The sequence below is a fragment of the Candoia aspera genome, chromosome 2, assembly GCF_035149785.1.
Source record: "Candoia aspera isolate rCanAsp1 chromosome 2, rCanAsp1.hap2, whole genome shotgun sequence".
NCBI classification, from domain to species: domain Eukaryota; kingdom Metazoa; phylum Chordata; class Lepidosauria; order Squamata; family Boidae; genus Candoia; species Candoia aspera.
Genome location: NC_086154.1, coordinates 137,908,102 through 137,978,968, shown reverse-complemented (window position 1 = coordinate 137,978,968; position 70,867 = coordinate 137,908,102). Strand labels below are relative to the sequence as shown.

The window sequence follows — 70,867 nt, the reverse complement described above, 5'->3', positions numbered from 1 at the left end:
CCGGAGATAGGCTCCAGCCAACTGCGCATATACCGAGTGTCAGTTCCAATGTGTGGCTGGTGGGTGTACGGGTGGTAAACCACGGACGACTGGGAGTGCACGGGAGCCCACGAAGTGGTAAAAACGGCCGGTTTGGGGGCAAAGCTGCAGGACGGAAAATCTGCACACTCCGGTACCAATCCTGACGGTCGGGCTGCGGCAGGATGAGAGCCAGTAGCTGGGAACCGGGACGCCAGCAAGTCGTCGCTCTCGTGGCTAATCAAAGAATCTACATAATAGTTGCTTATGGGACCCGAAGCCGACATTGTTCCCCCCTCTTTTACATTCATAAGATTATTGTATGAACTGTATGTGTACTTTTTATCTTCTCATAGAACAATCAGGGCAGGTAATTATTTTTTCAGCCTTTCCTAGCTTGCCATTGGCTCCGAGGTCCCACGTGATTCTATTTACCCAAAATACAGTGTAGATCAATCCGCAGGTCTTTTTTTCCCTCTTCCCTCTTTCTATTTTTTTTTAAATAACGCCTATGCGACTTGGGTTTTCATCAAACTCTTGAAATAATGCCGTTATTAGCAGCAGCGGTGGGATCTTACGTGCCGTAAGCGGAAAGGCGATTCGCTCGTTCGCTGGCTGGCTGGCTGGCTGGCTCGGCGACCTGGCTTCCCCATAGCCCTGCTGTTAATGAGGGTGTAAGGTATCTGGTGTAGCAAGGTAGCACAGGAACTATTTCTTGACGCAATTTGTCTCTGTCTACTCGCTCTGCTTCTACAGCTTGTATTCGATAATGGATACATTACATGGAAGATCTTTAAAAGGGGAGGTGGCCGATTGAAGGTCCTCACGGAGTGATCCTGCTGGCTTAACAGCCTCTCCGGCACCAGCCCCTGAATTTTAATTATATTCATGTATGTATATGTATATGTATATATATGTGTATATGTATATGTATACACACATACATATATACATATACACACTCATTTTTTTGCCAGATAAAACCATCTCTTTCTGGGCAACGCACACACATGTGTATGCATGTATGGAGGGAGGGAGGGGGCGAACACACAGACACACAAACACACACCAGACACTCACTTTCTGGGAGGAAGAAGAAAATTACTTTGTAAACCCAGAGACTGGGAAATAGCAAGAACCCCCAAAAAGTGGCATTCATCTTCCTGAGAGGCTACATTATTCGGCAAGTAGTCGTAGATGTTTTTATGTCCTTCAATAAAAATTTTACGAGGATCATTTGATTGTTCATGAATGTGTCGTTCACTAAATAAAACTGTACGAGTAAGTTTCAGTTATAACTGGGAGTGAGGGAGCTTGGTTTTGCAATTGAGGACAGAAAGCTAGGGTGTGTTTGTTTAGAGCAATTCTGTTTTCCTGGATTAATGTGTGTGTGTGTGTGCGCGCATTAAAATGTCGTGGAAACTTTCTGTTGACTAAATCATTTGCAGAACTTCATTCGAAGACACGTATGTGTGTGTGTGTGCACGCACGCGCGTGCGTGTGTGTTAAAAAAAATAACCTTGGCTTGGTAGAGTAAGGTGATCGGTATAGTTTATTACCCTTAGTGGTTGGAAGGGTGGCTTTGGTCGCTGGCTCTGAGAAAGAAATCTACAAAAGGATGTCTCCCCCGCACCCCAACTCAAGAATAAGAACACAGCTAGAGCGCCGGCGGCAGCTACCATCAGTGCGTTGTTCCTTTTCGTGGTTTTGTCAAAGAAGGATCAAGATTTCCAATATAATAACAGCAGAGGCGGCTTGGAAGTGAGGTACAATTGTAACCAAGCGGAGGGAAGGGGGTTGCAAGGCATAAGAAAAGTGAACGCTATGGGGCGGGAGGGGGGAGAGAAAAGAGACATTCAGAGGGCAGAAAAGGAGAGGCGGGGGGGGGGGGGACGTGTGCTCCAGAGAGATGGAGCAGCCACTAATGACACACTCGAGGCTGAGGGCTCAGGTCTCCTCTAGATTCAGGAGCAGGCGGTGGGTTTATTTTTAGGCATCTTGCTGAGGAAATCTGATGGTGCATTTGGGCAGGCATAGAAAGTAGCAGGCACAGCCATATCCCCGAAGACCTCTCGGTTAATGCTCATTCACTGGTTATTGTCCTCCTCCCCCTCCTTCTTCTCCCTTTAAAAAGACTCCGGAAAAGTTGTTTGATTGAACTGATTAAAGATTCCTGAGTGCATATTAGCTCAGGAGCCCTTGATCAGTGTGCCCCAGCCTGCCCTGGTGGGGGTAGGGAAACAGTATTTCACTCCATATGGAGCAGACTTGAAATAGAAATTAGGTTTGGATGTGCTTATGAGCCCCACTGGGTGTGCGTGTGTGCCCAAGATTTGAAAACAGGCTTGCTGCAAATCCTTAACTAACCACATTCCGTCCACAGTTCTCCTCCCGTTTTCAACCTTGCACTTTCTGGAAGAGAAATAGTCCTATAGGAACCTAATATGTCCTTTGGCCTGTCTCGAGTTTAGTTTGTCTGTCAGTCAAAATTCTCTATTGACTTCATCTTTCCCCTCTGAATCTTGGGGGGAAAGTTAGTACCTAGGCTGCTTTGATTATCTTTCCCCCAGGCTTTCTATGGGTAGAAATATGGGGGCGTGTGGGTGGGTGGAGGGATGCAAGGCGGGATATGAAACGTTGGAGGAGATGAAACCCTTGCTCTAGTTGTACCGAAGAAATATAATTTTCTTTGCGAAGAATCAATCTTCCAGCAGATTGACAGATTGAATGGGTGAGGAGATCGCTTGCTTTCGCTTTTCTCCTTTCCTCCCGCCCCCCCCCCCCTATACACCATCTATGCAGAGGGTAGACAGAAAAGCGTAGCATTAAGCATAAAAAGTGTCTAGCGTATGAATCCAAATCAAGAATAAGAGATTATAAATAGAGAAGGACGTGAACAAGTAAACGCCGAATGGTAACCTCAAGGGAAGCCAGCAAGGTCATTAAAATATCCTTGAAAGAAGCATTTTGGAGTTAAAGGCATACACCAGCCGAAACGTGAAAGGTGCCTCTTTTATTTACAAGCGACCTTTCTCTCCTGAACACAGCAACAACAGCAATTTCCCTCAGGGCTGCAGGTTGTCCTGGGGCAATTACCCTTTAGGACTGGTGGTGCAAAGAACTCCGTTCAGAGGTGCAAGTGCCCCCTGGAAGTCCTGCTATGCCGAAACAGGACAATGAGAGAGACGGAGGGACGTTGTCTACAGATAGAATAAAATGAAAGACATGCCTTGCATCCAGAATATTCTATCTATCTATCTATCTATCTATCTATCTATCTCTATCTATCTATCTATCTATCTATCTCAAAATCCCTCATTCCCAACCGGAGGTGCCACATGGGACCTTTGAAATGGGCGCCTCTCTGGAAAGGGACAGGCTTTGAGTTAACCTTGTCAAAAGCGGGGTTTCATATTTTTGAATGCTCTTCTTCGGGGATAAGAATTTCCAGATGCAGAAGTTGGACACACTGGCTACATATCTATATGCTCTGGCCAGACTCGAAGTAACAAGCTAACTAGCTAACAAGGCAAAATCCTACCTTTCGATCAAAGACAGCAAGTCCTTAAAAGAGCGTGGCGTGTCAGGTTATTTTCTATGTGAAAAGAACATAATTATTTTTAATGGGAGAAGAAAGGAAGGAAGGAAAGGTTGTTTTTAAAAGCTGCATTTAAAAAAAAAGATTGTCATCTGTGACGTGCATGGGAAAAAAAGAGCAGAGTGTGACCCCGATTGGAGATTTTATTGATCTTCAATTTAAATATGACACTGAAGAATTATTATTTCTAAGCGATTTCTGCCATTTTTGTTTAGGTAGGGGAAGCTGACATTTGGCGAGCAGCCAGCTACCTATATCCCCCTGGCGCACACTTGCACACCAGCGCACACCCACATGCACGGTTGCACAGTTCTTCTTGCGTCCCTTCTTTAGCCCACACACAGGCACAGATGCACACGCAGTCACGCATCGATGTTATCTGGGTATAAATTGTAGGCATTCCGAATTCTGTGCTCCCCATTTCTTTCCTTGGGCTCCTGAAAAAAGTTTCCCCTGATTTCAGAGGCGGACTAAAATTCTGAAATCTCGGTAGCCCCTCTCGATCGCCGCCGCCGCCGCCGCCGCCTCCAGCACCTTAGTCCTCTTCCAGGAAAAGCACTGAAGGTCGCGCAAGGGTCTTTCGTTTGTCCCTAGCGGCTCCCAGCCCGGTCTAAATGCCCGCTCCGGGCCTAGAGGATCCGTGGGAGTAGCCACAACACCCGCAACGCACGGCGCTCCCAGAATTCCTGAGCAGCCGCTGGAGTCAGGCTAGGAAACGGTGGCGGAGAAGGCAAACCGGGGGAGCTCTGTAGAAATCGTCAGCTAACTCGAGGGCGAACCTCTCCGAGAGGTTTGGCTGAACCAGCTCTGGAGCTAAAGCCAACCCCCCCCCCCCAAAGGAACCAAGAGACCAATTCGCACCCCCCTCCGACACGCGACCCTTGGGGCGCATTCCTTCGGCCCCGATTGCCCAGTTGTCTCAATAAACACCGTCAAGTTCGGATTAAAAAATCCACTCTTTCCTCTTCCGGGGAACTGCCGAAGCCGCTTTCGCCTCCCCTGCAAGGCCCCACGGTTGTGAACTGAAGGTATCGCGGGGTTGGCAGCTCTTCATAAGAGAAAGCTAATCGATCCCAAAGCGACCCTCCCCCTTAATTTTTTCCCCCGGTGGGGACGCCCTTCTCCCCTATTCCTCTTCCCAAGTCGAAGCGCCCCGAGTTGAGAGGAAGGAGGTGGTGGTGAAATCAAAGGGACTGGCTTCCACGAACGAACAGGCGGCGAGGCTCGGGGTTTGGCCTGGCTTTGTATCCGGCGGTCCTTTTCGGTCCTTCTTTCCATCGCGACTGAATTCCCAGCCTTCCCTTCCACTTCCCATCCCCACTTGCTTTTATGGATAAACCATGGCCAGAAAAGAACTTGGCTACCAGATTCATCCAAATGGATTTTTGATGCGCAGAGCCAAGGAACCCTGTCGCTGCTGTAATAGGAACAATAGGAGCAGCGGTGGTGGTGGTGGTGGTGGTGGTGGAGGTGATGATGATAACAATAATGTCACTTCAGCTAGGCAAAGATCTTGATTTCTTAAAATACACAGGTCGGAGCTATTTCTATATGAGCAATTTATTTATTCGAATAATTGTGCACTGAACTTTGCTTCCTGTGGGCACGATCTTTCTATTTGATCCAGGGGTAAAAGGTAGGAGGATGAAAAGAAAGCAGGAGGCTTAAAATGTACATTTAAATGAAATTTAGTGTCCAGGAGTCTGTACCTGCTTAATGCCCATCTCTCTCCCTCCCCCTAAAAACCCTCTTCATGGTTGCTAAGAATTTTGTCAGATGTTCTGACTTTGGATTCCAGACTTTTTAGTGCTTTGGTGGTGGGGACAGAAGACAATAAATTCCAAAGTGCAATTAAACCTCTGGACTAATTTATTTCACTGTGTTGTGGGTGCTTTCCTGAACATTTCAGGCTAGAGGAGGAGGACGAAAAAGAAGAAGGAAAAGGGGAGCAGGAGAGGAAGAGGATGGAAGCAGCAGGAGGAAATCCACAAATGCAAGATGAAGTTGGGAGTCCTCAAGGGGCAACAGTGTTTAAATGAGACATAAAACGGTTGGTCCCTCTGCGCCGTATCTCACATCTTATTTTTGTGGTAACACAAACACCCACAACCCATAGATTTCTAAACAGAATACATTGGCGATGGGAGGGAGTGGAGACAACAACAGTACAAAACTGCACACCAGACCTCACCAAATCGAGGGCCTGAAAAGAAAAATCAGGGGAGAATATCCCCACCTATTTCTCTACAACCCCCGCCCCCCACCCCAGTTCTCTTTCTTTCTATCAAGACTGGTCAGAATTATGGCCCTGGCCCTCAAGGAAACAGGTTGGGCGGTTGTCTGCTTAAGCCTGCTGCTTCCAAGGAGCTATGCAGCCAGCTAGGTGTTAGCTCACATAAACAGGGGGAGACAGCATTTATAAACAAGGGCAAGTTTCAGCCAAAGGCAGACGACATGCTCTTCAGCCCCCACAAGTTCCTAGGCCTCGTCCTCAATTAATGGTACCTGCTGCTCTCAGTTTGGCAGCATCTCTCAGAGCTGAGTCAGGAGAACTTTCCCTTGACAAACACACAGGCACAGGCGGCTGCCTGCCTGCCAGCCAGCCAGCCAGCCAGCCAGCCAGCCACCGACCCACCCATCTCCCATGCTGCCTTCTTCAGTTCAGAATGTTCCTTTGGACTTTCCAGGAACTATTGCCCTCAAAGGTGAAGGCAGATGGGAAGCAAAGCAGAGCACTGAGGGAGGGGAGTATGTGTGTGTATAGAGATGATAGCTATAGATATGCCCTCCTCACTACTATGCTCTTGAAATTAACGTTTATTGATAGGCATGCACATAAGCATAGCAATGAAAGAAGCCGAAACCATCACCTACAGTACATACTTACAAAGTGTGCTATAGAGACCAAAAACTCTCTGTGCCAAATGTAAAACTGTTTATTTCTCATCATTGCCTTCCCCAATTATAAACAGTCTTTTTAAAAATTATTCTTCTTCACTCTGTTGGTGTAAATACTCCTACATATATGGCTATACACATGATACATGTATTTATCTATTTCATACACAGAATAGAATACACAAGATACTCACGTGATTCAGGGAAAGATTATGTATTAATAGAATACAACAACAGGTTTAACAACAGTTATCGTATATAAAAATAAAAAGGCATAAATGCACATAACTTTATGCTGGAGTATCCACTGGGCATTCAAAGTATTTAGATACATACACACATTTATTACTGTGTTAATTTATAGAAATACATATACAGTATATTGCACATGGTATATACTGAGTGTGCCTGTCTCGACATGTGTGTCCCTGTTCCCCACCAGCATCTTCTATAAATGCTCAGAAAACCAGACCTAGATAAAACTGGAAGGGTTAAGGTTAGGGTGCGCATGTAGGTCTGCACACCAAATTCTAGACAGCAAAACAGAAGCTTTTTGAAGTTACACCTGCTGTGAAATGCAGACTTACAGTAACACAGAGACACACAAGAAAAATAGAGCAACACTGGAAATGCACTGGGATGTTGCGAATATTTTATAGGCATCACAACAGTACCCCCCAAGAACAAAACATATCTAGCAAGCAAGGAAAAACAATATTTTGCCAGGAGAGAAGGAGAGAGAGAAATGCACAAAACAGCAAGAAATCTTCCTAATTACATATGTTCTGACATAAGAGATTAAAAAGCAGGCTGCAATAATGTTGAAGTCTCTAAATTCTTCACTAGCACCCAGCTCTAATAGAATCATTTAAAGGGGGAAAAACACAGTAGGGGAGGATTTAACTTTTATTACATTTCTTGACTTGGGTCGATTAAACATATATTACTTTAGAACCCCCTCTGCATGAGAGGGGAACTGGGGGAAACACACACACGCACATACACACACACACGTGCACACACCCACGCACACCACATACACACACCCACAGCCACACACAAACATAAAAAACCACACCACACACGACAATGATACTTAGTACCATTATCACATTCCTCTTTATGCTGCTATGGGTGTATATTTATAGGAAGACGAGAAAACTTTTTTATCCATAACACATAATGAAATCATTCAATTATCTCAGGACCACTGCGAATAATTATACGCCTTTGACGAGCCATTTATCTGCAGAACCGTGAATTTACAGTAAGCAAGCACAATGGGTGCATCTTCGCCTTTCCGTCTTCGCTTATTAAAATGTTTGAAAACCGGAGGGCGTGCGTGGGTATATTATCCAACGTTAGGGTCGAGAGATTTCGAAGAAATGCTCGCAGGGCATTCGCTCGCACTCCAAACCTTGGTCTTCAAACCAGAAATAAGAATGGAGAAAACCTGTGGCCCCCAGCCTAGACCATTCAGCTGCAACTTACAGCCCCCCCTCCCCCATTTGTGGTACCTTGTCAAGGCCAGGTTGACCCACTCCTTACGGAAAGGGAATACACCCCCCACCCCACCCCTCCCTTAAGTCTCAGAGACTCAGGTCTCCCCCAGTCGACTGCTGAAAGTTTGCTAAGGAGCTTGGGGGCTCAGAAGGGAAAGGACAGAGAAAAAACAGTGGCGAGAATCACAGCGGTAGCCAAACAACTCTTCTCCAGCGAAAGACCAAGGGAATAGCCTCCCTTTGGGGGGCAGATGCATTACATTTTCTAATGCAAAAACGTATTTGTAAAGGAACCGTCCCATTGCTTGACTAGGGGCAGTCCTGGCTTCCTAACATCTCCCTGGACCGGAGCTGCGGAAATTGTATTTCTTGTCCATCGGAAGCATATGCAGCCTCTTGCCCCAGGCTTTTGCCCTTGTTCTTGCTCTTTCTCGCTCCCCTTTCCCGTCCTCATTCATTGATTCAGGTTGCACAACATTGGGTGAAAATCTTCCTCCAATACTAGATTGCCTCTTTTGTACTTTTTAGGTGTGGGTGCGTGGGGTGGAATAATCTCCATGGCTTCTTCGAATATAAACCAGAAGCCCATCTGGGAGAATTAAGGGAGGGGGTAATTTAGCAGTAATTTTCTCAGTAGCTAAAACATCCCTCTTTGCACTGTGGCCCTCACAGCGCTGATTTTTTCCTGAAAACCTAGGCGCGCACGCCCGCGTTTAAATCTCAGCCCGGTTCTCCGTTCCACCAAAACCACCACCAATACAACAACTTGTTAATCACACAACTGAGCAGAGGGGTTTTCTTAGCTAGCAGTTCCTTAGCTTTCACAGCCCCCGAGTTCAGTGGGGCAGGGAGGGGGCGGGGGGGGGAGAGAGAAGCAGATTGTAGTGCAGGCTGCGTTCAGAAAACTACAGCAAATCTTGAGCTCTTGGTATTGCTCACCCTGGATTTTTAGGAGGTACGGTTTTAAACCTGAATGCGTTCTCAAGGAGACCCAGAGAACCGTGAGTACCATTTCCCGCTTTGTTCTTCAAGCCACCTTCAAGGAACATAATAGACTATAATTTATCTAAGTGAATTCTCAGAGTCCTGGGCAGGTTATACCAGCAGCAGATTGCCATGGGAGTTATGGGGCGGTAATTTCAGTCTTCCCGGCCATTTACCAAGCACCTGCGTTCATATAAGCTGGGCTCTTTTACACGTAACAGCCACCATTCACTTCTCACAAAACTCAGCTCGTTTCAGAAATCAGGGCACAAAAGAGTCCGGGTTGACTCAAGAAGGAAAGCAGAGTGGTACTGAATCCCGAAACCTCGAGGCTGCAATTCAGACAACTATTCCGGTCTTAACTTAGAAGCATTAATCACCCGAGAAATTTTCAGAGAGGGACCCCTCCATGTTTGTCCGTCTGGAGAGCCCCGTCGGCCAGAAACAACAGCAACCAGCAAGATTCATCTCTCCATACGAAGCGATCATAAGTGCTTGGGGAATTGTTGGGAAGGTATATGAAGCCGTGTGGTGAGTTGGAGGGGGTCATAATGTTCGGCGAACCGGCTCCCCTGCCCCCAGAAATGCCCTCCTGTCCTTCTCTCTCTCTTCCTCTTGCTATTTTTTCTCCCGGGGGGGCAGGGTGGGAGAGAAGTCTACAACCATTTGTTCTCTTTGCCTGCTCCCTGCGTTAAAGACCCGTCTCTCGGCTCTCGTCTGGCTGCGTGTGAGTAGCAAAGGAAAAGGAAAGGGGGTCAAAAGAAAAAAAAAGCGGGGGGGGGGAGGAAGGTTGCCCTTGATGAAGACTAACTGACGTAATTAAGGCAGTTTCTTGTTGCCGAGTTAAAAGCCAACCCCAACAACATGAAACTACCTAAACCACGGAACAGCTGCAGGAAAGGGCAAAAGATCCACAGTCATTTCTGCCAAAAACAAGGAAAGGCAAAAAGGGATGGAGGGAGGGAGAGAGAGAGAAGGAGGAGAAGAAGAAGGAAAAGAAGAAGGAAAAGAAGAAGAAGGAAAAGAAGAAAGAAGACAACATCTTCAGTCCCTTCATCGCTCAGCTTCAGAATGTGCCCCTGCATCCTTTCTCACCCCACGTTAGAATCTAAGCAAAGGAATAACCAAGCCCTTAAGAAAACATACTTCAAATTAAGGCAACATCTTTAATCTCTTCATTAAGATCCCCCCTCTCCTCCCCCCCCTCCTCCCCCACCCCTCCCCCCTCCTCCCTCTTTAATAGAATCTGCATTCAACTCTCTCTCTAGTTGTCTGTGGCTGTGTGTCTGCAGTTGAAACGTTTAACTGAGCTGCTAGTATATGCTGACTTATTGCACAATCCACTATCCTTCATTGGCAAAGTGGCTCCAGTCTGACATTATCCATTTTCTGTTGCATATTGCTATTGCAGCTTCTCTCAAAGAAGAAGGAGGGGGGGGGGGAGAAATATCCACAAAGGAAAGGGGGAACGTCTCTGCGTGGGCGTGCGTGTGTGTCTGTGTTCCCACAACATTTCGAAACGCCACCAAATGTCCTTGCCTTCCCCTGCCTTTAGAGCCCGCGACAGCCAAAACTCTGAAATCGAAAGGGCACGTTCAGGGATTACCCAGCTACAACGTGTTTGGGGATTGCCAAAGTCCTCTGCCGACCAACAAAAGCAAGAACCAAAGACCTCAGACTCTCTGGTGTCCACCTCCAAGAAAAGCGTAACTTCACTAGAAGTAAGTTTTAAAAAAAAAAGGCGAAGAAGAAGAGAAGCAGAGGAGGAGAAGTAGGAAGAAGAAGACGAAGGGGAGAAGCAGAGGACAAGTAGGAAGAGGAAGAAGAAGGAGAGAAGCAGAGGAGGAGAAGTAGGAAGAGGAAGAAGAAGGAGAGAAGCAGAGGAGGAGAAGTAGGAAGAGGAAGAAGAAGAGGAAGAAGGGTGGGGTGGGGGGTGTTGGTGGCCGAGGGGATCAACATGGAAATCTATGCACCACCATTCTTCAGTCACGCATATTCTGGTCGAAAATGAGCTGTCACACAGGCACAGGAAAGCCCCGATCCAAAAAAAGACCAAGTCCTAAGACACCAAACCGGACGCCCCATCTGTATCAAACCTAGGTAGCTTCAAAGTGGAGTTCACCTCCATGCCGCCTTTACCTTGAGTAGACGCAGGAAGGGGGGGGGAAAGAAAAACCCAGACACACACACACACACACACAGAGAGAGAGAGAGAGAGAGAGAGAGAAATCCACTTGCACCTCAGCCATGTATCTCAGCCAAGAAATCGTCTGTCTTACCTTTGCACGCCTTCCACCGTGACATCCCCGTTCTCTGTGCTAGGCTGAGAGCAATGGTGGTTTTTAAAAAGTGTATTCCTTCTTTTTTTTTTAATAATATAAAGCGATTCTTCCAGAGGAGGAGATAAAAGGAGCATGTCTTTCCTTTAAAAAGAAAAAAAGATAGAAAGACAGACAGACAAAAAAAAAAAAAAGACCCCTAGCCATGAGGAGTGTGCATCCCAAGAAAGCTGCTCTGCTTCTGACTTGCTTCCCTCCTCCACAGTCACCTTTAAATGCATCTTTTACTGCTGCGGCACATTATATTTGCAGATCATAAAATCCACCTCCAGCGCTTACCAAGACTGTCCTGACATTACTGTTTTATGACCTTGACTTATTGTGGTCACCTGGATAATATTTAAATCAACGTTATGGTCTCTCACTTATATTAAACCCGCTAGGATACTCTCCTGAAAGCCTTAAAAGGATGAGTACTAGGGGGAAAAATACCCTAGACAGAGAGGGAGGGGGGGAGACGTGCTTTTTTGGCGGGGGGGGGGGCAATCACTTTGAAAAATACCCGGTTGTCCAGGGGTTCTAAGAAATTTATTTGGCTCCATATAGAAAGATACATGCAAAGATTCCACATACAGGATATATTTAAATAACAGTCACAAAAAAAGCCCAGGCATTTCCCCCATCCCTATGATAAGATAGCAGTACTGCTTTATTATTTTCCTTTCTTAAATATAATGGGTGACAGCACCACCTCACTGGAAGGAGACTGCATAACTACACAGAGTAAGCATTTCTCTCTGCTACTTCCACATACTCACATGTATGAAATTCATTGGAATCATTATATCTTTTATTATTATACAATAGGCAGGCTACACTAAGATATGAAAAGCAAACTTTCAGGCATACCAACTATCCTAAACATAAAAAAGGCATAGATACAGATCCTTCAGTCTTCCCCCCACAACACACCCTTCCCTTTTCTTTGTGCTGCTCCTGAATAACTTAAAACATCTTAGAAGCTGTTTGGAAAGCTAGTAAGCAACCACCTGATTCTTTATTTTACATATAGAAACACTGATGCAATATATATATATATTCGCATGCTCATACCGATGAATGCATCTCCGCTCTATAAACTGTAAATACCCAAATTAAAGAACTTAACACTAGCCTGAGGTCTTTTTATTTTTCCTCCCGTCCTCCCGCCTATGCATCTTGCAGTTACATCCAGGGGGGGAAATAATAATAATAATATAATAATAATAATAATAATAATAAAATACTGCACAATATTTGCAATGATTCTCCCCATACAGCCCACCCCTTCCTCCTCTGAACACTTTCAAGTGAAATTAAAATTGGAAGTCAGTTCGCGAATTCGATTCTCTCTGTTCATTTTCTTGAGTTTCATCCTGCGGTTCTGAAACCAGATTTTGACTTGTCTGTCTGTTAGATTAATACTCTTGCTAATCTCCAGGCGGCGCTCACGGGTCAAGTACATATTGAACAAGAATTCCTTCTCCAGTTCCAACGTCTGATGCTTAGTGTAAGGACATCTTTTCTTTCTTCCGCTCTTTGCTGTCAGCCAATTTCCTGTAGTGTTTTCTGCCTTTATATCCTCTGTTAAAAATAATATTATTATATAAGTATCTATTGGAATAGCAAAGAGAGCTTCCTAGAGTCAAGACTACTTTTTCTGCAGCTTCTTTTGCTAATGGAAACCTCCCTGTCCTCTGCTAAAAATAAATGGCGTTCTACCTCCTCCTTGCTTAGCATTTGGCGATTTTAACAGTCTAATTAAGCCCTCTGAAAGATAACAGCGGCTAAGGGCTCTCAAAAAGCTGGGGCTGAAGTCTTATCTTAACAATATTCACCTGGACATAAACTATATAATGCCAGCTCTTACAGGATTTTTTAAAAACACACCCTACGCCTATTACACGTAACAAATACGGAAACCGTAAAGAAGACTTTCCTCGGGGACAGACCGATTTTTTTGAAGGGTCAGATCTGTCAGTAGGATTCCTACAATTACAAAATTCCATTCAGGCTTCGAAAGAATTAAATAATAATCACAATAATAATAATAATTCCAGGGGTTTAATCATTGCCCCAATTAGTTGCTGCTTGCACGCCACAAAGCTCTCCACTCAGACTCTGTCTGAAACTACCACTTCATATCCAAAACTAGTCACAAGCAAAAACAAGATGGGGAGGGGGATGGAGGGGTGAGGAGAGAGAAATATTTTGCCTGTCTATGGTGGCTCTCTCTCTCTTCCCCCTCCCTCCGTTCCCAATAGTCCAGACTCCATTTTCCTTTGATGTGAAAGCTCTGTGAAGTATATAGTTCTATTATGAGTGAAGGCAAACTTTCGATATGACTTGTAAAAACAAAAACAAACCGACCAAGATTTGTTTGTACACTAAAAATGATAAATCTACCTATCCGCCTGTGCACGCATGCACACACGCACACACACACACATACACACACCGACTTTTTCCAAATATCCCTTTTTCACACAGGCATGCACAATTTCAACTATTCACTTCAGGCTCGCCTGCAAATTCATAAACACCTCCCCAGATTTGAATTTGGACCTGCGACAATTTCTGGCAGAGGTAATCAGCTCTCCTCCTTCTAAGGTGAGAGCAAGCCTGAAGCCTTTCCTCGCTACCGGGTTCCTCTTGTCCCACGGTCCGAATTCCTGCCCAAACTGTAGTAGTCCCAGCAAGTTGCTCCAAAACCGACTTTCGAATTCGTCTGCATGGAACTGCCTTTCACACGCTCTAGCCTCCTGCCATTGAACCCTGCTAGTTCCTTTTATGGGTTTGCCTTTTCCCCAAACCTTAAACCCCATTTCCACACCTTGGTGTAATAGAAACAGAGAGGAAAACACCATATATAGTAAAGAGAAGGTGGAAGGATAATAATAATTATAATAATAATCAAAATCAAAATCCTTCCCCCTACTGGCACACTACGGATAGTGTTGGGTTTCCAGCAAATAGCCCTCTTCTTCCTCAAGGAAGAAAATTAAATAAAACTTTGGAAAAACCTAGGTGGGACATTTCAAATTCTTCGTTAGAACTGACCGTCGAGATTAAAAGAGATCTCGAGGTGGTTTTCTTTTTTCTTTTTCCTTTCTTTCTCCCTTCCCAGATCCCCAAAGCCAAGCGGGTTTTATTATTTTTGCTCATTTTACTTCTATGAATCGAGAACGCTTGCGAAAGTGTAAACAGGAAAGCGTTTTGTGCTGATAGGTTTTTAGAGATTTTCATAACCTTGACATTGCATATTTTCCTATGTTATTCGTGGATAAAATCGTCTATTCTTGGCTGCGCGGAAAAGGATTGGAAAATCCGTTTTAGGCCATTTTAAAATCGCATTTTAGCTCTATAGGTATATGTAAAGATGTGGGTGGAGACACAGACCGATGTAGATATACGATGTAGACTGTACATATGTATACACATGCACACCCATGCACGCATATCATACACGGACACACATATACACGAGATCAGATGAGAAAGGGAGGATGAAACGCCCGTATTCTTTGGTGGAACTCAGGCAACCTACGTGCGAAGAAGGCACTGGTGAGACCACGCGTACTAGCACGAGGAGGTATGGTCCGAAAATGTACACGCGCTTCTCTAGGGCGCCACACAAGCCACATCCACGCCTCTCTTCTGCTCGCTTTCTAATCCTCTTCTCCCATTCCAAGCTGGGCTTGGTGAGGCTATGGAGTCGTTCACGCCAAAGTAATGAGCCCCGTTCTCTTCATCTGTATCTATTCCCAATGGGGTTTTTTTGGGGGGGGGGAACTCGGCGCAAAGTTAATCCTCTTTTGCAGAAAACAAACCCCACATTTAATGCTTCCTCTCCCCCCACCCCATCTCTTCTCTTCCTTCCCTTGGAGTAAGGGTGGCATATAAATGTAATAAATAAATAAATAAATAAATAAATAATAGACATTTAAGCCCTCTCCCACCCTGTCCACTGGCTCCTCTAGGCTTCGCCCGCAGGATAATTTTAAGATCTTCTGTGAAAGCCCCCTTCTTCACCCCTCGACGGGCTGTTCTTCCCTAGAACACCTCAACTTCAAGCAGAGATTCCACACAAGCAAATGGAGCGGGGGGGGGGGACTTGTTTCTGCGCAAACAAGATCCTTGAAGCCGCAACCTCGGCTGGTTATTCAGGGGCGCGCAACTTTGATAATGGAGCTCAACAACCAAGTCCAGTTTGAAGTGTTTGGCAAACCGTTCCCAGCACACCTCTCTTCCCCTCCCCTCTCGCCACCTTCGCCCCCAGCCCGCAGCCCAGCCCGCCTCTGCGAAATCCTACTCAAGACAATCCCCACCGCCAGCCACGCCACGCCACGCCACGCCACACCACACCACGCCACCACAACACAACACAATACAACACCCCAAAGAACTTTAACGCTAGCTTTCGGGGCTGGGGGAAAGGAGGGGAGAGAAGGGAGAGAGCAACTGCAGAGAGCGCGTTTGAGCAGTGGCAGCCGCTCCTGGAACCACTCCCTCGCCCCTCCGAAGGGGCTCGTTCGGCGCCAGAACCCCTTGGGATCCCGCCTGAGACGAGAGTCGATTTCGCCAGTGCAACCAGACCGCGTCGCCTGCCCCTTCCCGGTCAGCCCCAGCTGCTGCCCCCACGAAAACCGCCCGCCAGCCAGGGCTTCCACTTCTGAACAGGACGCCTGAGGCACACTGCGGTGCCAGGGGTGGTTGTTACTGTTATTAGTATTCTTGCTGTCATCGCGACCGCTTCGTTCTTACTGCTATTGGTGGCTGGGTGTTTCCGAGAGAGGGCAAGAAACGTCGCCACAGGTCCGAAGAGAAAAGTTGGTGGAGTCTGACTGGAGCCCCAGGGGCTAGACTCTGCTTCTCAAATCATAAGCGCAACAACAACAACAACAACAACAACCACTACCACCACAATAACGATAACAATAACAGCCACCACCAAACAGCACCAGCCGAAACCGCTGCCCGCTCCCCCGGGTTTCGTCTCCTGGGAAGAGAGCCGAAGAGCCCCCCTACCTTACCTTTTGCCTCGTGGTCAGAATTGTCACTGCTGCTCTCGGCACACTTCTGCCCGCCTTGCTCCGTTTCCGACGGGCTAAGTTTGGCCACGGGGAGACTCTCCTCGGTCTTGACGTCGCCGGCCGGGCTGTTCTGCAGGTTGGGGTCCGGCTTGGCGCTTTCGGGGAAGCTCCCTGTTGCTCCTGGCTGGGCGAGGGAGGCGGGTGGCAGAGGTGGAGGTGGGGGTGGCCGCTCGGGCGGCGGCTGAGGCTGTTGCGTGGCGGTCGGCGGCGGCCGCGGGCCCGGGGGCAGCTCCCGACGCTCGCTCGGCTGGCTGAGACTCGCCCTGGGTTCAAAACTGGCCTCGAAGGCGCCGGGGCTTCCGCCGCTGGGCGCCTTCTCCAGGGAGGAGTAGCCTGGGGTGGCGCGGTAGTAGCTAGGCAGGGGCACCTCCTGGTCAGCGAGGCAAGCTTCAGGCATCTGCCCGGGGTAGAGGGTGGCCTCGGGGGCGCTTTTCGCCCTTTTCTCGGCGTTGTACATGCAACAAGCATTTTCTTCTTTGACACTGGTCGGGAAGGAACAGGAGGGCAGCTGCCTTGCAACAGGTTGCTCGATTCGGTAAGTACTTTTGGGGTCACACCAAGCATCTAGCTGAGAAAGGTAGGGTGGGTAGGTGTTGAGGGACAGCCCGGCGGCGTGGTTCACCTCGTCTCTTTTGGAAAGAGCCGGGATGATCCCACAGTTCCTCATCATTCCACAGCTGAAGTCGTTCGCGGACTGCATATACATTCCTTGGTTGGAGGAATAATTCTCTCCCCGGCAGGTACCAGCCAACGAGTCCATCAAAAACGAGTTAGGAGTCACATTGTTGGGACATGACATTTTCAGAGAGGGATTTTAAAGAGGAATACTACAGCCAGGGGCTGACATCTTTTTTTAGGGAAAAAAATATCAGCACCATAATTATCCACGCATTGGTCTCAACCACGTGATGGCTAGGCCAATGAGGATTGAAAATGGCCTTGATGATTCAGACGCCGGTGACGTCACAGGGGTCAAGTTGTTGCGAGAAGAGAAAACCTGCGTGGAGCAACAGCGACATCTATCCGCTTCTGGAGGGTAGGGAACCCAGGACCTTCACGTTGAACAAAGGAGAACGACACGCTTTTCCTCGAGTTTGTTTACCAATGAACGAACGCGTGTCTGCAACGGAGTGGGGGAAAATAAGGGAAGCAAACGCGTAAATAGAAGCAAAGTCAAATTCAAATTAAAAGGTCAGCAAATAACCCTTCTCCCTATCTCCCTATCTTTCCACCTTTATCTTAAATAAATAAATAAACAAACGAACATTGGAAGGAAAACAAATAATCGAACACTAAATGAACTTTTGGATCCTTCGAATTCTTTCTACACTCCTACCACTCGGCAACTGAACTTGAAACGCGAAGAAAATGTCTCTTCGGCAATCTTACGATTTCTTCAGTACCTTCTGGATTCATCGTCAATCGTGGGACATGGAGCCTGCTTCCCCAAAGTCTTTAGAATATCACCATCACCATCACCACCATTATCCTCGTGATCTGTCTGGAGTCAAACAAATAACAAGCATTCAGGTTAAGCCAGTCAGGGACTTCAATTTGAGAACCAGCATAATCACTGACATTTATCTTGTTTCAGAGTTTATTCAAAAGGCATTTTCTTGCTTTTTATTTTAAGAGTTCCACCCTCATGGGTCTTTCCTTCTATCACTTGAAAAAAAGAAAACCTTGTCTCCAAATTCTGAATAAAAAAACCTGTGTCATTATTTTAAATTGAGCATCAGCCCTATTTACACTGGTTCAGAAATCTAAAAAATGTGCATAAGTTTGTAAATAAACTGTTAATGTACATCAACAAAACAAAAACAACATTATTTTCTATAGGATTGTGTGGATTTGGACACCTACTTCTTTCAGGAAATTATCACAACCAAATAAAGTATCAAACTGTGGGATTTGAGGAATCTTTTATTTAGCAGAAAGAGTCTGCTTAAGCACAATTTTATTTGACCTTATTTTCACTGATTCACACTAAGATTTTTTTTAAAAAAATGTTTATTTCCTTTAGTAAATTTTCCTATTCTAGGTTCATTTACTTTTTATGCTTTCTCCTTGCCGTCTTCCTCTCTCCCTTTGAACTTAAAGATCTCAGAATAATAAATGGTGTTTCATAGATTAAGATATGTTGAATGAGATGTTTTCTTTGTGACTGTTCTCTTTATTGGACATTTTCTAAATCGGGTTGCAATTAAGTCAAATTGTTCTTTAGCGTGTATTAAATTGACTAACATGTTACCATCCCAAACTGACAATCCTGTTTATGAGTGTGTGTCTGTGTGTGAGTGGGTGTGAATGACTATATTAAGAAATACATGCCATCTAACTAAAATTTTGATAAAGAGACAAATAATGATCATACTTATAATAATGACCGCAAAAACAGGATTCAGTCAATGGAAGGAACCTCAAGATCATTACAAAGGATCTGAAACCTTTAGAGGGTTCAGAGTCATTTTCAAGGGGTGGATTGAATGTCTTTTCAAAAACAGGTAAATGAAGAGTGAGAAAATTTAACTCAAAAGAGTGTTTGAGGAATGTGGAAACATGGAACTTAACCAGTTTTAGTTAAATATGCATTTAGAGATTTTAAATATACTGTTTGCTGCCTAAAGCCACCCAAGCTTTAAAAACAAGTTTTCTATGACCTGGTTTTACAATTCAATTTTACTGTTGCTTTGAAAAGACTTGCAGGCTGCCCCCCCCCCACACACACACACCTTCAACCTCCCCCCACCTTTCGATCTTCAAGGGTGAGAAGTTTTAATATCTTAGGCCAAGAAAGTCTTAAACCACATAATTCTATTTGTCTCAAGCCCTCCTTCACACATACATACCCTCCTCTCCCCACACACAATTCAAAATACAATATGCTAAGAGCTTTCCTGCACTTTAAACACTGTTTGCTTCCTTTGGAAAGCTATTTGTGACTTTATAGCCTCCATTTGTGTTACCTGCATATGTCTTTTTAAAACAATTTGGTAGAAATCGTTCTGTTTTATGATATCCAACGAAAATTCTACATAATATTTATAAGCAAAGAATAAAATTTTAGCATGGGAACCAATGTGTCTTCATTTATAGGTGAAGAAATTAAAGAGCAATACAGTTTGGCACTATATAGACTTTTCCCTTTCTCCCCTGGTTCCCCCCCCCCTTTTATTTTTTATTTTATTTTTGTAGATTATGTAGCTAACTCAAACATTTTTAGCCCAAAGCTCTAGATCCTTTCATGTCTGCGTTTTTGGTGAGAACAACATTGGCTTGTCTAGATGAAAATGAAATGACAATACATCTCAGAGTCTTCTATATCCATATTTTCCACTGTGGATTCTTGTCTATGTTGAATTCCATCCCTTCTCCCCCAGTGGGAAGTAGGAAGAGGAACAGGAAGGTACAAACTGCATTCAGATAAAGCCTGTCAAATTATTTGATTTTTTCAGATTTTTTTTCACAGATTCATATATAGCATTGAGGACTTTTCATCAGATTGAATATACTTGAAGACAAGGCAGAAAGGTTTTGAATGTGTAAAGTCAGTAGAAATTATATATTGAATGCCTTTTTGTCATTATGATTGCTTCATTTTTTTAAAAAAAAGTTTATTTGTTCCTCTGAATCTATCTATAAAAACACATAGAAGAGATTGCAGTGCAAATTGGGTTGTTAGTTGAAGCTTTCCACAAGCAGATGATCCTAATGGATAATGGAATGGCAAAAACATCAGATTCATTTAAAAGATCAAAACATATTTCTTAGCTTCAGTTCAACATATGCTTGTGTATGTGCATATAAACATATACATTATATGGAGGTCTTGCTGTAAACCAATCCAAAAGAGTGCATGCAGAAGACCAAATATTACTTAAAGTTAAAAATAATTGGAAGTATGATAAACATGGGCCATTAATGGAAAAAGAAATAAAATTCATCAGCTTAAGTAGAACCCCCATTGGGAAAATGCTTTACTCTAATTGCGGAAAATAAATACCAACAAATGCTATTAAAACTTAAATGGAGAGAAAGCCTACATGCGGGAAAAGATCCTGACATCTCGATATGGGTTTTTACTTTTCTTTAGAAATAAACATGTAGTGCGTATTGGGTAAAAAAATAGTAATGAAATAAAAACCACAAAGGAAAGATTGGAGTTATAGACTGACCGAGGGTCATGCGGATTACACATAAGTAGTGTTGATGTTGGCTTGTGAGTAGATTTGGATTCATTAATGCATTTATCTTTGGCCTGGTAGTTATTTGGAATTATCTGCCTGAAGTAAAAGCCAGGAAGTGATTAATTTTAAAAAAGTCAGAGAAGCAGAATAACGTGCGCCCTGCCAGTTTTCTGCCTTTCTGAGTATATGGAGCAAACTGCAGACGGATTGCTATTGTCTGCAGTGTCTGATTGCCCTTTCTGTGAATGCCAAAGGCAGACAGTTCAGCTGACCCCCAAAAAGGGGTCTTGAAACCAGTTCCCCTTTACTTCCCTTGGAACAGCCCTCTGCCCCAGAGAGACAGAGCAGCCGCTGCAAGGAAGGAACGGACAGCAAGTACACACACACACACACACACACACACATGCAGGCGCACTGGCACAGCCATGCCTAGAGCTGCACATTTCCCTTAAAATTATATATAAGTGTGTGTGCATGCGTCTTGCAATTCCTGCAAAAGCACCCACCTCAAACTGTTCATAATATTTTACCTGTTCTCTTTTTTTAATTATTTAATCATGAGTTATGCCGCAAAGCGCCTCTTATGCCCACCCTATGTTTAACCACCTTCCCCCCCACCTTAGCATTTTTTATTATAAGCATTCATTTTCACTTCTCAGAAGTATTTCGTAGGAACACTTTAATGATTATCTTAAATTTGTATTTCTGCAGGCTATTATACCCCGTGTTGTGAAGGAAATAAATATTCTGATTTATGGCAAAGTACATGAGAGTACAATAACAATGATGCAAAAATAAAACCCAAGCCTTTAGATGTTGGCTTAGAAAGTGTAAACTATCACCACAAGAAATCTATCAAACTTTACAGTCCCTCTTATACTGCTTCCCTTCTTTTGGTGTAACTTAAGTTGAAGAATTATGGAATGATATTATATGCCTTGAGGTGGTATTGAAAAACTGCTCTAGTTATTTCTACCCCCAACGTAGAATAAACACACACACACACACACAGGTATTCTCCCTTTGTGTGTGAGCTCAGAAATTAAAGTTGACACGAATAACTTCCTTCTACAGTATTCACATTCTTGATCACATTACATTTATCACACACTATTTATGTCTGTATATAGATAAATATTTACATATATGCAGCTATGCACACAAAAATACTCATGCAGTGTCAAATTCTTCAATTAAATAGACGGGGAACAATGCAGCCTGCAGGCTGTCTTAGGATGAAAAATGAAAATCATATATCTCATTTGCTATATATGATATAATTCCATTTTCACTTTGGAAGTTAAGCGTGACTTTAATCTGGAGATGGAAAAGAATCCTTTTTTAATGCTTTGATAGCATAGAAAGGCAAAGCACTTTGCCTGATTAGCATCCTGATATTATTGGTATCAGCATTTTAAGGCATAATGCTCAAAAATTCTAAATTATCTAACAGGGGAAAATATAGAGAGGAAGATATATTTTTTTCTGTTCCCCTTAAAATGGTATTTCCATAAGTGCTGAATCTTTTCTGATGAAAAACTAAATGAGTGTATCAGAAAAGAAATGAAAGAAAGAAAGAAAGAAAGGAAGGAAGGAAGAAAGAGAACTTAGACACGATATTAGATTTTTAGAAAAAGAATTGATACACAGAATTAAATGTGATAAAATATATAAGATTTATTTTGAAAGAAGAACCAAAAGATTACTGTGAATTATAGAAGTGGGGGGGGGGCTCTTTTCCAACCACCCTTGATTGTTAGGTGTACTTTAAAAGACAATGCGTAAAAATGGATTTATTTCAAAATACATATTCTCTTCTCCTTTCCTATTTTTTCCATCCGTTCCCATTGTTCTCAAACGAATGATACTTTCTCCTAAGGTGAGAGACAGTTGTTCACATAAAACCTGAACCATACGCGTTTACATGCTGCATTCTGTCTCCCTATGTTCTAAAGATCAGCGGTAGTAGGGGATTGGTTTCACTCAACCAAGTGGATCTTAGCGTGGGTTGGAGAGAGTTGGATATCTTGTAAGTATACTGTTGGACTTAGCTGCCATCTGTCCCTTTTTACATTTCGCCTTTTTTTGTGTGGAAAATTTAATTGACACATGCCCATCCAATTACTGCAAAGATCATTTGGACCAAGTCTTAAGATTTATATTAAAAATCTTGAAGAATAATGGCTCAAGACCAGGGCACATATGCCTGCCTGCCTGCCTGCCTTTTCTTCTTCTATAAATTACATCTACTGTTTATTTTTTCTAAAACAAACAAAACGCTAAACAAAACAAACCACAGAAACATTTTGAGCAGCTTCCATCAAACTGTGATCCATTTTCATTTCCTGTAGCAAAGATTCCAAGACCTTTCTGGGCTCCAAGCTGCATTCTTGTGATTTCATGGTATGATTTGTGAGTTATCAAAAACAGAGAAGCAGTGCTTAAGTCCAACATATGTTGACCATCCATACATGATCCACCTTTATTAAAAGCGTATAAAAAGGGCCTTAATGAGTCGCCATCTTGAGGGAGGAGTGGGTTAGCTCGCTTCCAGTAAGAAGGTTAAAGCTATGCCTGGTTCCTTTTCAGATTCAGAGAAAGTTCAGATTTGCTCAGAAATATTATCTAAGCTGGAAGATGAAAAGGCTAGCAGTTTTCGTTTGTTCAGTGTTAGTCATTAATTGCACACGAATCTCTGTCTACCTGTCTACCATGCATTCATTAATTCCTTCAATGAGACTACCTCTCTTCTGTCAGAAAGTTTTGCTCCAGTCAGATGTGCGAAAAAAGAAAGCAAGAGGCAAAATTAATGGCACATTTAATTGTTGAGAGAGGAGCTGATCTACAAGTTTCCCCAGCCTCAGTTCCTCTAGCAAAGTGGGGATCGGTGGGGATTTTATTTACGCACAAAGAGAGGGCTCGGTGCCTTCCGGGCCGCTCAGAGGTGCCTCCCGCAAAGTTCACTCGAGAACAAATCAACTCAGTCAGCCCCCGCCTCCCCCTCCCAAAGTCCACAGCCAAGCGACGACGCGGCGAGCTTCAAGTCCACTTGCCAAAGCCACTGCCTCGGTTCCTCGGGCTTCGGGGCTCCAAGCTGGCCAAGTTCCCGAGCCTAACCAGAAACTCCGCGGGCAGTCCACTCGGAAACGTTGCCTCGGGCGCGTATCTTGCGGGCCTGTGCGGGACTGCTCCCCAAAGGGTGGCGCGGTTCACGTGATGCCCCCGAATAAGGACTCGCCCTGGGGAGCCCGGGTCTGCTCGCGCCGTCACGTTCCTCAGCGGAGGCGCTCCGGCCTGCCCGCCACAGATCTAGCCTCCCGAACCCAGGTACATTCGCCGAAGCCCGCCGGCCTCTTCTCGCACCCACCCCGGACGAATTCATTCCACCCCGCCAGTGGCGTTGCAGGTGAAGCTTGCAGCTAGCAAACAAATTAGCACACGCCGCGCTAAGAAAATCGGGAGGAGACATTTCTTGCCCTCCAGCCGACCTAAAGGCAGCTGTGGGTCCTCCCAGTAGCTGACTCGGAGCTCGCCTCCCCCCCCCCCTCACCTTTCTCACTAGCCTTCCCACCAAGACTGCCTCCTAAACAGCGTCCAGTAAGTTCAGGCGGGATTCCTAGCAGGAGCAGGAAACAGGTTGGCTTGCGGGGTGCGTGCGTGCGTGTGCGCGCGCGCGCGCGCGCGCGTGTGTATTGGCAGCCAGACGGAGAGTTCCCCTGCAATTAGCCTGGGGGTCATTAAAGTGGCTTTTCCCTGCAATCCCCGGCCTCCGAGGAAGCCTTTCTCCTCCGATCTCTCCGACTGAAAAAATAAAAGTTGCCTTCTGCAAAGGCTCAAAAGCTGGTAGGAATGGCGGGGAGCGGGAGCGGGGGCGGGGGGTGGGGGACGCGGCGGAAGAGGAAGAGACGGACGGGAAAGGAGAGAGGTCGTCGGGAGGGGGTGCCTGGTTGTAAAACTTTTATGCCAAACAAAGTTATACAAACTTTCCATGCGTTAAGATATTAAAAGGTTTTATAACAATCATAAACCTCGTATGTGGCTACGGGTGTCTCGGTGTATATGTGTTAATGCCCACCTTTTCTCTAGATACATGAAACTACTGAGCAGCTGAGTTAAATATTAAGGATCATAAACACCACGGCTTGGTTCGAAATTTGGGTGGCACTCACAGGCACACACGCGCACGTACATGCACACCCCGGCCAGTCCACTTACTTGAACTCAGTAGGCGGGAGCATTGAAAAAGGCGACTAAAGGCCTTTCTGATTCCGGTTTATTACAAAAGGGTTAAAGGTGATGGACTTGACTCCCTTGAAGTTCAAAGACATCATATATTCACTTTTTTTCCTTCTTGCACCCCCTCGTTTTCTCCCCCTCCCCCTCAACAAGTAGAATCTTAGTGCACCAGGATATTTGGCTGCTCGGACTTTTGCCGCTAGATGCCCCGAGTTTAGGGAGGGTGAAAACAGAGTCACCTCTCAGGACTCAACCATACAGGGTGCCCCTCCACGGTGGCCTTCTTCCCGATCCCCATTCCCGCATCCAAAGAAGAGAAAGGAACCCCAGAGCAACCTTCCTTCTTTCCCCTCCCCAAGAAAGCGCATTAGCGGGTTAGTCCTACCTCGCACGGCTTCTTAATACCCTTGTAAAGTCCCACATGGTCTATAAACTTGGATTTTACAACTGGCATTCCATTTTAGCTGGAGAAAACTTTGAACTAGGCCTCCAGTTTCATTGTGTCGTAGCCCTGGCAAAAAGATGTGGAAGAGGAGGGGGGCGGGGGGCGAAGGGGAGGAAAGGGGAGAGATCGGAATGAGAGCGTGTGTGTGCTGAGCAGAAGGGGGAGGGGGCTGGAGACAGGCTCGGCAAAGGCACCCTTATTTGTTTACTATTTACTGCGGAAGTCTTTTTCTATGGCCAGACGGTGGTCATTAAGGAAAAGTAAGTTGTTTAGGGCTGCAGGCTTTATTACAACGTCTAGACTAGTCGCCTCCTTTGTCCAGACAAAACTGCCGCTGTGAAGGTATCTTGACTGGACTTTGGGACCGAGCGAGATGCGCCTTATTGCACCTAGACTGAAGTTTTCCTTAACCTTGGAAAGGTTTCGCCCCCGCTTTGGCAAAGGAAGAAGGGCACCTTGGAGTGGCGCGCCATTTTGTTTTCTCAGTTCCCGGACACTCTCTGTCTCTTTTTCGGTCTGTCTGTCGGTCAGTCGGTTTCTCTCTTTCTTTCTCTCTTTCTCTCTCTCTCTTTCTCTCTCTTTCTTTCTTTCTTTCTTTCTTTCTTTCTTTCTTCCATTCTTTCTCTCTTTGTGTGCAGTAGTGCCCCTCAGTTTTTTAACCTGGGTTTCACCAGCCTTTCAATATTTTTTGGCTAGTTTATTAAATAATCTTCTATAAGACGTCTTTATATTAAACATATGAGCACACTTACTGAATCTTTGAGGAAGCTTATCAGTTTGGCATTTTAGGCTCAAGTGTTGGCTGGAAAGAAGGACGCCCCAAACAGGATAGAGAGAGTGGGAGGCAGAACAAATCCCATTCAGTATTTCTGTGTGTTTGAGACAAAGATAGATAGATAGATAGAGATGATAGATAGAGATATTCCTCACCTCACTAATAGAAAACATTCCTGTTCATATAATCCTTTCGTGATGAAATTGGAAATGATCTATCAAGCAAGCTAAAGTTTCTCACCCGCTTTAAACTTGCGAACTAAGCATACATATGTGGGTTTTCCCATAGCTTAATGAAACCCAAAAGGTACCTTCGAAGTCTTTTCATTGAATATAATCTGTGTTACGGAGGTTATCAGCCGCTGTATGAGAAGACAAATTTTGATCTCTGTTATCACTTTATCCAGAGACTGCACACTTGCAGACACTGCAGGGAAATTACACAAGGACTGACCAAGATCCAGTGGCAAATGTAGACTGGAAGAGTCTACACGATGGGGAATATTAGACTCCCTCCCTCCCTCCCTCCCTTCGTCTCTCTGTGATACCCCCACACCCCTACAATTAAAACATGCACCAAACTAGTTTAGGGATTTTCTTCTTATTTATCTTGCACTGTTAGCAAATCGAGGTTCTCCGAGCAGGGGTGGGAGGGGGCTTATTGACATGCAAACATAAAATTGCACTTCTGTCCCACGTCCTGAGGTTGAACTTGTTTTGCTTAAGAGAAGGAATTAAGTACTTGACTTTGTATTTGCGCCTTGCACGAGGGGAAGCGGGGCGGGGAGGGGGGAGGTACTTTATCCTTGACGTTAAGAGAATTTCAACTTCTTTGTCGGGGCAGACAGAGATGCGCTCGTTAAGCACCACCATAATGACACTGGGGGAAAAATATTGCAATATTGCTCATTAACCACCATTTCAGCATATTGCAATATATCGTTCTTGCAGGGGTGGGGAGGAAAGAGATGGGAAAATAAAGAAACAAAAACATTACTGCATTGGGGAAACAGACAAAGACATCTGGAGCCAAACATAGAGCAGTATTATTGGGCCAAGAAACTCCTATAAATGTAAATGCAGCAATGAAAAAACAATGAACTCCACAACAAATGTCTAGTTAAACACAGAAGGTTCATATTAATGTGGGTATATACACAGCCCCACACAGGATGCCTTTGTGTTATATATGTCCATATTTGTATACACACATACAGTGATTTATTTTGCACAACTCTTTCTCTGCCACACAGATATTCATGCACTCCTACAGCAAATGCACACCTTTGCTGTTTCGGCATTTGAACTCCTGTAGGAAAGTCCACACTGCGCTGACCACAGTTTGTCTTTTAAGAGGGAAATACTAATAAAATGGTCAAATAAAATCATAATATAGAACAGCTTGAAATCTCTTTATTTGCCATAGAATTTCACAGAGTTGCCCTGGATTCAGTTCTTTACATACACCAAGATTTATTTATAACTGCGGTTGCCGGTTGCCGTAGCTGTTCTTGTCCTTGTTGCTGTTTGCTGGTCTCTCATGTCCAGGGGAGGGAGGGAAATGCATTTACACACTATTTAAGAGACAGTTATTGCAAATTTATTGTAGTCCATTCCACTTCCTCCCGATCCACCCCCACCCCCACCCCGACCCCAGATGCAGAAACGGGGTGGAGGAGAAAACCCAACCGGGGCTGCCTCCGTGTGTATATATCACATGTCTATGAGGGAATCAATGGAATTTACGCTATTATAGTGATGCCAATTCTTGGAAAGGCGATTTAAATCAGTTTTCAAGGAGCAGCGGTCCTTAGCAGGTACAGCCGCGGGACCCTGATGAAGAGGTGTGCGTGTGTATGGAGGGACAAGGGGTCATCTACACACCTGCATACATGCGCGCTTACCTACACACTCACCTGCTCTTGCATCTACACACACACACACACACACACCCCTATCCACACAGACTCACCCAGAGCCTTCCTCCCAGCTGAAGATTGAAATCTTTGGGTGGGGAATGTGTTGGAACTCACACAAATAAGGACCACCAAATAGCATTTTCTGAACATAGCTCTGTAGGTTTCCCCAAAGAATGGAGAAGATGAGGAATTTGAGGGATGGTAATGAGAAAGGAGAACAATAATAATAATAATAACAATAATAATAATAATAATAACAACAACGATTCCCATTCTTCAAGACTAAACATTCATTAGAAGTTCATACAAATATTCAGTCCTCTTCAAGGTTTAGGTAACGGTAGAAGGGACTATACAAGACTTTTTATATTATTATTATGCCCCAAACAGTTCCCAAAAATACAAATCTAAGGAAGGAAAAGATTTAAAACTTGGGGTTGTTTGCAGTCTCCACCGTCAAACCGTACTTGCAATATTGTCCCTTCTTCATACACAGAATACTTCAACGAGCAGAGGATTTTTTTTTTAATTTTTAATTTTTGTTTACAAAAGGGTAATAAAATGAAAGAAAGTTCACAATAAGGGATTTCCCGAGAAATACTGCAGGCGGTCTCTGCTGAGTTTTTTTTCTTTCATCCTTCTGTTCTGAAACCAAATTTTAACCTGCCGATCAGTGAGATTCAACATCCGAGACAGCTGCAGCCTTTTCTCTTTGTTGATGTAGACGTTGAAGAAAAATTCCCTTTCGAGCTCTCTGATTTGGAATTTCGAATAGGGACATCGCTTCTTCCTCGTACGGGGGGCACCTTAAGGGGGAAAGAGAGCGAGAGAGAAGGCAGGAAACTAGCTAAGCAAAGTATCCTGCGAAATCCTAACCTTTTTCCCCCCACAAACGAGAGCTCACGCGCACACACATATCCTTCCACCCAAGTTCATTCACACACACACACATACACACATCTAGCAACATACCCGACATTGTGTGCAAAGTTCTGGCCAGCATGTGCAGCCTATTACAACCATGTGGATAGTCTTTCCCGCTCAGTTTTTAAATCTACGACAATTTGCCACCCTGGGCTTGGCCCTCGGAATGAGAGCCCAAAGTTCAGACATCTGCAATACAGTCGACTCTCGGGGAGGCGAAGGGAGCCCCCGGAACAGTTGGGAAGCAGACCCTCTTCTTGGTCTTGCCCAGTTCAGCACCAGTCCCGCCCGCAGCAGAGCAGGATTAGGCAGGGCGCTCTGATTAACTGGAGTGCCACCCTCCGCAGACCCCCAGCACAACATTTTCACGCACAAAGAAAATCGAGGCCACAGACCTGAACCGAATCCCCGCCCAAGAACAGGGGAGAAAGGAAACACTGTGCTTTCCGCACTCCAGTGGCAAATAAAACGTAGACGTGCGCAGACAGTCGGACCATATTTTACCGTCCCATTCAATTGTTATGAATGAAAATCAATGGCATAAGGACACATGTCTGATCAATTGCTTCGATCCACGTTTTCAAAGAAGGATAAATGTGTGCGTTTGGGGGGGGCGTGTATAGCCTCTGAGATGTTCCGCGTGTGTTTCTGTGTGCGCGCGTGCGTGCGTTTGTGATCCCAGATGTCAGCAAAGTTCTTTTAGTAGCAAAGTAAAACTGCATAAACAAATTAAAAGGGTACTTCGCCTAGGCTTGGAGAAAGATCAGTGCGATTTTGCAGGCAAAGCAAACCAAGATTGTACTGATGACCTGAAGGTGTTGCTCTTCCCCACTCTTACGCGCGCGCACACACAGAGCACACGTGCATTTTAAATAATAATAATAATAATAATAATAATAATAATAATAATAATAATAATAAATCGTCCTGCCCGCCTGCATCTCTCTCTGCCTGCTCGGGAGGGGAGGAAGCACAAGCCCTGTTCTACCCCATCGCCTTTTACCCCCGAACGCCTGGGACCAAACCCCGTCAACACGCCTGTGTAAGTTCATGATCAAAGTTAATATTTGCCATCCCGGCGGGCTTTTCCAGTTTCCCCGACTCGGAGCTCCCAGATCTGCGCCTCCCGTCTCCCCTTCTCTTCTCTTCCAGAGCTGTTCCCCTCGTAAACATTCCTCCCGTTGCAAGCCCGAGCTTCGCAGCTTATCATAAAACCCCTTTGAACGCTTATAAAACTCCACATAAAACCTGGCCGACAAAACAGCGGGCCAGTCCCTTCACCTTTCCCATTTACGGCGGCGCTCGCTCGCTCCGCTCCCGCGCTACCTACTGGCGCCGCTGGCTTTGCCGGCGTCCTTGTTGGCCGAGGACGCAGAGGCTGCCGAGCCCGGGTTGGGGCTTTCCTCCTCGTCTTCCGGGTCGACGCCCTGCTCGCCGCGGGATGACAGGGCGGCGGGCTCGGCGTCGCTCTCCAGCTTGCTCGGGGGCTTCTGCGGGCAGCCCTCCGGCGGGTTCTCGGCCGCGCAATAGGCGTTCTCGAAGAAGCGGTCGAAGCCCTGCGGCAGGACGCTGTTTTTGTTCCCGCCGGAGTAGAAGCCGGTGGGCGCCGGGGGGTTGGTGCCGGGGGCATGGTGGTGGCCGTAGGCGCTCTCGTTCTTCATCAGCATCTCGGTCATGGTGGCCGGCGGGAGGCAGTCCCGGTGCATCAGCTCCTCGGCGGAGTAACACGAGGCGTAGCTGCTCCTAGGGTGCCATTTATTCGAGGGGTCCAGCCCGTAGGAGACCTCCCGCACGGGCTGCACTTGGGAGAGGTTGGCGGAGTAAGGGTAGGAGATCTGGCGAGACGGGGCCTGGGGCAGGAAGGATGACACGGTGGAAAATTCGGGGACGTAATAGGTGCAGCTAGGGAGGTAGAGGTTGGAAGCGCAACCTGCTCGCTCCCCGAAGTCGCCGCTCCGCTCCTTGCGCGACTGGGAGCAGAAGTTCCCGAGGTTGACCGAGTTAAACATCTCTCTCCTTTTCTGGCTTGCTCCTATAGATAGATGTTGGGGATCCGAGGTGCAGAGGGGGAAAAATTTGGGAAGGCGAGATGACGCGCTATCCGTCTTAGTCGCGCTCTCCGGGACACGTGATCCAAAGTAGATATTGCCATATATCAGTTTGGAAGCACTTGGAAGCGTAGGAGTGGTTCACTTAGGTAAGATCTCAGAGGTTCAAACGATTGGTTTTCAAACACCGCAGAAACATTATGAAAATCAATCGCAGATTTGTATTCATTTTCTGCCAGGCACACCCCTTGTCAGCATTCAGAGCAGGCACCAAGGGATGGCTTAGGAAGTTCCCTCTTCCTCTTCCTCTTCCGCTTTGATTCTGCTGTCAGGGGTTGGGGTTGGGGGGGATTCCGATGCGGGGTAGCAGCGTGGGAGTGAGCTCGGGGGTGGGAGGGTCTACCAAAGGCTTTAGCTGTAATCTCCCCCTCACATGTGTGTTCCTTTCCCATGCTAGTCATATTTTAAGTGCTGGATTATCTCTCTCCCCGCTTTTCCTCCCCCCCCCCCTTTAACGGAGATTGAATTACTAGAAGCTCAGAGGACTGGATACAGATTCTTCAGTGTGTTTTTCAAATATTTCTCAAGGTCTCCATTTGGGGATGTGACCATCCATGTATCTTGTCCATGAGGGGAGGGGAGGGGAGGGGAGGGAGCAATTAGTCACCGGTCTCACCCACTGACGGATGATCTGGTTGCATTAGCTTCATCTCAGGTAGGCAGCAACCCATGAGAAAACATCCTTCAGCAGCCCCACCGGAGTGGTTGAGTGGTGGTTCAAACTTTAAAACTTTTCCAGAGTTGGAAACCCAAAGCTGGAGCCTAGTCAGGCCTAGATTCATGACCTATTCATGAGAAGCCCTGGCAGAAAAGAGGCTAGCTCAAGATGAAGAACCAGTGAATTAAGGCAAGGATTGATAAAGGATCAAAAGCCTTTTTTTAAAAAAAAGTTCAGTTAAATATTTATCATGGAAGAGAGGTTGAGTGAATATTTAATGTAAGTGTTTATTGTCAATCAATATATGCTCACAGGGTCTTGCAAATTTATTTGCCCAGCTAAGTTGGGGGAGGGGTGTATGGTAGAAATTAAGGAGTTTTATTAAAGTCATTTGTCCTTGTATCCAAGCTTTGGGTCTTTTTCTTCACCTTTTGTATCTCACCAAGATTTAAAGCTGGAAGAAGATATATTTGTGAGGGGTGTATTCTTATTGACATTTCCAGTGACTTTCAACCAACAGTTCATTTAAGGGCCTCTTCCCAGTATTAATACAGAAAACCACGATAAAAGATATATAACTGTCCATATATATGGATAGTTGGATCAGGTGACTCACATATCCATAGAAGCATCCAAAAGAGACAGACGTTTAAAAATGAGCATGGACTTCAAGTGATTTGGTGCTTAAAGTTAAAAACAAACAAAAATATATTTAGTGCGTGTGTGTGTGTGTGTGTGTGTATTGTTCAAATCTATATCACCGCCCATCTCCCCCCAAAAGGGGGACTCTGGGTGGTTAGTTAGTTATTTTTAAAGCTGCAGGCTACTTTTGTTTAATAGAAATAAAAGAGCTGTCTAATATTCTGTTGCCTCTTTGTCATTTTCTCTCCCCCGCACCCCCCCCGCACCCAGTTTTATGTATGTCTTCTTTAAATTACTTTTTTGCTGATTCCTTTGGCTCCATTCTGTTCAATCAGTCTGTTCCACCATTGGGCAGTGTGGTGGGCTGGGGGGATTACCCACAACTTTGCTCTGTTTACATAAAATCCTCCAGCCTTAACTGCCATCACTGGCTCCACTTTTGGACAGTTTAAAAGCCCCATAAGAAAATTCACGTAGTATCAGGAGAGTAAAATGACTTTAGTAATGATATCCTGTCAATATGTGTTGTAGGAAACTAAATTCACAGGAATAAATATGGAAGTCCAGAAATGTAGTGGCTGGTATGCAATAATACATTGAGAATGTTGTTTGTGCAGCATTTGCAAAGAAGAAAGGCTGGGATGAATATTTTAAAATGCAATTCTAGGAAAAACAACAACAAAAAAAGGACCCACTCTAAGATGATGTGATTTGCCCTGATGATTTATTTTCATTGATTTATTTTGATTTGGGTGGCCTTGTTTGACTTTCAAGCCAACAGATAGGGGCTAGTTGGCAGGTAAATCTAGTTTTCAGGACTATTTTCTGGGGAGGATTCAGCATCAACTAGAGCCAAAAGGGAACCTGCAGTTAATAAGCAAGATATTTTACAAAAAGAGAGAAATCAGTTTGAATGACCATATCTCATAAAAGACCACAACCTTGTTAGTGTGAGGGGTGATGGTTAGAGGGGCTGAAAGATTCTATGGGTCTGTGTGTGTGTGTGGGAGAGAGAGAGAGATGGGATGTGGAGTGAAGCATCCTTCCCAGGATCGTACACCTGGCATTGAGGCATGCCATCTAAAGCCAAGATGGCTCTATTGGAAGTGTTTTAAATTTAGAGTCTTTATTGATATTGCAGGAGGAGAACGATGTTAGTCTATGGCAGCCAAAATCAGGCGTCTGCAAGCACCTTTTAATAAAATGTGCTACCAATGTGTGAATCAGAAAGGGTGCTACCAGAGACTTTATTAGGGACCTTTCAGGATAAACTGGAGCAAAGTCCAGAGAGCATTACCATGTTTCTTAAGCCAAAGGATTAAACCTGCCTTCAGTGCTGTCCTCACCCCAGATATCTAGTGTTGGGCTGTTTTATGCATCTCTTCCTTTGGATGGGTAACTTTCCAGTCATGCCCAAAGGAAAGTGCTGCTGCTCCTCAAAACTCATCCACCTTTACCTATCAAATGATGAAAAGGACGTCGTGGCACTGATGCAAATCTCAGCTTCCAAGCCTTGTCCTTTGTGTTACTTGGAGGAGTTGGACCCTCCTTTGGTCCCTCCCAGCTTTCAATTAAAATATCAGAGAACCTCCAAGTTGTCTCTTACAGAGTAATATTCATACTAATAGCACACTACTAAAGGTATTGTTTACAAGGGTCATTATTCCTCATCTATTCGCGCCCCCCTCAGCCCCCCCTCCCCCTCAATAGGCTGAAACCTGCCTAGGTGATGTTATTTGCAGTAGGGCTGGCTGGGAAGGGCGCTCCACTCCACATCTAATGAAAAGGAAGTGTGTTCACCTCCGACCAGCCCCTTTCTTCCCCCCCACTTTTGTCCTTGGGGTAGAATTACTTCCCCGTTTTATTCAACTCCTTTGGTGGCGAACAGAAAAGATCTAAAGGCTTGTGGCTAAAAGTATGTGGGGCATGATGTCTGAGGCTCTTTCCTCTAGGTGTGTGAATAATTTACTGCTCTTAATAGGTAGATATAAGTTTGAACCAGCCCTGCGCTGTTGCCTCTTTTAATGCCCGGTTTAAAGTATATGATTTGTCAGCTTCCTGCGAAGAAGCACAGAAAAGACAGCTGTGGAGCCCTTGAATTTGAACCACCGAAGTCAATTCCTGACTACCATAAAACAGAAGAATGAAGGCTGGAAGTCCCACATTCCTTTTGGTTTCCATTTAAAAAAAAAAGGAAAGGAAAGGAAAGGAAAGGAAAGGAAAGGAAAGGAAAGGAAAGGAAAGGAAAGGAAAGGAAAGGAAAAGGAAAGAAAGAAAAAAAAAAAAGGCCCAAGCACATATATATGGCAAATAAACTGCAGGTTCCACTGACTGCTTTCATCCTTGAGAGGTTTCATTTTTGCAACAGATCCAACTTTTTACAAACCATTTTAGGACAGTTTAATTTTTAAGAAATAAAGGACAGTGTGATGCAAAAAGTTACTTCAAAATAGATTCAGTTGCTTCTTAAAAAACGAAGGAAGGAAGGGAGGAGGGAGGGAGGATAGTGGAATAGAAAGAGGAAACAATTCTGTCTTTTATCAGGCCAGGCTTCATGTACGCAATTAGATATACACATCTACAGCCAGCTGGTTGTTTATGGCTCTTTCAATACTGCCTTGCATGAAATTGCTATGTTAATACAGCGGTACATTTCCATCCACTCCTGCCAATTCATCTTCTGACCTAACAATGGGCCTGCTTAAATACATGCTAGCATTTTTATTTTGAAATTATTTTTAAAGGCACATAGGTGGGATACTTCAGTTTGAGCAAGACTTTCTAGGAAACTTTTTTCCTTCTCTCTCTCTCTCTCTCTCTCTGACCAATATCAGCCTTCAAAGAAGCTGGGCCCCATCCTCCTTGCAGCGGGCTGGGCCAAGGAAATGTTACAATTACCAGCATGGCCAGACTCCAGTTCTGGGGTTGTTTGTGTACATTAAGAAAGTTGAGCCTGACCCTTATGACTTGCAGAGGATGAATTTGGGTAGGAGCTAGAAAGAAACATGTGCTGCCAGTAAATGGGTCTCTCCAGCATAGTGAGAAAAAAAATAAATTCACGTTTTCCTATATATTTTTTTATTAACTTCCCAGTCCCCAATCTGATAATAACTTTTTCTCCAGAGCTTTTTGCTAGATATCAGTGAATGTGGTATGGAGACATTTGGGGGGGATGCACGCTAAACTGTTATCCATTAAAATGAATGTGATCCAGCCATCTCTCCCAGCATTTTAATCAAAGGCTTTCGTACAGTGCAAGCGAGTGCTTTTTAAGCGAGAAATCGGGAGAGAGGGAAGAAAAGGAAACAGCGCTTGCCTTTTTAGCATTCTTCTTGCAGGTTTTTTTCTAAGGAATTCAAGACACTACTCTTAACATGCTTCATTTTGCTTCAGATAACTCAGATGATTATGTCAAAAAAAACAACAAAAACACCATTGCAATAATTTGAGAACCGGCATCGCTCGACCGCATTAAGCAGTCGTTTTCTCCTGCCTTGTATTAGGCCAAATAATCCCAATTTTTGGACGCCTTTATGAACGATATATCTCACTGTTGTGCCTCGAACTAAGCCCATTGGTCTCAGTGGAACAGGCTTGCAAATAAATGAGTTTGGAATCACAGTCTGGTATTTGATTGCTTTTCTTTTATATTGCAGTTTTGGCGCAGCAACAGTGTAATTACTTCCCAAGGAAAAAAAGGCAAAGAAAATTTCTCCAAGTATTTAAATCACGGGGTGCTACAAACCTTACGGGTATTAAGTGGAGAGACTGGCTGTGTGCTCAGGAAGCCAAGGGCCAGAGACAATAGCTACAAGAAGGAAGCTGTTGGAAAATATTATTGCCCCCCAATGTCAAAGATAAATTTAATTGGATAGAAGCCAGCCTACTAAAGATGACTTCATAAGCTGCAAACGATTCCAAGAGAGAGGGAGACCGAGATCTTTCAGAGGATGGATGGCAAGTTCAAAATCATGTGGACCCAATAAAGATAAAAGCTGATAAGCTCCCAGCCACACGCAAAGCCCACACCAAGCAGGGCAGAGATGGGGGGTAGTGGGGTGGGGGTGGGTGGGTGGAAAGGGAGATGCCCACCTAGCATTCATATTATTAATGCATGCAGACCGCTGTGATCGGGCCAAGAGCAAATGGGATCCCGGGATGCATTAAGAAGCTCCGGTCCCCTCGGATCCTGTGTGTGATTCTTTCCTTTTCCAGGGATTCCAGTGAAGGTATGGTAACACAAACCCCCAGCATGATACAGCTTTGCTCAGAAGTAAAACCACATGGCGTGGATTTCTTCCTCAATAAGAAAACCTGAGATTTCGTATAAATATGTTGAAGAGCACGTAGGTCAGGCTCTGAGTTGACAAGGCACTAGTGAATAGGACGGCACCAACCCCCCCCCCCCCCAAACACAGGCTCTAATATAGGTGCTGCAAAGCCACATCCACTGGAATTTGTCAACAATTCGTCTTATAAGCAAGTAAAAGGAGACCTAGTCATTCACCCATGAAATCTATTTTCAGGGTACAGAGCATCACTTAAAAAAAAATCGGGATAGTGGTTTATGGGAAGAAGAAAGAAAGAAATGAGGGGAAAGAGTTGATCAGCATGTTCTAGGCAAATCTTTCGAGATCAGCCAGCTTTCTAAATCATATTTGTACAACACAGAGGGAGAAAAGACTTGCATATATAGTCAGATTGCTTTATTGACTCAACAAGGTTCTCAGGAAAGTAAGGGCGGGCGTGTAAAATGCTCTCTTTACAGTAAGGATATTTCATTTCCTTCTGATTAATTTATCAGCAAATATCCTGGTATGAGCAGCCTTATTGTGAGGACATATTTCTTTGCTGGAGTTTGTGAAAAGAAGTTGCTGCTGCTAATATGAGTGACCTTTATCCAAAATCTTCGTAAGAAACTTATCCTTTTGGTTGTGTGTGGCAGTAAAACTATCTATCCCTCCCTTTATCTATACCTTTATACATCACTATATCTTTCTGTGTGTATAGAGATATACCTCACATGCACACACACATCCACCCATCCCTTAACATATATATTTCTTTGATTTCTGCCCACAGGCAGCTTTGTTTTCATCTGACTTAACATGATCAAAGTAAAATCTCAGGGCTTTTATAGGGGGAAATGCTAAAACCCTTCACTTGCTTCTCTCCCCCCCCCTCGCCTTGTGCACACACACTCACATGCATGCACAATGTAGGTCAGTGGTGTTGGAATCAACCCACACTCCACATTTATTAGAACTGAATGAAACAGAATGCCTAAAAAAGTTGTGACATTCTGCAAACCCAGAAACCAGTTCGGAGAATTATACATTATTTCATTCCTACGAAGTATCAGTCTCTTTGTTTGCATGGGACCATGTGCGCGTGCGCACAGCAGTATACTCTTTCATTCTCCTGAAGTGTGCATATCCCTCAGTCTGTGCACACGCAGACCCTTGAGCGGACTGAATTGTCCTGGCTATTGCTCTGGGTGCCAGGACAAAGTGGGGAATTTTCATGAAGGGCAGCTTCAAGTCAAATTAAACGGTTTCTTTTTTTCAGAGGTTTAAACATTTCTGTGGGGGGGATTGTTTAATGCTTAGTGGGACATAATTTAACTTCTGAGATGCCGTCTAAAGGATGACAGTTCTAAACTACCCTACCAAATACTATTCTTTAATATGTGTAAGCATAGGTCTATGGGTGAGTGCATGAGAGAAAAAGAGGGACTGTAATAAGCCAGTTAATCATTTGATAATTCATATATTTTGGAAAAGATCACAAAACCCTCCAAAAAAGAAGTCCTAAATTGACATTGACAATGTAAAAAAATATTGGGGGGAGGGAGGAGCTTAAGCATATTTTTCCATATGCCGATTCCTTAAGCTGATGACAGACCAAGCCAGTATTTCAGATCACCAACAATGATTTTACAAATGTTAAGGATGGGAATAAGGCTGAGTTTGGTTATGTATGTATGTATGTGTGTATGTATGACAGCAGTGTTGGTTATTTATTTGTATTAGGACTGAATATCTTAATTTATGCATTCTATTTTAAATAGTGTCACCTATCAATCTATCTTGGTGAATTCCTATACACCTTTCAATAATTAGCTATACACCCACACAGTCTGTCTGTCTGTCTGTCTGTCTCTGTCTCAGCGGAGCAACTTCTTCAAGCTTATTTTTCCACCTCTGCATATGAAACAATATTTTTGAAGGGTGGAGTTTATTAACACAGAAGTTTGCAAATGTAAAGAGCCACATGATCTCCCATGTAACTGAGGAGCAATAACTACCTATATATGCCTCCTTTCCTTTCCTTTCCTTTCCTTTCCTTTCCTTTCCTTTCCTTTCCTTTCCTTTCCTTTCCTTTCCTTTCCTAGCAGTCTGAAGTCAAACTCTCAAAAAGTAAGGCCCGTGGAGTTTGGGTCTTTGTGTCACCTTGGTTAGACAGCATAGAGGTGACAATAACTGAAGAACTGAAGAATTGACAATAACTGAAGTCAGGTCAGAACAATGGAGGACGAGAGAAAAAGGAATTTTTGATTTTTAATTTTTTTACTATCTCTATCTATCCATCCATCCATCCATCCATCCATCCATCTATCTATCTTTTATTTATTTTAGCCAGGACAACTTCTTTTTTTCCTTTTCCCCTTTTCTCATTTGCTTGACAGGACTAAAAGGGGAAAAAAATCCCTTGCTGTGTGGGGTGTCTCCAAACTAACCAAGTTGAAACTGGAAGCTCAAAATGGGAAAAAGTGGGGGGTTGTTGAAACTGGCAGTGCACATCTGGCCTGAATCTGAGCAAGACACCCTGAAACACACACACTGCAGCGATTAGATGTGCCTTTGGAAGCTGTCACTCACTGAGCTGGTGTGGTTTGTTGCAATTTTTCCTCACTCATCCTGAAAAGGCTATCCATGCACAAGAAAATAGACTAGACAAATGCCAGATATCAATCCTTGTCCAACCTTGGATTTTTCTGGTGAACCAAACCATCCAAACTTTTTCTTCTCTTTTTATAGTACAAATAGGACATACTGAACTAGTGATAACCATGGCTAAATAAAATTCAGTGTACTACATAAAAGACGCTTTTAAAAAGATGGGTTGATTCATCAGAAAACCCAGGCAGGCCAAGCCCTTAATTAAGACCAACCAAAATGCCACAAAAGCCTGTCCGTTCTTTTCTGGCAGTTTGGTGTGTCACAAAAAAGAACTTTCTCAACTTTGGATCTGAGGAAATACGGCATACGGAGCTCCAGCATTTAAAGGAATTTATATGTGCTCTGGGGTTTGGAATTATTATTATTATTATTATTGATAAATTATCACTGATATCATAAGCGTTCTCAAGCAATTGTGTGGGTAACCATCATGCTTTCTGCTTCTCGAAACTAAGACAGTAGAGAAAGAAGGAGCGGAGGAAGAATCTAAATTATGGGATGGCCTCGGGGCTGTAATAGATTAAATCGACCCTCTTTTGTTGGCCAAGTGGCTGCTGCCAATATTTCATAAAGGGTCGTATTGTTTCCTCGAGTGGAAGGTAAACCCAAGTTATCTTTCACACGCGGAGAACAGCTCGCCACTGGGAAGAAGCGGGGTGGGGGTGGGGGTGGGGGGGAGTGCTCTTTGAAAAAAGAAGGCAGCTTGTTCATTCAGGCAACTGACTCCCTTCTCTCGCTCTCGCTCTGTCCCCTCTCTTTCTCTCTCCCAGCGCCCCCGCCATCCGTACCCCAGTACCCATACCATCTTCCCAGTTCAATCGATGTATTTAAAAGCCCACCCACCCCTTCTTTCGCGATTCCGAATCCTTGGCAGGTCTCCTAAATGTTAGGAGGACGCCTTTGTCTTGGAGAAGTAGAAGTTGGTGGATGTGCGCACCGCGTGTCCACACGCGCGCACTTACAGGAAGTCTTGGGTGAGGGCACTGCGGGTGAGCACGCGCACACGCACACTCAAAACTTCAGGGATACCCCCGCCCGCTTCATAATCTCCTGTCTCTCCCCCGCTCCTCCGCTGTGCCTTTGACTCTTACAAGAAGAAAATCTAAGCGCCCCGACTGACTCACCCCCCTTCCCCGCCTCTTGCGTTTGTCCCCCTGCTTACCGAGCGACCGTCCTCGCTTGGGGGAAGAAACGCCAACGGGGAGGCGTTAAACCCTCCCTGGGCTCTTCTTTATGAGGTTGATTTTCCTCCCGGGCAGACAGAGGTGCTTGCATCTCGGTGAAAGAAGGCTTGTTTCAAGTCTGCAATCCAAGAAGGACGGGGTAAGGGGAGGAGAGAAACTTTCGGAGCCGCCGTACTCCCGAAGAGATCCCGGGTCTTGCCCCCCCCCTCCCCGCTTTCCTCTCGCGCGCTGCGGTGGGAGACCCTCTCGAGTCCGAATGTAAAAAAAGAAAGAAAGAAAGGCTAGGAGGAAAGGAGAGCGAGCGAGAGGGAGCCCTATGTTTACTCGAGTAAGAAATGCAAGGGGCAGTTGTGACAAATCCCTGAAAATGGAGGACAGCCGTATACCATATAAGGTAGGGTGCTAACTTGACCTTCACTTTGTAATGGCGGCCCCCGCCCACCGAGACAGACAGTTGTAAACAGAAGCCGTCCGGCGAAAAGAGGAAGGAAGGAAGGAAGGAAGGAAGGAAGGTGGAGAGAGAGAGAAAGAGAGAGAGAGAGAGAAGCAGGCCACAAAATTGCCAAGATCTTTGATGATTTGTAAGCTGCAGCAAGTGAGGTAGCATTTTCTCTAAACTCCAGCAGGGGAAGATGAACGCTGGGGCAGGGAGAGAAAGAGGGCATGGAAATCAACCAAGGTCTGCCTCTGGTGATCTTTAGCTTCTTTATTAAAAGGCCATTCAGAAGGGCTTTCCAACACATGGCCTGGTGGTTGAATGTGGCCTTGAAATAGTGTGTGTAGGGGGCTGTTGTTGAGGGCAGTGAGGTTGCACTGCACGGAGGGGGGAATCACTTCTTTTTAGTCCAGCTTCTAATAGTTTGATGTCCCTTCAGCAGGTGTGGGAAGATTTCATACTAGTTTCAGCCCCAGAGGGAGGCCATTAAGAGAACAAAAAGTTTCTGCCTTAATGTAATAACCAACATAAAGTTTTGTGAATTTAAGTCAAACTGATATCAAAACAAAGAAAAACAAAGGGCTTGTTTTCCTTTCTTCCTTCCTCAGTCACTTCATAATTGTGGTTAAAGTTTGCAATTGATCAGAAAACAAGATTAGTTCACTTTATTACGCACAGAATTTTGGCCTTGGAAGTGGTTCAGTAATGGGGGCTGTTCCACATTGGTTTGTATGTGTGAGGAAGCAGCATAGAAATTATCTATTTATCTCTGAATGTCTGGCACACACACACAAACATATGCCAGACGTCCAGACAGAGAGAAATGCTGTCTTCCATTAAAGAGAAAGAAAAGGGACACAAGGGAGGTGTTAGATTTATAGGTATGCAAGTCTAACATTTTAAAGACACTTTCCTTGTTTAAGTGAATGGGACAGGTAGGCAGATCTGTTTCTTGGTAAAAGTGAAGTGATGTTATCCCAAATATTTAAAATCAGTAGGATTTCTGCCCCTGATTTCAGAACGGGAACTTCAGGAGGGGCAGCCCACAAAAAGACAATAACTTCTTGAGTCTCATTCAGGGTAGAGAGATTTGCACTCTGATTTCATGGGACTTGAATGTATTTTGCTTGGGCTGGATCTTGCCCTTTATTATGTTGGTTCAGGCACAGTGACGTGGGGGCAGCCTACAGAATTATACTAGTGAATGTGTAGTATGCTTGCATCCTGACAAGGTAGGCCAGTATGTACGTGATGAACTATGGGTGTATTTTTATGGATTTATAAATATTTTTATTTGTGTTTGTCCTCTGTCTCCCTGTCTCTAGTCAATGTGGGCCTCTAACTATCCACACACACAGACTCATTCATTTTACAGGGTTGTGGAACCTATTGCATGCAAGAGAAAGGGATGATGGTTATGTTGGAAACTATGCTAACAGTTACGGATTCAGTGCTGACATTCTAGTTGTTGCCTTTCTTTCAAACCTCCTGGCTTCCTTTGGATTCAAAAGTTTTATTTTTTTAAGCAATAACAGTTGGATTTATTTTAATTCTCCTTAATGTAATAACTGCTGATAAGAGTGCATCCAGATGCCTGCATTCTGGTGTGCAACAAGTATTCGAAAAATACTATTCCTTCCTCTGATTTCTCCTAAGGCTGATGGAGGCATGCAAGAAAACCAGTGTTGCTACCACCATAAGAAGCCTTCCAAGCGCTCAGTAGGAATATCTCCTCCTTGAACTGAATCAAGACATTTTGGCTCTTTGAGGATCCTGAAGAAAAAACAAGGTAGCAGTTGAGATTTGCTGACTTTTTCACCTTGGGGGAAAAAAGGCACACAAGGCAATAACCTCCTAAAGAGGTGCTGATGCTACTAATAATGATGATGCCTGCATTTGGAACCATTATTTAATATCAGTATTTCCTTTCCCCTTGTCTTCTTTCATGAAATAATGCTAATGATGCATGATAATCATTCTGTTCACAAACCTCATAATAGATTAATTGTTCTTCATCACAATGAAATGTATTTCCACATGCCCTGTAAACTATACACTCATCTCCAATGAACATGCATCTTGGAGAAGATAAAGGGAAGTCTTGGATACCACTGCTAAAACTGTTCTGCCTCCTTCCTTGATTTTGGCTGTGATTCTTGAAGATCTTTAAATATTGCATAAAAACAACAAAGGAATTCCAATCACTCTATTAAACGTGGGAGAGAAGAAGAAAGGGGGGTGGGAAGGCAGATAATTTGCTCTGGTATATTACGATCAGTATCCCAGCCAAAGAGAAATTGAAATTGCAACTTTATTTAAAACCTAGAAAGGCATTAAGATTTTCTGTCTTCTGAGCATGCTGTAAAAGGAGAATTCTTTTAAGAATACTTAATTATGGAAAAGCTCTTGAGGCAGCTTTGTGAACACATCTCCTCAGAAGTAAATTACTCTTGAATTCAAGCAGGCCCACTCCCCCAGATACAGGAGTGTGGCTTTGTTTTTTTAAACAGAGGGCTTGGGCAGCCCCATTTAAAATATTAACCTACTTCTGAGTCAATGGAATCGGTGGGGCTGCAATAGCTCACTGATTTCAGGAGGAGAGATTTGAATACCTGTTCCAGTTTGCAACCTTATCTGGAAAACAGTGGTCTTGCCTCAGTGAACTTAGTATGCTTCAAAGTAAGTATAAATGGTTTAGGGGACTACAGCAATCCAACTGAAACCAGACGCTAAAGAACCAAATCATTCCTTCCAAATTGCAAAACATATTACGTGTGTGCATGTGTGTGTGTGAGAGAGAGAGAATGTGTGTCTTTGCTGGTAAACTTTATGTAGATTCACATAAAGTAATTGCATAAATGCACAGATAAATGCAGCAATATTGACAGACAGATGCATATACATATTCTGATAGGGGCTGTTGTTCTAAGCAGGAGCAGCCTTGATTCATGAACTCAGCTGCTTAATGTAATCACATAGAACAAGGCTTGCTTAGAAAATCTAAGCAGGCTCTTACAGCTCCTGCAAGGAATACAAACGGGCCCATCTTTTTATCTTTCCTATCCTTTTCATCTTTATTATCACTCTTGTTAACAACACCAGTGAGGCTTGATACATATATCTCGTTTAAATGCAGTCAACCATGGAGCCACTGCAGTTGGTTGCTACAGACATATTAATTAATTTATTCCCTCAGCAGTAAAATATTGCTGTGTCTCCCCCTGCTATCTACCAAGTCATATAAAAATTAGATTTTTTTAATCCACTTCTGCAGTTCATTAGGCTTTACCTATAAGTTTTCCATTTCAGATGCTTTGCTTTAAAACTAATTACTCGTACTCTATTTATTTCCCAGTCCCAAAGTATCAGAAGGTTTCAATGGTGGCATGGATGGCATATGTTGGTAAACACTGCTAATTATTCCCACTCTGTCTTTATGCTGTATTTATGAAGCCAGCCTTATTAAAGGGGAGAAAATACTCTGTAAAAGGTAGGCAGGCAGGCATATTGATTGTTATGACACGTGTCACTTAAAGAGCATAAGATCACTGGGTACGGAGTGCCATGTGAAGGTTTCAAAGGGAGGTTTGTTTTGTTTGGCAGATGTTCACTTTGGAATAAAATACTAGGTTCATCCAGAACCTAGAGGTGAAGAGAAGAGGAAGAGGATAGTGATGGTGCCAAAAACCTATCTTCACTTCTTCCTTAGTGAAGTGAGTATTGTGTGTGTGTGCATGCCTTAGTCAGGTTTAACTCCTGGTGACTGCCTGGACTAGTCCCTGCAGGTTTCTTGGCAAGATTTTCAGAAGTGGTTTGCCCTTGCCTGCTTCCTAGGGCTGAGAGGGAGAGACTGGCTCAAGGTCACCCAGCGGGCTTTGCATCTAAGGCAGAACTGGAACTCACAGTCGTCTGGATCTTTAGGTGATGATAGCTGAGCTAAAATTTAACACGGGTTTGCCTGACACAACAGAAGGCATATGATGGTATCCTATGGGGGTTCCCCTTGACTTTTCCCAACTCTTTGTCAATCAATACTTCTGGGATCACCCCAGTGAACTTCATGTGAATTACTTCTGGTTAGGATGGTGGTTCCCAGGGTCTACTGTCTGACACCTGTGAGTTAAGATGATATGGAATCTTTAGCCATCTGGATGTTACCACATGTTATATTTTTACTGTCTATTTATATTGATATTTATGGTATTTATAATTGTATTGAATTTTATGCTTTGCTTTTATTGTAAACCGCCCAGAGTCCCTCCTTTCTGGGGGAGATGGGCAGTGATATAATTTGATAGATAAATAAATAAATAAAATAAGGTGCTTGCCCTTAATTATGATTCAGGTCTTCTTTCCACATACTGGTCCCTGGGTATGAGTAGAGCCCTTGCTTTAGGGCCTTTCAGGCTGAACATCAGTGCCTAGGAGTACTGTGTCCATCACTGCAATCCTGTGTAATCAGAGAGGAAGCCCCACTGCCTTTTACAAAGCTTATACTATAACTGTGTTCCCACTGAACTGAGTGGGTCCGCTCTCTGAGTGATATGCCCAGATTGCATTGTTGAGCTAGGAGCAAGTCTCCTTAAAGTAAATGGATTTTGCTCCTGAGGAGGCACTTTTTTTTTTTTGCATAGGTTCAGTTGGCAGCCCAGTGAAAAAGAGTGTGTTTAGGTCTTCCTTTTATCTCAAAGTCTACCTTCTGTGATGGTCTAAGGCTCATAGGGAAATGAGAAAGTAGGTCCCCAAGATAATTTTATCATCTCCCTCCCCTCCCCTCCCCTTGCAAGTTTGGAAAAATGCAGACAAAACTAAGCATACCTCAATTTTTTAAAAAAAATAATCTTGCCTTTATTATTTTTTTTATAAATAACTCAAGGCAGCAAACATACCTAATACTCCTTCCCCCTCCTCTTTTCCCCACAACAGCAACTCTGTGAGGTGGGTTGGGCTGAGAGGGAGTGACTGGCCCAAGGTCACCCATCTGGCTTTCAGTCTCCTGGTTTCTAGCCGGTTGCCTTAACCACTAGACCAAACTGGCTCTCTCAAATTTTAATGGGCAAATTAAAGTCATCTGTTTAACTCTTTGAAATAAACATTTATTTCATATGTACTTTATACCACTTCCCATGTAGTCATTCCAAAGCAGCATACAAATAATCCTTTCATCTTATTATAAATATAGGACTGAGAAATGCTCAAAGCTTCCTCTAACCACCGCTACCACCTCTTCTTCTTCCATCCTAGCAGTGTCCGTAATGCAAACAGGATTAAGTTCCATTAAAGTGGGATGATGGCTAATGTTTAATGTTCTTAAAACTGTAGTTGGCTGGTGTTGATTACTGCAATTAACAATACTACTGCTATTTTAATTTTTATATCATTATCTACGACTGACTGGTCAAAGAGAATACATTCAATATTTGCACACATTCACATGTCCCTTTAAGAGTAATCATCATCATCATCTTTATACACATACAGTCCACCCTCAACTGTACCTTATTCCTCTCCTCTCCTATATTTGTATATAACAAATGGCGTTAGCCATTGCTGCTTGAGTGAATGAGTCTGAAATAATGGTATTCTTTTTGTAGCAACTTAAATGTCACTTCATTGTATTTTCATTTTTTCCCCCAGGCTCTCAGTTGTTTCCAAAATACCAAAGGGGTAGAATGAGGCTCCTTGTGCTGTTCTTTTAATGTGACTACTGGATTAAAGGCTGAAGCAGACAACTGGGTCCCGGGTCTTTCAAAAAGTTCAAGTCCAAAACTTGCCAACTCTCTGCAAAAGATGATTCCTCAGTAAGGAAGACACCCCCGCTCTTCAGAAGTACCCTGAACAGTATTTCAATTTTCTTTTCCACATCAGCTCAAAACAGCACAGATTACAAATTCTCAGCAGTTAGACCTGCAGGATTTAATTTAGGGTTGCCAAAGTACAAGGATGGGAGGATTGGAAAGCTGTCTCCATAATTGGGCCCCCGTTCCTGATTGATGGACTGCTTCTTCCATTTCTTCCATGGGGTCTCCATAGCTCAACACATCTATAGTAAGTTGGATGGTGCCAGTTGCAAGGGAGACAGACAGGAAAAAAGACATATTCATGGCAGGGCAAACACACATGCACTCCACACTGGAACTTCCAAAGAGGAGCTGGTGTTTTAGGGGTTGAAATTAAAACATATTTTCCTTCATTGGCTTGCATTAGGTTTCTGTTTCCTAAAAAAATCCGTTTTTGCCTCTCATCCCAGCAGAGGTTGCCACCTGTTTCTATTTCTGCACTTGGGCTCACCAAAACTAGGATTCTGTTTAGATGGAAGTCAAATGGAAACGGCTGCAATCATGCTAAGGTGTAATCGGAGGAGAAAGGAGAATCATGTTGTTGTTTTTTAAAGAGGATTGTGATTCTTCTAAGTGATGTACCATTCCCAGGACTGCAGGATACCTAAAAACAAGCACAGGAATGCTCTTGACCTAATAGGCACAGCCCTTCAGAGTCTACACTATTTGCCCATTGGTCTTAAACCATATTTAGGGAGAGGTTTTGCCCCAAAGGTACTTCTCCCCTTTGCCCACTTTGGGGAACATTTCTATTAAAAATGTGAATGCGAGGACTCCTGAGAAATCAAGAACATGGACTTTTACCCCCCTTCCCTTCACTTGGGAATTCTGCGCCCCAGCAAACTGTGACTTAATGAACACCCTGTCCCTTTTTTTTTTTCCTTTCCCCTAGAAAGCAGAATTATTCCTAGCAATTCTAGAGGTGGGGTGGGCAGCAGAGAGATATACCTTCCACTTCTTAATGAATTCATTTTAAAGCCATAGCTATGAAATACACCCCTACATAAAAAGAAGCAGCAGCCAGCAAGCTCAGGAACAATACGTGTTTTTACGGCTAGCAACAATTTGTCCAACCACTCACTGGTAATAAATAAGTTTTATCTATTTGGATGAACGCTTAAGCATCTTTGAAACCAAGCATTCCTGCTTCAAGGTGAACCGACACACAATTTTCTACACAATTTATGCCACTATATACAGTTCAGGTGTCTTGGCCAGGGTCCAGGGTCCTACTGATTTCTGCACAGCCTTTAGCAGCCTCGCTGTTCTCTGAGCCCTCCCCACCCTATCCTTGGCTGCCACACACCTCAAAGTGAAAGAGGGAGGAAGTGATGGTTGGGTGGCAACTTCATCCCCATCATGGGGGTGAATTAAAATGGAGGGCCCAGGCACAAGGTAGTTTGTCAGTGAAATCTGCGTCCTGGGAGGCCAAAAGTGAGTCTACAGCTGGTCTTTGTGACTGTGAATAAGAGCTCCTGGTGGATCATTCGGAGTGAGGCCTGCTCATATCCCAGTGAGAAACTTGAAAGAAAGCCCCATGGTGGAACATTGCTGGCCCTTGATGTGTTTACTTGGAAGTAACTCACCCAGAATTCTACGAGGCCTATTCCCAGATCTGCCAGTCTGCCGGTGATGACAGTGACAATAAAAGCATTTGCTATGATAAGGCGCAACTCTTGCGGAGGTTCAAAGCGCTCAGTGAACAGTGGCTCAGCAAATCTAGCAAGAGCCCTGCAGGAGATGATTACATCTCTCTCTACCACAGGTCAGGACCAGAGGCTGTGGCAGTACCTGGCCCCACCAGGCCTCTTCCTGAGCTGATGGTCTGTGGCAAGCTCTTCACAAAGGGGTCACCATTTGCAAAACTTGCTGCAAGTAAACCTCTTGGATTAAAGCAAGGGCAGGGAAAGAGAAGAGGACTCCTAAACTGGCCTGGCCTAAAGTTTAAGCCACCAGCCCCTGTTTCAGTCCTACCCAAATTCTTAGGTAGAATACTCTAGGACTCTGTTGGAGTTCTTTTCCTGCCAAAGTTTGCAGGACCTTGTGCTAAAAACTTCCCCAGATTGTGGGTGACTTACCCTGAGTCTTATTTAGGGCTGAGCTGCAGGAAGAGATTTCCTTCAGAATCAAGGGGTGCTGCTATTCTCAATGCAACGGGCTGAACCCTACCAAGCTGTCAAGGTGCAGAAACAAATTTTTACCTTAAAAAGGCACCAGAGAGCTCTGAGCAAGGACATATTGTTTTATCTCTGTTTATTTAATATTGTAAACTGTTGATTCACCCCTCCTTCCAACTCCTGCAGTGATTCCTATTAATTTTACACACACATATGGTTGCAACTTCATCCCACAGTTTAAAGTATTTTCCCCTGGTGGGGTGGCTGCGAATCCTGATATCGTTCTCCCAGCTGTCGGAGGAGGCTGTTTTAAACACTGCTCCTGGTTGTGGGTACTGATTAAGATGCTCTTAGAGTAAATGAGCAGATGCTGGCAGAAGGATCTTTCGCACACCACTTAAGGTACCATTTGCCCAAGGGATATTTTATCAATTAACATTTCAGCCGGTAAAATCAAAACATTACAGATGCAATTTTTCTTGGAAGCCCAAAGCTCTCCTTAACTTTCTGGGCCCTGGTGACTCCTAGAATTCCCTTTCCACAGAGGCAGGTAACCTCCTTGGTTTTCCAGGCATTGGCATCAGGCCAGAGCTGAAAGGGGCTGGGTGGGTAGGGAAGAGTGGATCTCCCCAAATCAATTGCCAGACTTCAGCATTTCTTTTGGTACAGTCACCTGCATTCCCAGTGAACCCAGACCTCTTTCAAGAAAGCACCTTTCCTATTAGGTGGGTGAAAGGCAGCTGTGAGAAAAAACGAGTATAGAGACCCATATAGGGATTAGGAGGGCAAACCGAGGCAGAATTTCACAGGAGGAATTGCTGTTCTCAATTTCCTGTAAGGGAATCCCGCTCTCCCCCCCCCCCAAATCTCCACCCCCCCAGCCCATCATCGGTGTGTACGTGTGTGTACAGGTGCTGTCATGTTCAAGGAGATGCATTGGTTCCCTCTCCTCTAAGCCTTGTGGATGGTCCCAAAGACCTAAAAGCTGGGCCACATCATTCCCCTAAGGTCCTAATTCAGTATAGAAGCAGTGGGAAGAAATGGCATGCCAGACTAATTTAAAAAAAAGGTATATGGGACTGCTGATCAAATTCTATCTGTATTTATTTATTTTGCATATCTATGTAGCAGAGCGTTAGTAGCAAGCCAGGCTGCAGCAGCTTTATCTAATGTCCATCTAAATTTAGCGACATCAATGGCTGATAGATTTCAATTATGGCATATGTTTTTACGCCGCCTGCCCAACCCCCCCCCCCCCAAAGGCTCTTCTCAGACTGGCCAGGGACAAAATGTGTTTTCCAAACTATCTCTTTCCAAGAACATGAAGTGCAAGAATTCCATCCTCCTCCCCCCACTCCCCAAATATATTCTCATTCAAACACTTAACATCCGAGATAAATTTCCTCCGCTTATCTTCTTGGATTGTGTGGTGTTTTTTTTAAATGATGCTCCCGAGGCAGCCTCTCTATTTTACAACTTGGTTTATATATCCATTATTCCCCCCCCCCAAGGAAAATATGTTCCTTATATATGCCTCCAAAGGTTTCATTGCCTTTAAAAAAAATTCTGTACTAACCTTGTTGATTTCTCCTCATTCGGTAATAAATCACCAACTGGAGATTTGAGCTATTTTATTTATTATCAGAAAGCATATAATAATACATTCAATTTATCGCCATCCTCATCATTATTATGAATGAAAAAGAATACATAACTATATAAAGCCGGGGAAACGTGCTACGACAGGCATTTGCATAGGCCCTAGGTATAATAGCTTGAGGTAAGAAACAATTTACATTTGGACTCTACCGCGAGCAAGGGCTACGTAACAACAGCGAGACACTCACTAACAGGGAAGAACAAGGAAGACATCGGCCACACGCACCGCGACGAACACAAGACGAACAGAATCGACACAGAAGAATACTTGAGTTCAGCCAGAAAGGGAATATTGCATATATTTCAGCATCTTCAGTTTTAGTGGATCGTCCCTCCCTCATTCCCTCCCGCCCCTCCTTCTCATTTAAATATTGGAGTAGCAAATGCCTCGGGTACGCAGGAGGACAGTCTGGGTTTAACTTTCTTGCTGGTGTCTTGAGATTTCCAAGCGCACAAATGCCTCTTCTCTCCGGCGAGCGCAACTGCGCTGGGCCGTGAAATATTAGCAAGGCAGCCAAGTCACCCTTTGGCCACGGCCTTTCTCGCCTCCCTCCCCAGATGACAGGATTTCACCCAACCTTGCCTGCTGACACTGACTGCCCCAGCAACGCGAGCGCTCCCGGTAAAGCCGCTCACTCCCAAATGCCTCCCGGCGGCGGGTTAACGTTAGCCCCGGGTTGAAAGGCGTCGCAAGCAGGGCGGGAGACCTGGGGCGGCGAAGATTGCCAGGGCGGCTTCTTCGAGACAATAAATCTAGGGCGATGTGGATAAGTCCGATGACTTGAACGATTCCCACGCACAGCCTCATCCCCCACGCACAGCCAAAGCTACCCGATCGCATTTATAAAATACCTATATCACTTTACACTGCAGTGGCTCGAAGGCATCTCTCTCTCTCTCTCTCTCTCTCTCAATCTCTCTGGATCAAAATGCTACTTCGCTTTTAAGCCCGCGCACACTCCATGCAAACCACAGGGGCACGCCTTTCAGGACAGACAAGGAAACCGGATTGGGGCAGGAGGGATTCTCGGGCCAGCCGCTGCTGAACGGAGGGAGAGAAAAGCCCTTGGCTTTGCTGTCCTCAGGGTGGCCTCATGGAGATATAGGTAGGACTCCCTCGGAACACCCCCCTTCCTTGTTCATTGCACGGTGGTGAGGGCGATAGACATAAACACGTGTATATTTGTTGCACACCCCTGTCCTGGGATCTCTCTTGCTTTCAAGTCACGACCGGACGGGAACTTCCTCTTCTCTGCCGGTGTGTGCGTGAGAAGTCTGCAGGTGTGCCTTCCTGAAGAAAGGAGGGTATTGGAGAGGGGTCCAACCCTCTGCAGAAGGCTGAGGAGGCGGCCGGGGGAAGAATGAGGAGGAAGAGTACCGACACAGGCCAGGCCTGAGGAACAGGCCAAAAGAAAAGGCTTCCAGAGAAGGGGGTGGCGGCCAGAGGCATTTGGAAGGCTAGCCGGAAGCATCCGCAGATCGTAAAGGCGGGGAGTTCCTGCTACCGGCCGTGACCGCCCCTGCCCGGAAGCCCGCGATAGGAGCCAGACTCTTGGCTAGCCCGGTACTGGAGGTTCTGATTAGAGTGTAACTATGAAAGCAGCAGAACTGGGGTGGGGAAGAGAGGAGCGCTGCTCCTTTCAGAGGGGGGAGACGTCCAAGCCTGACAGCTGGTAGAAAAATAAATTACCGGTTTCTTTAGGAAGTGATAACCCAGCCGTAAACGACACAAACGACCGGCAAAGGAACAACTACTACCACCCACTCTTGTGCTTTCCTCTCTCTCTCTCCTCTCCTGCTCTAGGTGGTAAGAAAAGTGCAGAGGAAATCACCCTCCTTCCACGTAAGCAGCCTCTGATGCGCGAGCCCTGTATGCGCGCGGGTGGCTCGGAAAAGGAGCGAAATAAAGCGACACACTCCATAAATGTTCACAGTTGGCAGCTGCTACCTATGGCAAATCGGGAATGAAAATAAAATGTGCGCGCGCGCGCGTGTGTACACAGATCCGAGAAAAAGGCACGCACGTGCGCACACAGAAATCGCCTTGATTCTTGAGGGAGAACAGTGCTGGTATTGTTTTTCTTTTGATTCTTCGAAGTCTAAATATAAGACATCTTAAAAGAGGGTAGTGACAGGAGGCGGGGGAACACCTCGTTCATTTAAAAACAGAAATCATTGATAAATGCACTAATATTAGAAGGCATCTTTCATCCAAGCGGGAAATGCTATTAATAGCTTAATTAGTTCCAAGGGGCCACCACTGTGGTTAATGTATAAAAAAGGGGCATCCCCCACTTCTCACCACCATCTTAATCGTCAATAAATAGAACAGCATAATAAACAGCACAACCTCTCCTTCAGCGGAGCTATTATTAAAGCACAAATTGAAATTATTGTTAGGCATTCTATTAGGAGTGGGAGGCAGGCAGGGAGCAGAAACGGGGGGTGTGGGTGGTAATTGCAAAGAAGCCAGCCTGCTTACGCGAGAGGCAGGCTGCAAAAGGCTCAGTTCATGAATAAAAGAAATACAAGAAATGAGGTAACTTCCTTAAGAATTTTCCGATTTTTAAAAACTTTTGCAATCCCATGGAAGGTAATCTCACCAGTTAAAGATATCCCCGCACACACATACACACGTACAGATAACTGTAGCCTGTGAACCACCCTGCAAATCAGTGGAGGCGCGAGTGAGCGGTCCCACTCTCCTGCCGCAGTGACTGTCAGGAAAGTAACTTCCGAGTAGCACCAGGATGCTCCGATTTCCTAAGCACCCGGAAGGGGTAGACAGACAGCTGGGTGGATTATCTGTACCAGCTGCGTCGTTAGAGACGGAGATATTCGGCTCACCTGGGCACACAGTCGCCTCCTCTTGAAACTCGCCTTGAAAGCCAGCTCTGGCCAACCTGTAAAGCCGGCTCGACAGCCGCCAGAAGAACGGTTCCAAGTGTCTTCAGACCAAGGTCACATCCACCTGCGCCTTTTCTCCAGCGAATAACAAATCCCGACAGGAGCCCGCCGAGCAGCGAATTCGTTTTCCGCGACCTTTCTTCTGCGCTTCTCCCTGCCGACGAGCCACCTAACCCGACCGCCGGGGTCAGGTAAAAACAAAGTGAAGGAGCCTTGGGACTTGCTCGGGAAAGCGTACGTGTGGCGGCTTGCCCAAGCCAGGCAGGATCCGGTTGAAATTGCATTCACGGAGCAGCACTCCCTACCCTGGCTGGCAAGTCTTTTTTAGCTGTGAGGACCCCGGCGGACCGCGGGAGGCGGTCCCTGCTGTCTGCGCATTCACATTCTAAGCGCTTCCCAACAGATTTAGGAGCGGAAGAGAAACCTTTTCTCATGTTCTCTCTCTCTCTCTCTCACACACACACACACACACAGACCTACCCACCCACAAGCCTACAGCTGGGCTTTTTGAAAGGATAGTGATTAATATTAATAACATTATTATTCAAGGAAAATAAAATCTCAGCCAGATCCCTAACAGTCCCGGGACCATCAGCTACCCCGAAGGCGAGGAGAGTCTCAGTGGTTCCCCACTGTGTCTGAGGAATCCTAAAAGAAAGAAAGCGCTTGCTCTCTGAGAAGGAGTCTTTTCTTCTTCATCCGCCGGTTCTGGAACCAGATCTTCACCTGCTGGTCACTCAGGTTCAGCCGATCCGAAAGCTCTCTCCTCCTTTGGCGGGTGATGAATTCGTTGACCATAAACTCACCCTCCAGCTCCGCGAGCTGCAGCTTCGAATAGGGTTTTCGCTTTTTGCGGGACCTTGTATGCATCGGGTACCACGGAGCACCTAGGAACAGGGTGATTGAAAGGAGATTTAATACCCGGAGAAAGAGCGCGAGAGTCAGGGAGAGGAAGAACGTATCTCAGAAGCTCCTCTCCTCTCCTCTCCTTTTATTCGCGCCTTCCACTTCTCAGACAGACAGACGGACCCCATATACTTCTTTAATGCCAAATCTAGAGACCTTGCGTCAAACTCAACGCCCTGCCTTAAGGAAAAGGAAGTTCTCAAAACTGCTAGGGTCTACAAAAACATCCAGAGGTTAAAAACTAGCTAACATTTTCCCTTTCAGAGATGGAGGAAGGCAGAGGCATCGCCTAGAGTTGTTGTTTGGGAAGGAATATTAAGAAGGAAAGAATCCCAACCTGTTATTCAAATTTGATCAGGTAAACAGAACAAGGCCACCAGCAGAGTAAAAGCTTCCGTACCTTCATAGGCAAGGACTTAAGGTGCCCCACGGACTGGTACAGTTTCGGAAGCCAGTTTGAGAGAATTTTAGGGCGGAGGAAGTACAGAGTCCTAAAGCCAGAGCGGGAAGGGGCAGATTTTACCCGCTGCCGCTTCGCAAGAAAGGAAGACCGAACCGATCCCTGTTCCCGGAAGAGTTTCCGAGGGGAGAAGCAAGCATCTAACAGGAGGACGTGCTATTGTTGTTGATCCTGGTGTCTCTCTATTCAGGGACCAGCATCTCCCCGGTTTTGCATGGGAAGCGCTGGACAGTGTCGTGGGGAGAGAACGAGGCGTTGAGAACCAAGTTCTAGGAAGAACTTGGTCCCCTTCTTCCAGAAGGAACCGGTCCAGGTTGTCGTTTGGAATAGCCCCCTCTACCAGAATTAACAACCCTCAGAACAACCGCCCCTGATGGGGATCTTCCCTCCGGACTAAGGAAGGACGCCGATTAATAAATAGGGAAAGACAGTGTCATCCCGACCACCGCCACCCCGCCCGATAGCTCCGGAGGCGGCCAGCCTGCTTAGAGATTGGGAAGGGGTGGGAGGAAAAAGGCAAGGGAAACCGCCTTCCCGTCTGTCTGCTTGGGCCCTCGCGATCCCTTTTTATGGGATATTTACATGTTTATTGGCTTTTTTCTTTTAAAAGAAGCACCTCCTAATAAAGCGCGAGGCATTTGAGGGCTACCCCTAGTGGCTTCGGCACAAATCGGCGGGCGGGCGGGCGCAGCCCAGCTGCTAATTTCCTGGAATTTCGAGCAGACTTTCCCAGCCGGAGGGAGAGGTAGGGAAGGGAAAAGGAGGGAAGGGAAGGAGAAGGCGTTGCATAAATCCGCTTTGCTTTGATTAGGAAGAGCCGATTCTTGTTCTCCCAGGCACAGGATCTTACCCCCAGCGGACAGATTGCTTCCTTGATGGAGAGGGGAGACCAGCGTGGAAGGCTCGTTGGTTGCGCCCTTGTTCCCTTCATTGAGCAAGGAGCTGCTGGAGTCTGACTCCAACGACTGGCAAGAAGGGGGGTCGTGGGACACCGCCGCCTCAGGAGCCGGATAATCGAATTTGCCGAAACTGCCGCTCATTCCACTGGGGATGCCCGGCTCGAGGGGCATCAAGGCGGCGTCCCTAACTCTCTCTTCCCTTTTGAGGGGCGCATTCTCCGAGCACGCCTCCCTATAATAGCACTTGCTTTCTTCCACTCTAGCTAGGTCGCAGGCTCGGCTGAAGGAAGGGTTAATGGACACGGGACTGCTGAGGTAGGGCTGGGGATATCCGTTGCAGGGCTCCGAGGATGCCCAGGGCAAAGAACAGACATTGTCCCGTCTTGGGTAGGAGAGAGACGGCAGGCCAGGTAGCTGTCCTCCGGAGGCTCGGAAATTGGGAAAGTAGAAGGTGTCTCCCGTATGGATGTTCACCAACGGTCCCACAAACCCAGGATTAAGGAGATTATGTTCGCCCATTTCCGCGGGCCTGACCAAGAGCTTCTAGTTTATTGCTATCGGACATTAAACATAGTTAAACCTAAAGGTCCACCCGATTGGTCCGGAGAGGGTCACGTGAGCGCCAACTTGCGTTAAGAAAGGGTGCCACCCACCTTTCGCAATTTGAGAGGAAACACAACGCGAAGTTCTGCTTGTCGGGCTCCCCCCCCCCCTCTTATAAAATAAAAAGCTCATTAAGCACTGTCTTGAGAAACCAGAAGTTTTGTAAAGAAAATATGCATATCAATTCTTTTTCCATAAAGAAATGACACCTCTTTTCCCCCAGCTACTTATAGAGTCCCTTTAAGCAGCTGGCAAAAATTAAGCCGCGTTTTCATTAATTAGCTCCTCCATTAATTAAATCCGTTGAAATTTACAGTATCTCCCCAATAAATTCCTATTAGATATTGTGTCATATAAAGTTTACAGGCTCTTTAAGAAGAGGAATGAATCTAACCGCAACAGGCTTGTATTTATAGATAACGGTCGGAGGAATTTCAAAATCTCTGTCTGCATTTAAGGGAAAATTCTTCCCCTTTCTCCTCCATTTTTTTAAACCCTATTTAGTTAGTTTTCAACAACAGAAGCAGCGTTTGCATTTAGGGGATGGATTTTCTTTCCCTCTAGAAGAAAGAGAAAAGGAACTACAGGGAGCGTGCCGATTCCTGTTGGCGATCTTGCCCAGGGATTCCCTTTAGAACAAAGGGGGTCAGAGACTTTACCCTCTCCTTGATCTCACCTGTCCTAACTGCGAGGAATAGTTTCTAGAGCTTTAACTCCAGTTCAAAGACTCGAGTTTTTATCACGTCCCGGTTTACAGGAGAGATGTGGCGGATTGTCCCTCCAAAGAGTTACTGCGGTTGGAAAGACAACTGCTGCGGGCGGGCGGGGAATCCTTCGGAGAAAGCAGACAGTGCCGGAGACCCTTCAAAAGCAATCCGAACTCAGGAGAAACCCAACCTCAACGCTTCTGAGTACAAAGGAAAGAGATATTTAGTTTGTGGGAAGATTATGCTTCTCTTCCCCCTTCCAGAAAGAAGGAATTTGTACCGTAGACACCATTTCCGAGACCCGACGGCTCAATTACGTAAATACCCCAATACAGGTAACGTTCATTTTGTGGGAGGGCTCCTTAAAGACTTCTGCTCTCCCACCCACCCCAGATAAACCAAGCGGACGAAGAAAGAAACAGAAACTCTGCGCCCTTTCATTCAAAGCAACACTCCGGGGCGTTAAAATCCAGCAGGATTAACCGCGGGCTTCCTCCACATTAAGGGCTACTCTCCCTTCCCTGGCTATGTTGGGAGGATGGCCGACAGCGGGAACGAGAGCCAGAATCACGTGCTAATCAAATAAGCACTTTCATTTCTTAATCCTATTAAGGGGGCAGCTCCTTGATCTTCCACATTTCCTTTCCGCATGCCTCCCTTCACGCGCTTCTGTCTATCAGACTGGTTCTGCTTTCCAGCTCATGCCTCGATGTGAGGACACGGTGCCGGCTAAGCCCGGTTGAGGCATCCTTAGGGAGGGTTCCCCCAGTTTTCAACCTATTCAGGTGCAGCAGAGCAGCTCTTCGCAGTACCCGAGTTCAGCGGAGGCCCTTTTCCTGTCTATTGGCTCCTCGGCAGAAACTGTTGGGCAACCTAACAAGTCTGCAGGCCAGATTGCTCCTACATCTGGGCTTGTCGGTTTGTCCTTTGGTGTGGTCTCCCTTACGTTCCCTGGGAGCCCGCGTGGCTTTGTTCTCTCGCTAAGGGTGACAGAGAAACGCCACGTCCCAGGCGGTCCAGGGAACGCTTCCGTCCTCCTTAGGGTTCTTACACTGTAATAGGAGGACAAGAATTGTGCAGATAACGGGCGGAGGTCCCGTCCCATCCCTTTATGCTACCAGAGCAGATCTCTCTTCTCAAACATCCGCCCGCCCCCCAAAGCCCCGGACTTAGCTCTCGCTGGCAGCGAAGCTCCAAACGTTTTCAAGGTGATTTACCGCATAGACGCCTGTGATTTCACTCCTACCCTCGCGATCTCAGTGACCTTAGTGGGATTTAAAGCTGCTTAACTGTCCACTAGACACTAGTCTGTACCGCCAGGGACATTCTTCCGAGATAGGTAGGCAAGGTGGAGCATCAGCTGTTGATCTGGCTCAGTCCAGACATTAATAATAGGATAATCAGCACGTGCTAATCAAATCACCGCGACTATTTTCCCCTTCTATTAAAGGAGAAACGACCTGATATTTCTGCTCCTTGTTAATCATAATTTCCCCGTTACACCCTTTGTAGTGGGTCTGACTGATCTGGCAGCTCCCCAAATTGGATCGGGGGAAAAATGCTTGGCGGTGATGATCTTGCAAGACTCCCACGTGTTTAGGATGATCTACTGTAAAGAAAAGAAACCAAAATGAAGAACTAGCCCGTCTTTTCGGTGCAGATCTGAAGTTCGTGATCCTACCTACACTGAGGGAGTAAGTCCCCTTACCTTCATGAAAAATTACTTCTGAGTAAACCCGCATGAGTTGATGAATGTGAGAGTTGCTGACAGCAAAGTCTGCCAGATTTGAATCCTAGAGCTCTTTCTAGAGAGAATTCACTGAACTGGGTGGGATTTATTCAATCTTTCAATCCAAGTTGTGCTGAAGAAGAAAGGAAGGAAGGAAGGAAGGAAGGAAGGAAGAAAAGGGCAGGAAGAGGGGCATGTATTCCGCTTACTAATGCAAGACAATATAATTACTGCAGTTTCTAAAATAAAATATTCTGGAGGCTAAAGCTGCGGCTTTACTATAGTACCACTAATTTAAAGAAGGTGGCAGAACTTGACCCCCCTCCTTTTTTTCTACTTCTTCTTAAGTAGGACGAGATGAACAATCCTCCCTGCCACGCGTTTATTCCTTACACATCTGATTTCTCTCTTCGAGTTTAAACACTTTAACCCAAGTTTTTACCATTCCCCTCCTCCTCCCCAACAGTCAGGACAGCTTTCGTTGAGAAATAAAGCCAAAGGAAACACAGCTAGGTCGGCACAAATCCATCCCAAAAGCGAAGGCGTGCAAAAGGAAGAGCAACTGCTTCTGAATGCTCACCTCCGCCCTAAAGGAAGACCGACTTTGGGCTTTTTAAAGAAATTCGGTTCTTTCTGTTTCGGGGTGGGACGGATCAAAAAGGAATCCGGAGAAGGCTGGAAATCAGAGGGCGCTTTGGCCAGTTCAAGGTCACTGTCTAGGGTATGCAATGGCGTCTTCATCTTATGCAAATGAGTGTCTTGAAAGAACACCCCAGCTCTTGCGAGAGAGAAAAGGGCTCTCCCCCACCGCTCGGGCCCCCCGCTCGGCGCTTTCTGAAACTTTGTTCCAGATAACTCTCAGCGGTTCCAAATAGGCACTCCAGTTTTTGGCTGGCACATCGCTCTACCCTTCGGCAGCGCTAAGACAGGCATTTTATCATACAAATATACTTACATAATTGGAAAAATTGCAAAGAGTTTACTTCTTTGAGTAGCTACCTGCTAGTACTGATATTATACCAAAAAGTTGAGAAAAGCCAAAATAAGCTATGTTTTGTTTTCCCTCCTTTAGCATTGTTTCATCCTCGCACTCCTCTTCCAGCTTTTATTTCCCATAATGAGGCAATCACAACTCTCCGCAAGAACTGTTATGCTGAGAATGTCCTTGTACACATGCACCATCGCCGTGTTATAAAATTCAACTGGCCTGCAAACATCTTGCCCTAATGTAGCTCTCGCGTCCCCTGGAGCTTCACTTCACCGTCTCCTAAACTAGCCTTTCGGGGGAGGAGGGTGGCTGGAATTCAGCCCGCAAGAATGTTACTTTCTAGATTACTCCCCGTCAAGTGTTTAACATACTAACTTTTTAAAAGTATGTATATATGGGGAAAATGCAATTCACTTTCAAAAAATATAAGAACCTTCCAGTTCTTTTAAAAGGATTCTGAATTCTAGATTCCCCACTCCTTTTTTAATAGTCCAGTTCTGGTTTGCAATATCTTACCAGAAAAAGAAAAAAAGAAAAACAAAACCCCTCAGTTTGCTACCCAAATCACTGTCCTAATTTAATTTAATTTAATTTAATTTAATTTAATTTAATGACAGGCATACCAAAATAAAAATAAAAATCGCTCTGAGATCTATTGGCACTATGCAAAATTTTTGTTACCTTCCTTGGAAAATCTCTGCGGTACCAGAATATATTGATGAACAAGTGGTCACATGTGGATGTGAGCAGTAAAAGTTATGAAAACAATCCCATTTAAACTAAATCAGCGAGAAGGCTGAATAATGCAAACTGAATAGTTCATACAAACTGTGGATGAAAAAGAGATGAAAGAGGAAGAACATTATGGATTGTATAAAACAAAAGAAATGCAGGGAATGCACGAATACTTTGGAGTGCATTTCCATGGTGCTTGCAAGGAACAGACTGTACTCTCCTCCTCCTCCTCTTCTTGTAAGAAGGCAGTTTACAATTCAGTGATTCTGCCTAAAAATTCTCCCAGAGTGCTCTTAAAGAGTTAAATGCTTATGATGCAGCTACATTTTCCCCAGCTGCCAGCAGAGGCTATCCGTCTCCTGTTGGATTTATATGTAAACCAGTTCGCTATGTCTTCAGGGACGTAAGACTAAGAAGAAGACAACATAATAAGAATTCTCTTTGTGTGTATTTGTGTGTTCTTCCTTTCATTGTTTGATTTTTTTAAGGATAATCAGTTTCATTCTAAATTTATGGAAATTGATCGCATTGATTTCAATGAGTCTTACTTCGAAGCCTCATGATCTGGAACACCATCTTTAAACATATTTTCAGACTTATCTTAGGGGTTCCACAGTAAAAGTAATACACGTGAAAAGTATCTATCCAACCTTCATTGCCAGATTTGAGATATCCCCTTTGCAACCATACAATCCTCTAAGGAGCAATCACATTTGCAACCCTTTTAAACCCACTTGATTCCTGTGATAAGATGTTCTCATGGAAAATTTTGTGGCTACAAACTCTACCTATGATGGTGCCCTGGGTTTTCATGCAGCCAAAATCTAGACATCTTATTTCACTAGCATAGCATGCCAGTTGCCCCCTCCCAGACCTTTACTGTTAAGTTATTGCAAAGACTATTTTATGGATTTAAAGGAAGGGACAAGGAAGGAGGAAAACTAGTACAGCAATCAAGCAACTGAAGTTCCAGTCATGCGTATACATGCACATAAAAACACACACACACACTTACCTGGAAATCCATCCCATTGAACTCAGTAGTCCTTATTTTGAGATAGAGATGTGTATGCCTACAATTTTCCCTGTTTCTTCAGCCTTACACCCTAATGAGAGAAGACGCATTCTCCTCTTTCCATAAAAGGGGGACTTTAGAAACCTCTAAAACAACTAACTTCCAAGTGCAAGTGATACATAACTGGGAAATGGCGGAAATTGGAGAGAGGGGCCTTTACCTATAAAAAGGCCATAGTTAAGACCTTATTCAAAGCACTTGATACAAAGGAAAGAAAAGGTTAAACTTGGGGTGCTTCCTTTTCATGCCTTTATTGTTGGTCATTAGGCTGCCTGTCTAGACTGGAAATGACACCTTGTTTATCTATAAATGGAGCCAAAAGACACTTAGGATCAGTGCTGGTGTGGTTGTCAGAAGATCAAGGGTTTTGCCTTCTTGATGATTACACCCAAAGCTGGTGATGCCAAGGTCAAATGGGCTGCATAGTCATGGTCAAGGCTAGCCCTACAGTGACATCACAGCTCCCTCACCCAAGTGCCAGTCTGTATTCAGCCCTTGGAAGAAGGTCCATTAGTAGGAATAGGATGTCCCTCCTGGGTCAGAAAGGGAATGAGAGAAAAAACTATTGCTCCATGGCACTCCTGCCAGCCCTGTCTTATATGTGCAAGAATTTTAATATGTGGTAAGTTCATAACACTGCAAACAAAAGCCAGTTGAACAGCTGACTGTATGCCTTAGGTGAGGCCCTGCAGCTACCAACTCCTTAAAATTTGTTTTTCCTGCTTTACATCTTCTTCACCTACTATGTCTTCCATAAGACCCTGTAGACCCTGAGGGGCATCTTCCTTCACTATGATCACAAGTGCTTGTTGGAATGTTAATAAAGAGGAGGGGGAATAAGAGTAATTCAACAACAAGCCTTATTTAGCAGCAGGAAAAGTAAACATGAAAGAGGCTGAAGACTGTACCTTAAGCTGTTGGAGACCTGTGGTCTTGACTGTGCCTTCTGTGAGGAACACCTATAAAACAACTGTACAAGATGTGTCTCTGTGTAACAGCCACATCCTTAGAAACATGGTTCAGGTTATGAGAGTCTCTTCATTCCTCCAAAGCTGACTTGTCCATTAAAAATCTACATCCCACTGAAGTCAGGGTCTAGTCTGCCATTAACATTAGTAGTAAATATATTCCAGTGTCATCTGACTCTGGATTCAACTTTGTTGCCCAACAACACGTTGTTCTTTGAAATGTGATCTTTACTGCAGACACGATGTGTATTTCAACATAATTACAGAAACAGAGAAGGCTTTGTCCCTTTCCTCTGCGGGGAGATGGGCGGTGGCAAAATTTGATGAATAAATAAAATAAATAATAAAGACTGATGGATGCATTGAGAGGTAGGCCTTCTGGAGACCAAAGCTCAGAAGATGCATAGTGGTAACTATCTAAGCCTGTAATCCCACACACCTTTGTTTATGACTAAGTTTCAATATGGCTTATGTCTCAGTAGACAACAAAAAGACAGGACGTTAAGAGGTAGGCGAGTCCCATTTTTCATTCAAGAAACCCAGCCAATAAAGTGTAGGTGAAGTCAAGTGTTTGATTTGGAATGTGTTTAGAAAAGTTCAAAATATACTGTATATAAGCAAGAGTAAGTAATATTGCAGTGGTATATGGAAGAAAACTAAGGAAACGGTAGGAAAGCTAGATTCATATCAAAGATATCACATTGAACAAACAGTAAGATACCAGAAGTTGCCTCCTGCATTGAAAGAGTTGTGGTGCAGTTCGTTTCTTCCAAACAATATAGCAAAACCTAATGCCCGCTCATTTAGAAATAGGTTCTACAGATATACTGGGCCATATTCCAAGCTAAAGGAGTGTACGATCACAATCTTAATCTGCTTGCAGGAATTTTGGTTTTGCTGAGCTGTAGACAAACAGAGCCTGATGCATTATCCTGGTTATTCCTATCAGCTTCAAAAGGGAGAGGGAAATAATCCTACTGAACTATTGAACAGAGACCACTCTTTTAAAAACCCAGAGAAACTGCAACATCTTACTCATAAATGTTTTGTCTGGTTAGTATATCTGTTTTGGACGAGTCCTTCTCCCTTTTTTGGTTATAGATATGCCCCTCTAATGACCCACCATCTCATTTCATATCCAGCATCAAAACAAGCCAGGAATATTTCTCCTAAAGAGAAGGAGCAATCCCTTGCATGCCTTTTGGTTCCAACGGGAATCCTTAGATTCAAGCAGATTTCCTTAAATTAATCATAATGGAACGTGGCTATTTCCTCACTAATGATTCCTACCTCTTACATGGTGGCAGTACATCATAAGTTAAGAAAGTCTTTATGCACAGTGATGGCTGAGTAATGTCATAAGAATGTGGAAATAACCAGAATGTTGCTACTGGCCTCAATACTTTGATTTATTTGTGACTTAACTATCCCAAACACATTCCCATGACTTTTCAAAATCAGTTTATTCAGGGAAGTGGGGAAGCCACATGACAGTCTTGGACTAAAGCAGGACTTTCCATCCATGAGTTCAAATTCTAACCAGGGTTTTGGAAAGGGGAAGTCAGGAACCTTCAGAAAGTGCCATCTACCACCTAAATGCCCACCCACATTATCCCAAGGAGAGGCCCTTTTATGATTGACTAAAGTGGGTCATGTGGAGGGAGGCTAAATTCCAACAGAAGAGAGGCATGGATTTCTAGTTGAATCAGACAGTTTACAGCAATGTCTTTATATCTCTATTATAACTCAGTTTAGCTGCCAGAAATATATAGGTTTTTAAATTGTCACTGTGATGGTAGAAATCCAAACTGAGGTGAACAAATATGCAGATATATTTTCCACCATCTACTTAGGTTAACAACATTAAAAAGTAGATGGATATCTATCTATCATCTCCGTCTATCATATCATATCATATCATATCATATCATATCATATCCATCCATCCATCATCTTCTTCAAAGCTTTGACCTTATACCTGGAAGACACACAACCCTTTCAGCATGATTTACTAAGAATGATGGCAAACTGAGTCTTCTTTAAGAATGTAAACTTTTATAAAATACAGAAACATACTGAATTCCAGAGCTAACTGAAACACATTGGATGTTGTGCAGTGAGAGAGGAGAGAGGGGTATCTGGGCCCTATGTACTCCAGATCATTTACAGGGAAAATTCTAAAAGCAGCAGCAGATTATCTGTATTTGTAGAGCATGAGCAGTTGTTTATGTACAAGTTTAGATAACTGCTAGTTCTGATTATTGGCCCTTATTTCTGGAACACTGTGCAGTCAGAAGATCCCAATTCTTTCCTCAGAAGGGGAAAAGTATAGGAGTAGAGTGCAACAGTCCCTGTGTATGTGGGTTGGAAAGAGATACAAATGTAGAGAGAATTGTTTGCATTTTTGCAGGCAGGTGAAGCTTCTCCTGTACAGTAATTTCCGTGGGTCAGAATCCATCAGAATCATGCCATTTTAAACTTAATCCCCATAGATTTCCAGGAAAGGGAATAGCATGTTGAATTGTAGCCAGGTGGAGGACGTGGGCACACACCCACAAACTTTGCCAAGTAGCCCAGCCCTTCCTTTGCTTGTTACCTGCCTCCTTGCCCACCTTCGCTTGCTAAGAAGGGAAAGTTCTCAGGATGACTGTGCAGAACTCCGTCCTCGGCCCTTCTTGAAGGCGAAACTAACATTGGCTTGGTTTGCCGCGCTTTCTAAGGGCTCTCTCCCAATCCTTTCTAAGGGCTCTCTCCTCGCTATCTAACGAGGTAATTAATTAGAGTAAATATTACAGAGGGGAAGTCTTCCTTTAGGAAACATATCTATTGAAAGAGTTCCCGGGATAGGACATTCCAAAGGAAACTTGGCCTCCGCGAGGGGCCTCGCTTTTTGTCTTGCATGAATTTGCCCGCAAGACTTGGCTGCTGAGGGCCTTCTCAGTCCGGCCCAGTGCGCGTCTCCTGACTGACAAGTGGCCCTCTGGGTTCTGGTGGGATTATTCTGAAGGATGTTTAAAAATAGAATGTTGCTGAGCCGGGCGATTCTGATGTCTTTGGGCGAGATGATGAGGTGAGCTTACGCTTGGGTGAAACAAGGCAACAGGTCCTTAGCAGCGGCAGAGGAAACTAAGGGGCGATTCCCCTGATCTAGCGCAAGGCCCGCGACGCGCTACGCCGGTCAGAACCCACCTTCCTTTTGCACCCCCTTCTCCGCCTCTGCCACGTTTTCACTGGAACGGCCTGCTTAGTCAGCCCACCCCAGCCCATTTTCGGATCGTTTCAGCACTCAAGGTGGCTTGCAACAATTAAAGAAGAAATATAAGGTATAAAACAGAACAAAATTAATACAAAGTCCTAACCAAAATAAAAACCACTGCTTAAAATAATTAGCAAACCGTTTTTCTTTTAAAACCATCTTCCTAAGTACGGCTTAGTTAGTTCACAAAGTGGTCACTATCTCTAAAGAAGACCGCGGAGCTTCCCAAGTCACTTTTGCCTTTCTCTGCTTTCTGCTACTCCGTCCGGCCACAAGCTTCCTCCTCTCCGTTTTTAAACTCCCCAAATCGGTCGCCGCTACCTGCAGGTGAAGCTCCGAGAATCCTCCCAGAGGACCGATCCAGAAACATCAAAACAAAGCAAAACCCCACCTCGGCTGAAACCGATCGGCAATTTCCTTCTGGAAGAGAGTCCCATAGATTCCAATGGAATTGATCCACAAAACGTTCAGGAATGACAGGAAGCTTTCCGTTTCTCACAACTCGGGTTCGGTTGTGAATAACCCCAGATTTGCACCAGACGGGACTTTAAGGCTCTCCCTTTTAATATCAAGGGAGATATCAGATCAGTCAGCTAGACTTTTTGTTTTCAGGGCAGGGAAAGTAGCAGGAGTGGGGTGTGGGCGGGAGCGGTGGCGGCAAAAGAAAGAAACCTATTTATTTTTAAGAAATGTATTCTGCATTCAATATTCGGTACATATCATTCGGACAAAACATTATATACATATACAAGACATTTGTTGGTTTAAAAAAGTGGGTCGTTTTAAACAAGGCGAAAGAACGCTGCTCTCCGGGAACAGAAAACAGAAAAACAAAAGGAAACAAACATCCAGCCATAGTGCCTTATCGTGCACCCTTCCTTATAATCGACAACATTCCTGTTTTATAGCAGTAAAACCAACACACAGTAATAATAAATCAACTGGAGTGAGACTGTAATCTAGAAAAACAAAACAGTAATTATTATTAAGGGCATGATCCTGCCGGAGTTTTCAGTCCCATCTATGTCAATAGGGAAGCCTAGTCTATTTTTCCCCTTTATTGAAATCACGGAACCCGCTGTTTTCGTCGGACCCAATCCTAGTTATCCCACAGTCAGTGACTTCGCATTCAGGAACGACATAAAGTTAGTTGCACATAAAAACTGCATGTTTAAGGAACACAGACAGACAGAACCTCCTCAGCACTTTTGAGTAGCAGCCTTATTTTTTTCATTTTATATTTTAGGCCTAGCTTTAAAAACAACAAAAAAAGAACCAACATGAATCATTCATCATATGTAACATTTATAGTTTTCGCTTTTTGTTTTTTGAAACATAAAAGACAAAAACAGCCAAATACATGGAAAGTATGGCAAAGGGAAAGTGCTGGACTATAATACAGACCTACAAAAGAAAGAAGGGAAAGAAAGAAAGGACAAAATCACTCAGAAATCCAACATAGCAAATCTGTGTGTGCATGTATATACTGTAGGCGTTATGTGAGAGAGGGAGGAAGGGAGAAGGGGAGGAGAGAGAATTTTCCCCTCCTGTCTCTGCTCTTTTAAAAATAAGTGTGCACATTTAAAAACACCGAAAAATGGATTTTAAGACGGGCAGTCAGCTTCACAGTTAAGCGACGGCAATCAATGGACAGAAGAATAACCCAAAGATGGTGGCTTTATTCTTCACCCCTCCTTGGAGAGTGTGCGGGTGTTTAAATAATCAAATTCAATGCATTTTTTATTTATACAAATTCACCAGATAAATATTTGCATTTGTTTCTTTTGCCCCCTCCCCCCACTTTTTATTTTTATGTTGTCCCCCCTCCTGAAAGGTTTCTATGTCAGGTAGCTTGTAGGTGGGGTGTCTTAGATTTACTAACAACCTTTTTCTCTTTCACTCTGCGATTCTGAAACCAGATTGTGACCTGGCGCTCGGAAAGGTTGGTGGTGGCCGAAATCCTTCTTCGCTTCTCTTTGGTAATGAACTTGCTGGCCGCATACTCCTTTTCTAATTCTTTCAGCTGGATTTTCGTGTAAGGGACCCTTTTCTTCCGGCCCCTCCGGTAGCTGTTCACTTCTGGCTGAAGAGGCACCACATCTGTGAAGAAGAGGGGAACAGAGAAAAGGGGGGAAGCAAGGGGGGAAGAAAAGAGAGAGATGGGGAGCGGGTCAATTAGATTAAACTGCATCTTGCAACTGGCTGGGCAATGCCTCTTCCAGACATTAGGTAGGGGATAGGCAGGAAAAAAGCAAGCCAGTGAGAATGGAAACAAAAGAGCAAGAAAATGGGATCTGAGAGGAGGCGGTGAATTTGGAAGTGCATGGGGTGGGCGGGGGGGGGGGGAGTGGGACAGAACCAGTGGGATAGTGGGATATGAGAAGCGCATCTGGGAAATGGGCTGCAGGCTGAACAAGATATGAATCCATGCATCTGGTTTATTCCAAGAGAGATTGCCCACAGCAATTACTAGGAGCATCAAGTCACGGATAAGAACCCTGGCAAGTGGGGCAGTCTAAGGAGAACACCAACTTCCATAAAACTGGAAACAGAACCTAACTTTCCACACCTCCTTTCTAAGCATCCAGTCGACATTAACGCGTGGATTTCAGATACAGATTCTCCTCTAGCCTAGGTTGATCTCTTTAACACAATACAGCAGTGAGACCAAAGCTTTCCTGAAAAAGCAACCCTGAGTATGTAGGCAGGTTGCTTGGAAGCCTCCCGCTCCCTGAGCTGATCTAGGGAACATAAGGACTATCCTCATCTCAGCTCCATCAGTTACTCTCTTCAACCCCTCCATTACTTATGATAAGTGCTAAATACATTTACTGGCTGCTTGGGAATTTCTGCTTCCTTGAAGGTATCTACCAGCTGTTAAGCCCTGTTATTTTCCTACCCTACCCTACCATGTACTGGAGAGACCATGAATTCTCATCAATGCATTCAATCTTTGTTGGAATAGTTACTTCTACCACGGTGTCCCAATTCTTCATGACTAACTACAATCACTCACGGATAAGTCCCCCGCCTCTCCTTATCTCCCTATTTCCCCAAAGGCTTCCTGAGAAAGAGATTTAAAAATCAAACTTGCTACTTGATTAAAAAAATACAATAATAGTAATAACAATGAAATGAATCCCAGTGGAAGAAAACAGAACACCTCTAGAAATAATTATTCCAACCTGTCCTCCTTCATAACTGGAAGAAAGGAATATTCCTGAGTATTTCCCCCATCATTTAGAGATTATAATTTTCTCCAATCATATTTTTAGGACTAGAAGGAGGAGCGACAATCTCTCTATGGAAAATCTTTCCCGGGATTTTTATTAAGGCCTTAAGATTCATTAGGGTAGTGGGACAGACTTTGAATGGTAGGGATATCAGGAAGGGAATTTGAATGAAATACATCTAGGAGAAGAGTATATCAGGGCTTCAGAAAAATGGACTGAAGATAATAGAGTGGAGATATCTGAAGCAGCTCTTCAGATTTCACCCATGTGGGGGGGGGGGGAACACTGGTGAGAAAAACTGCTGTTTACAGGAGATCTTTCTTCTTTTTCTAGCATAAAAAAAGCGGGGGGGGGGGGGCGGGTTTGCTCTCCGCCGGCGGCTGAAATCCAGTAGGATCCAGATGGGCCTTCCTTTCCTTCCATCTCGCTAAGCTCTAATTCCTCTTCCTTTCGGAAGGGAACCCCAGCATGCAACGCTTTGTAGAGGCATCGCTGGCGAGCTGCTCCCGATCTGACGGGGCATCCCCTCCCCCGTCTTGCCAAGATAAATGTCTGATTCCTACCTTATTTACTCCCCTTTGGGGGCTCCAACCCATCCCTTTGGCCAGTTCCGAGATGATGGCGAGATAGGGACCCCATGAATGCAGAAGACATTCGCCGATCTTTCGTCTCTCCTCTCTTTCCCTAAAGGAGAGGCAGTCGTGCCGAGGTGTTTCTGCTTTCGGGGTGGTTCGTAGACTGTCATTCACTCCAGATTTCTAACCAGAGGCGAAAACATTGCCCCGTTTCATTTTCACTCGCTCCCCGTGCCTTACAAGACGCCTGCCACTTGACAGCTACTTCTGTAATTGCAGTACAGCCCGATTTACTGGATCCTTCTGTAAAGCCCAACCTTCCCATGGCGGGGTAGGGGGTGGGACAGACGGGGAGAAGAGATACTTCTGCTTTCCTGGGTCCAGAATTGTGATTTAAAACATTCCAACACAATTAACGTCAAAGAGGAAAAAACCCAACCGGGAGCCAACGCGGAGAGGGATCACCCGCAGGCGCGCCCTCCTCTCCCCTCCGTCTACAGCTGCCAAACTGAATGCCAAAGAGTTCCAAGCCGGAGGCTTTGTTTAAGTTTCTCTCTCGGCTCCTGGTCCCCGCTCCCCCGCCATGCGCGTCCAAGGAAGCGCCCCCAACCAAGTTTACCTGAGCTAGGTTTACCCAGCCTAAATTCGCAATCATGGCGGAGCAGAGAGCCCGGGGTCGACCGAGAGCACCCTACCTGGGAAAGGCGACTTCCAGAGGTGGGTGGACTGCGACTGCTCCTTCGCGCAGTAAACCTGCCCGTCCCAGCCGTTGGAGAGGGCCCAGTGCTGGTACCCTTCCATGGGGAGCAGCGCGTCGTGTCTTGGCTCGGGGTGCCCACTGATACCTGGAACCACCGATACGTCCAAATAGCCAGGGACCGCCTGGTAGGAGCTGGCAAAGCTGGGGTAGAAAGCAAACTCTTTGGCCCGAGAGGATAGTTCGTCGCTGGGGAGGGAGCCGCTGGGCTCGGGGTATTTTTCAGCCGGATGGTAGGCGCAAGGCTTCTGTTGCAAGTTCACGTTGTGGGAATGGGACAGTCGGCATCCGTAGTAGCTGCCTCCAAAGGGATAGCCGTAGCCCAAGGTGGCGTTAGAAGAGGCGGGCGGCGCGGGACACTGCCTGGCTGCATCTGGAGCAGGTATTTCCGTGTAAACGGAACCCTGGTGAGTCCCAATTGTGCTGGAATGACGACTCAGCACCGGGTGAGTGATTAAATCCCTGCAGTGGCTGGCTGGACAGTTCCCACCGAGCCCTTCCATGGCTGGGATTTTAGTCTGATTATTTTCATTCGGGTTCTCCTCATACACGTACATGAAAGTGTCC

The 70,867-nt window shown here is 44.9% G+C and overlaps 5 protein-coding genes across 5 annotated transcripts in view; all 5 read right to left on the bottom strand.

The window, feature by feature from the left end:
- HOXC9 (homeobox C9) overlaps positions 1-477 on the bottom strand; it is a 3,425-nt gene extending 2,948 nt beyond the window's left edge. Inside the window, exon 1 of the mRNA XM_063293845.1 lies at positions 1-477. This exon is cut by the window's left edge and continues 230 nt beyond it. Within this exon, the coding sequence (XP_063149915.1) occupies positions 1-329 (329 nt within the window). The 5' untranslated portion in view covers positions 330-477.
- Positions 478-12,624: 12,147 nt separating this feature from the next.
- Positions 12,625-17,210, bottom strand: HOXC10 (homeobox C10). The gene is made up of 3 exons (XM_063296593.1): positions 16,637-17,210; positions 16,352-16,540; positions 12,625-12,902 (listed from the first exon to the last, which is right to left on the bottom strand). The coding sequence occupies exons 1-3, from the start codon at positions 17,208-17,210 to the stop codon at positions 12,625-12,627; spliced, it is 1,041 nt and encodes a 346-aa protein (XP_063152663.1).
- Positions 17,211-28,545: 11,335 nt separating this feature from the next.
- On the bottom strand, positions 28,546-30,905 carry HOXC11 (homeobox C11). The gene is made up of 2 exons (XM_063296592.1): positions 30,227-30,905; positions 28,546-28,778 (listed from the first exon to the last, which is right to left on the bottom strand). The coding sequence occupies exons 1-2, from the start codon at positions 30,903-30,905 to the stop codon at positions 28,546-28,548; spliced, it is 912 nt and encodes a 303-aa protein (XP_063152662.1).
- A 23,152-nt stretch (positions 30,906-54,057) lies between these two features.
- Positions 54,058-56,193, bottom strand: HOXC12 (homeobox C12). The gene is made up of 2 exons (XM_063296591.1): positions 55,626-56,193; positions 54,058-54,296 (listed from the first exon to the last, which is right to left on the bottom strand). Exons 1-2 carry the CDS (start codon positions 56,191-56,193, stop codon positions 54,058-54,060), a joined length of 807 nt encoding a protein of 268 aa, XP_063152661.1.
- An 11,385-nt stretch (positions 56,194-67,578) lies between these two features.
- The window catches only part of HOXC13 (homeobox C13), a 3,324-nt gene continuing 35 nt past the window's right edge, over positions 67,579-70,867 (bottom strand). The window contains exons 1-2 of the mRNA XM_063296590.1: positions 70,239-70,867; positions 67,579-67,835 (exon numbers count right to left, since the gene is read on the bottom strand). The exon at positions 70,239-70,867 is cut by the window's right edge and continues 35 nt beyond it. Coding sequence (XP_063152660.1) covers positions 67,579-67,835; positions 70,239-70,867 — 886 coding nt within the window. The remainder of the gene's footprint in view (positions 67,836-70,238) is intronic.

Bases quoted from the DNA above. Each gene is read 5' to 3' on its own strand.
- HOXC10 (XM_063296593.1), bottom strand. From the start codon at position 17,210: ATGTCATGTCCCAACAATGTGACTCCTAACTCGTTTTTGATGGACTCG. The intron at 16,541-16,636 runs CCCCGGGCCCGC...CCGCCTCCCTCG, and splicing joins GAGCGAGCGTCGGGAGCTGC to CCCAGCCAGGAGCAACAGGG. The intron at 12,903-16,351 runs GTAAGGTAGGGG...TATTTTTAACAG, and splicing joins TTCTGACCACGAGGCAAAAG to AGGATATAAAGGCAGAAAAC.
- HOXC11 (XM_063296592.1), bottom strand. From the start codon at position 30,905: ATGTTTAACTCGGTCAACCTCGGGAACTTCTGCTCCCAGTCGCGCAAG. The intron at 28,779-30,226 runs GTAGGTAGCGCG...TTCCCCCTTAAG, and splicing joins CGGCAAAGCCAGCGGCGCCA to GTGCCCCCCGTACGAGGAAG.
- HOXC12 (XM_063296591.1), bottom strand. From the start codon at position 56,193: ATGGGCGAACATAATCTCCTTAATCCTGGGTTTGTGGGACCGTTGGTG. The intron at 54,297-55,625 runs GTAAGATCCTGT...CCCTGTTCCTAG, and splicing joins AAGCAATCTGTCCGCTGGGG to GTGCTCCGTGGTACCCGATG.